We start from the raw sequence: 72089 nt of genomic DNA on the forward strand, positions 1-72089 counted from the left end.
ATAGGGCTTTTTCTGTGAAGTCTGAATAGTTGATATAGATGGTTTATAAATGTAGTATGGATTAAACATTTCCTGGGGAGACTGTTAAAATGCAGATGACCATATGAAACACCAAGGATTTAATTAAGTAGTTAAGGGATGGTCCCAGGAATATGCAGTTAAGAACACAGAAGATACAACTTGTTTTGAGAATATGTTTTGAGAAACAATAGCTTATATTGATGTCGTTATTACCTTTAAGAAAGAATTCTGAGACGATATAGTTGGAGGGATACCTTGAAAGTGGAGCTGTATTTCTGTGGTAATAACAGAAAAAAAAGACATGTCTTTGGATAAACCCGATGAGAGGCCGAATGGCAATTTCAGTTCCTTCCTGTTGACTGGTTTCCCAGGCTTGGAGGCAGCTCACCACCGGATTTCCACACCCTTCTTTTTCATCTACATCTCTGTCCTTTTAGGCAACAGCACCCTCCTCCTTCTCATTAAGGAAGATCACAATCTTCATGAACCTATGTACTATTTCCTGGCCATGCTAGCAGCCACAGACTTAGGGCTGACCTTGACCACGATGCCTACGGTGCTCAGAGTCCTCTGGTTGGATCACAGGGAGATTGGGAAAGTAGCCTGTTTTTCTCAAGCCTACTTTATACACTCACTTGCCTTTGTAGAGTCTGGTGTTTTGCTTGCTATGGCTTATGATCGTTTTATTGCCATTCGCAACCCCCTTAGATATACCTCCATACTCACTTATACTCAAGTGCTGAAAATTGGACTGGGAGTTCTGCTGAGGGGGTTTGTATCTGTTATCCCTCCAATTGTACCCCTTTATTTTTTTCCCTATTGCCATTCCCATGTCCTCTCTCATGCATTCTGCCTTCACCAGGATGTCATCAAACTGGCCTGTGCTGACACCACCTTCAATCGGCTGTATCCAGTTGTGCTTGTAGTCTTTATATTTGTGCTGGATTCTCTGATCATCCTCATCTCCTATGTATTGATACTCAAGAGTGTCCTGAGAATTGCCTCCAAAGAAGAGAGGGCCAAGGCCTTCAACACCTGTGTCTCCCATATCTGCTGTGTCCTGGTTTTCTATGTCACAGTCATTGGATTGTCTCTGATTCATCGGTTTGGGAAGCAGGTTCCACATATTGTCCACCTCACTATGAGCTATGTATGTTTTCTTTTCCCTCCACTAATGAATCCTATAATCTATAGTGTCAAGACCAAGCAGATCCGGAGTGGCTTTCTTCGCCTTTTTACTAACCATCCTAGTCCCTCGCACAGAATGTAAGAAATCTGGGTTTTGGCAGTGGAGCAAAGAAATCTCATATCAACCACCCATGATCAAATCTCTTGGTAAAATAATTGTCAAAGTAGAGCTAAAAATTTCCCTATATTATCTCTGTAAGCTCAGGTCTTTGGTCTAATCTAGTTTGTGCAATTCTTCTTAAAGAAAATTATTATATATTTAATATCTGCCACTCAATTTTTGTGATAACAACACCATGGGTGTTTATAGTTGTGTCTATAATGTATTTATAATACGTATCTTTAGGGTTTTAGAAAGGTGGCAGATAGGAATGGAGTTATAAGGATATAAAATAATGAGTTGGTTTGCATGAAATAAAGTTTGGTCTGTTTATATACAATGTCATTCCCATGAATTGCTCCACAGAATTCACACAAATTGTGGGAACCTGTATGTCTGACCACTGATGTTCTGTAACTTTCCAGTAAAGAAGTATGAATTCTTCCTCACTCAGTGTTGTAATCACTTATCATCCCCACCATATCATTGATTCCTCCCCTCTCCATCAAATGACCATGAATTTGTCTCAAGAATTATAAGCTTGGGGAACCTGGGTGGCTCAGTCAGTTAAGTGTCTGACTTTGGCTCAGGCCATGATCTCACAGTTTGTGGGTTTGAGCCCCATGTCAGGCTGTGTGCTGACAGCCCATAGCCTGGAGCCTGCTTTGAATTCTGTCTCCCTCTCTCTCTGCCCCTCCCCGCTTGTGTTCTGTCTCTCAAAAATAAATTTTTAAAAAAATATTAAAAAAATAAGGTGTATTTATTTCCCAAGACACTGCTAACTTATGAAAAACTAGTTTGTGATAAGAGGAACAATGGATAAAAAAGAGGAAATAGACATAGTCAGTGTTCCCTTCCATCTTTGCCCTCATTCATATCCTACTATTCCACTGTTAGCTCTGATGTTGGTACCATATCCAGAACATCTACCAATGGCTAACTGGTCTGTCTGAATGGAAGAAATGTTTTTTTTTTTTCCTCCATCCTTTTATTATGAACAAAACTTGAGGGATTGAAGGAACAGATTTGCACATTTTGGTTGAGATTTTCTGATGAGTTGGGAAGAGAATGTGACTCAAGTCAAAATATCCTCCCAGGGTGGACGCTGTGTCTACATTACATTACATTACATTACAAATGGGGCAAAGAAGGAAGTAGATGAGTCAGGAGAAAGAATATACAGAAGATGCTATTGATGTGATTGCTGCTTTGTCCATATCACTTTACAGAACTGTGTACCTACTCTTTGCCCCTTATGAGTGTTAGCTACTCATCACTCACATTTGCTGCTTAATTCAGGTTATTATTCTCAAGTCAATTGGAACTGCTTCACCAAGATTATGGCCCCTGCTCCCCAGGAAGCAGACCACAGGCAAATACCAACTCTTTACTTTCTAAAGCTAAACTCCAGCTGGAACTATGTCTTTGATTATCTCCTTGCCATGCCTACCCTTTTATTTTCTCTTTCTCCTTGATCAACAAATAGTAAAAAATTCCCAAGAAAAAGACTTCTCTGAATCTGTAGTGAAGGTACCTAGAATGCCTAAATGTTACCTTCATATATATCGTGAATATTATGGGGTAGGAATAGGACTTAAAAACTGCATGACGCCAGAGCTGAGATCCATTGCCAGGTAAGGCCAGAGGAAAATATTTTAACTCAGAAAGTTAGATATTTTTACTAATGAAACTGTCTCAATATCTTCAAAACACATAGTCTCATGAAGATTGAGCTCTGTGACCCACAAGAGACAGGCACTGATGGTGTGACCTTTGTCGGGAAACACTACGTCAAAGAAAGGCTTTCACTACCTGAAATGGGAAGTCTTCCCAAATCAGAGAGATTATGCCTCTGGGATTCTGTACTTCACAGGCAGTATTGCAGGGAATATGAAAGGAATGAATAAGGTTTGGAAAACCCATGCAGAGCAGAGCCATAATGGCCACTTAAGGAAATGGTGCCCCACCCACTTCCTCCCAGTGCCCTCAAACCTGGCTGTTTGGAGTGTTGGTTGATAAAGGCTAACAGCTGCTCCCATTCTCCAATGACTTGTCCTATGCCTCATGTTGGAAGTTATCCTGACTGGGGTGTCTTGCAGCAAACGACTTCCATCTGTTCTAGAGAAAGTGGTGCTTCCAGAAATAGTTATACACAAGCGATGTGAAGTTCTGTGGATGAGAGGGTAAATCTTCCTACTGATGAAACAGAGAGAATGCTGGAATTCTTGTTGTTTGTCTTATGTTCTCATTATTTTACCTCATTTTCAGCTCAAAATATGATTTTCCAAATCAAGTCACCTTTAAGTTTGCACTTGGCAAAGAGTTTTCAGGAAAACGGAATTCAGACTCAAATCATTCTCAGAGACTGACTCCTACTAATTGTGACTTCTCAGATCCTACTGACTTTGAGAAAGACTTATGGGCTGAGGAGAGTTCAAGAGGAACTTAACTGAATCTGAAATGTCAGAAGCTAAATGGTGACTCGTATGGTTCACTACATTGCACCCGTTCTCATTTTAATTTCTCACAGTTGGGCTAGACTCCAGGACAAATTTAGGAGACGAGGCTAAGACAAGACAAGAGAGCTCATCAGATCCTTATCCATGCCAGAATGTGACTACAGCCCTTTCTACTCAAGTACAAATTATCAGAGGAAGTTAAGGATGGAAAGAACACCTTCTCCATCTCCACTACTTCAGTTCATTATTATTTATTATTATTACTATTCATTATTACTTAAAGTAAAATTTATTTTAAGTAAAATTCCTTATTACTTAAAGTAAAAGAAGATTTTTTTTTTATTTGACTTATATTCCGAAGGCAAGAACTATTATCTCTGGATAAGACTTACTAAGAGAAAGATAAAAAGCCTACTGTTTCAAAGAATTCATCAGTAACTGCACTCATTTGTGAAATGATATCACTTTAAGAATGCACGTGTGAAGGGCGCCTAAGTGGCTCAATTGGTTAAGCATCCAACTTTGGCTCAGGTCATGATCTCGCAGTTGGTCAGTTCGAGCCCCACATCCCACTCTGTGCTGACAGCCCAGAGCCTACAGCCTGCTTCGGATTCTGTGTCTGCCTTTCTCTCTCTCTGTCTCTTCCCCACTTATGCTCACTCTCTCCCTCTCTCTCTAAAAGAAAAAAAATAATAAACATAAAAAAAGAATACATGTGTGAAATACTGTATAATAAGTCATCTCATTTGAAACCAAGGGGAGGTAATTGTCAGGGAATTATCAAACTTCACTTAAATTTCATGAGATTCCTTGTTCCTGGATTCAGGAATGACAAAGGCAAATGAAGTTTTGTTGGTATCGTCTCTGTTCAGGTAGAGATCAGAAAGGACAAAGGTGATTTGACAGCACGACTTCCATCTGAAGAAGAAGCTATAATAGAAGAAGCTATAATCCTGCTTTCTGTCTGTAGCAGAAATGTGGGGTTACAGGACACAGCTCTGTGGGTCCTCCTACTTCCCCAGAGGAGGCCAGGAGAAGATATCTCAGAAGCCTAATTATTCAGCAGCCAAAGGGACCCTGGGGAAGCGTTTTCCTATACAAATAACTTTACCAATTAGTCCTAATAGCACTCTTCAAAGATAACATTTGCATCAGGTTCTATATCAAGACCACAGTTGCCTCTGCCCTTAATTCCTGGTGCCCCAGGTAAGGCTGGGGTGACCATGAGAGAATGACAGGGAGAGAATAGGGAAGAAAATAAAGATTGCTCTTCTTGGAATACTCTTCCTTCACGTAGATGTTACAAGATGGTGAATAGAGAACTGAGGAAAGCTATGTGTATCCATGGATTGTGTCCAGCGTAAAGATTCTAACAGAAATGTTCCCTAAAAAGAAAAACTCCCTAGGAAACACTGACTTTCTGAGATACGCAGTGCTTTTTTTCTTTTGTTTTGTTTTATTTTTAAATCATGGGTGCATATACACATAATCGAGAGATCCAGGTTGCTACCTAGACCTTTTTGGTAGCCCAGGGCTATCAATATTATTTTTCCTACAACAGGAATATTCTTTGGAAGAGGTGGGAAGAGGAGGAGGCTGCTGTTGGGAGTACAGGTGCAGGGCAGGGACATCATGACGTATACAGGTTCTGACATCACATCTTTTCCTCCTCTTCGTGCTATTCTCTATGTTCAGTTTTCTTTCTCTCATATCTCCCTATGTTGACTTTCTGTCCTCCCCTTCCTCTTCTTTGTGCTTTTTGCCTTCAGTAATTTGATGAAGTCTCAGTTATAGGACAAAACTCTGTGTGTGTGTTCTTACCTCTATGCCTAACCTTAAGAGTTGCCATTCCTTTAAGATTTGGGGTGGTCACAGTGTAAGAGCTCCACTGGGGGTAAGACCCAGTCAGGACTGGTCAGGAATATCCACCTTTGAGAAAATATTAGAGTTTGGAGGGCCTGAGGGTGACCACATATGCAGGGTGTTGGTGAGTTATTGGTCACTCTTAATTGGACATTTGTTTGGTAAAGGCTGTGCTTCGATCAATCAGCTTACACATTAGCCAATTAGTATATCAGTAAGTAGTATTTGGAAGTCAATGTCAATACATAACTCAATTTAATGTCAGCTTACCATCCAGTTGTTGCATCACTGTGTTACAAATAAGACTACTAAAATTTCATTAATGACCAGATAATCTATGTCGAAATGTGTCTTTGCTTCCAGGAAGGCTGATGCATTCCCATAGCAGTCAATAAAGAAAGCAATGTTAGCACTGGATTGAAAATACATCCATGTTTCAATTGGGTGAGTTAATTAGAGCCCCTAGGTCTGAGACGCTAGTAATATGATGTAAAAGACAAAACATTTTGCATTAAGTTTTGTGCAGGAGCCTGGGTGATGCAGAAGAGACATATGGGACTTCGCTACAGGGAGAGAGCAAAGTGAGGAATAAGATTTAAACACACACACGCACAAACTGTAATGGACATAAGAAGGAGGGAATAGGAAGATGACAGGATGGAGATTACATCCAGCTGAATGTTAGGTGCAAGTGCAAGAAGGCAGAAATCAGCAGATGTGCCCAACCACAGCCAAATGAAATGAACTGAACCACGTATATGAGTGGAAAAGTAACTGTGTAATGTTAGCCACTGAGGCTTTATAGGACTTTGCCACGGGGCAATTTGTTTTAGATTGTCTAATTGACACATTAACTTTCATAGATTTTATATATTAGTTTAATATTTAATGCTACTGTTTTCATTTTCGATCGCTGTGCAGCAAATTCCCACAAACAGCTGCTTAACACAAGACTTGTTTATAATACCACAGTCCTGTAGGTCACAGTCTGGTAGGCTTGCCTGGGTCTCTGTTAGGGTGTCCTGAAGCTATAGTCAAGGCAGTGGCCGGGCTGGGGTCTTGTATGAAGGTTCTAGGGAAGAATTCACTTCCAAACTAATTCATGTTGTTGGCAGAATATATTTCCTTATGGCGATAAGTCTGATGTCCCTAATTTTTACAGGCTGTCAGCTGGGATCTCTCTCTGCTCCTAGAAGCTGCCTGAATTCCTCCCTATGTGGTCCCTTACATCTTCCAACTAGCAACTATCTGTCACATTCTTCTCAAACTTTGAAATACTTGGGTTTTCATTCCATCACTAGTCTGTGAAAAATCTTTGCTTTTAAGGGTATGATTAGATTAGGTCCACCCTGCATCTTCTTTTAATAATAGCTTATTTCATTTTAATGAGCTAAATATGATTACCTCCACCCTGCATCTTCTTTTAATAATAGCTTATTTCATTTTAATGAGCTAAATATGATTACCTCAGGTAGAATTTAGGAATTGAAAAGAAATAGTCACTTCTAAGTTTCCATCTGTTGTCTTCAGCACCAAAAGCAATGCTTCCTTGAAGCAAAAAGTTTAGTAATATAACAGTCCCATGGGGTTAGGAGGTACCTGGACAAGGTTCAGGCACCCCTCTCAGGGGTTTCCTGAGTGAGTTGGCCCTGTGTGGTTGCATAATATACTTACCCACACAAATTATTATAGTGTGAGCTATAATTCAAGTATATATGGTATCATCGAAAGAGAGCTTATTTTTGTGACAAGACCATGAGGTTTGTGTCCTTAATGCCAAGTCAAGTCCCTCATATAGGTAGGTATCACCAATTCCTATTTGGAGAATCAGTGGACACATATTGTGAATGGTGGATCCAAAATGAAAAGACTGACTTCTTTCCTACAGTATAAAATATGTTCACCATAGAGAGGAGAATAAACTAGATGACAGAAACAGAGATGGACAAAGATACAGATATAGATGGACTGTATTTTAGAGATGGTGGATTAAATACAATGTAGTATTAAAATTACTTTTGACTTTTTCCTTTTTATTCTTTTTAAATTTTTTTTGTTTATTTATTTTTGAGACAGAGAGAGACCGAGCATGAACAGGGGAGGGCCAGAGACAGGGAGACACAGAATCTGAAACAGGCTCCAGGCTCTGAGCTGTCAGCACAGAGCCCGACGCGGGGCTCGAACCCATGGACCGCGAGATCATGACCTGAGCTGAAGTCGGACGCTTAACTGACCGAGCCATCCAGGCGCCCCTTTTATTGTTCTTTTTAATGTGGCTACTAGAATATGTAAAATCACACATATGGCTCAAATTATATTCCTACTGCACAGGGTTGGTCTAGAGAGAGCTTTTTTGTTTCTTCTCAGGGATCCACCATGTGGTCCAACATCAGTGCTGCCCCTTTTCTACTGACTGGCTTTCCAGGTCTGGGGATATTTCATCCTTGGATTTCCGTCTCTTTCTTTGTCATTTATGTGTCCATACTCCTTGGCAATGGCACCATCCTCTACCTTATCAGAGAAGACCACACTCTCCACCAGCCGATGTACTACTTTGTGGCTCTGTTGGCAGCCACAGACCTTGGAGTGACTTTGACAACAATGCCCACCGTGCTTGGTGTTCTATGGCTTGGTCACAGGGCAATCAGCCAAGGAGCCTGCTACTTTCAGGCCTATCTAATCCATTCACTCTCTATTGTGGAGTCTGGAGTCTTGCTTGTTATGGCCTATGATCGTTTCATTGCCATCCACAGTCCCCTGAGATACACCTCCATCCTCACCAATGCTAGGGTGGTGAAGATAGGTCTGGGGGTTCTAATGAGGGGATTTATACTTATTGTGCCCGTAATCATCACCCTCTCTGGATTTCCCTACTGTGGATCCCATGTTCTCTCTCATGCTTTCTGCCTACACCAGGATGTGATCAAACTGGCCTGTGCTGACATCACCTTCAATAGACTCTATCCTATAGTGCTGGTCTCATTAACTGGCTTCTTGGACTCTGTGCTTATCCTGATCTCTTATATTCTAATCCTTAATACTGTCATGGGGATTGCCTCAGGTAAGGAGCAGGCTAAGGCTCTAAACACTTGTGTCTCCCATATTAGCTGTGTTCTGGTTTTTTATGTTACTGTTACTGGGTTGACCCTTATTCATCGATTTGGGAAATATGTGCCACATGTAGTTCATATTATCATGAGCTATATTTACTTCCTCTTCCCCCCATTTATGAATCCAATCATCTATAGTATTAAGACCAAGCAGATAAGGAATGGCATCAATCGCCTTCTCTCTTTGCATAGCATTTGATTCTGATCTATTTACCTTGGAGTCTGTCCCCACTGTGGGATGTGTTTCTTGGGAGCATGGACTATATAAAGCCAATGTGGCTCACAGTCAAAGGGACCAGCATTCCTGTCATTTAAATGACACAGACTCATCATGCTGATTCTTCACCCCTTGCCCCCATCATACTCCCAGGGACATTGACCTTAGTCCTGGTGCTTTGTTTGGTAGGTTGGTTTGCTGTATACTGTCATTTTTTAGTCTGTCAGAATTATTTGTCTTCATGGTTAACTGAGGTCAATGATATTTGAAATGGCTGCAGAGTCTATACGATGATAGGGGAATAAAATAGCTTGAAAGAGTTTCCCAACACTTTGTGGAAAATAGTTAAAAATTTCTTGTGTGCTTGAGAGTGCATCAGAGATGACAGAGGGTCTTAGAAAACCCTAACGGTACTGCATGTCACTAAAGTGGATCGGAAGGAAATGAGAATAAGATATTCAGACCAAGAGAGGTCTTGCCACCAAAACAACCCATGGCCAAACAAGCGCTTGGATTCCAGCAGTGTCAGCATAGCTAGATGCCCACCATGGATTAATGAGAAAGCTCTGAGTTGATAATATGTGGTGTCTTCAAACTTATGGGCTGAGGAATTCAAACCACTGCAATAAAATAAAGTTCCATTTCTTGGACACCTGAAGTTTTTTTCTGTGATATGCACTTCAGAACGTCAACATATGCCTAATGGAAAAGGGATACTAGTCAAGGAAGCATTCCAATATGTATGCAGGGGCAACATTTTGTCTTTTTTTTTTCTGGATTGAGGGGATGGTAGTGAAATGAACTATTTTCAGGAAATATTGTAATTTTCCAGACTTAAAACACTTAAGATATTTAAGGAAAGCTCTCCCAGGGCTTCCCAGGCATTTTATTCCATACAGGGGTAAACATGATGAGAATCTGTCCATGAGCAATACAGGAAGAGAAGCTATATTTTATTAGTTCATCATGAGGTAAAGAGGGCTAGGGAGAATGGTATACATTCAGCAAAATTATAGAAAATTGTGTTGGCAAATAAAATGCTAATGTATTCAATCAATAATCAGTCCATGACAGACATTTATTTATTTATTTATTTATTTATTTGTTTATTTATTTATTTACTGGAAAAGGAATTGTCAGGATCCCCAGAGTAATTTCCTATAACCAACAGATTCTCCTGTAAAATAATTTATTTCTCCTTTGAAGATGGCTATTTATAAAATAACCTTTGAAAAGTCATTGACTTAGGGGCACTTGGGTGGTTCAGTCACTTAAGTGCCCAACTCTTTTTTTTTTTTTTAATTTTTTTAATGTTTACTTATTTTTGAGACAGAGAGAGACAGAGCATGAACAGGGGAGGGGCAGAGAGAGAGGGAGACACAGAATCGGAAACAGGCTCCAGGCTCTGAGCAGTCAGCACAGAGCCTGACGCGGGGCTCGAACTCACGGACCGTGAGATCATGACCTGAGCCGAAGTTGGACGCTTAACCGACCGAGCCACCCAGGCGCCTCTAGTGTCCAACTCTTGATTTCAGCTCAGGTCATCATCTCACAGTCATGGGATCAAGCCTTGCCTTGGGCTTTGTGTTGACCGTGGCAGAGCCTGCTTGGGATTCTCTCTCTCCCTCTCTCTCTGCCCCTCCTCTGTGTGTGCTCTCTCTTTAAATAAATAAATAAATAAATAAATAAACAACAAAAAAGAAAATCATTGATTTAGATCTTCTATCATTGTTTGTTCTCCTTTTTAAAATTTCTTTAATGTTTATTTATTCTTGAGGGACACAGGATAGAGTGTGAGTGGGGGAGGAGTAGAGAGAGGGAGACCCAGAATCTGAAGGAGGCTCCAGTCTCCGAGCTGTCAGCACAGAGCCCGACATGGGGCTTGAACTCACAAGCTGTGAGATCATGACCTGAGCTGAAGTCGGATGCTTAGCTGACTGAGCCACCCAGGCATCCCAGTTTGCTCTCATTCTTAATTCACCTTGCTTTTTTCTTCTTTTTAACTAGGTTTTTCCCATTAATTCTATGAAAGAGAAAAGAATAATAAGTCTGTGTAGTCCAAGCAGTTCAAAAATTAAAAATAAAAATATAAAACAAGAATTTAAAAGCAAGGGAAAAGATACATTTAAAAAAATCAAGACAATGGTGACATAAGTCTAACATAATAAGTATCTCTAATAGAGTGATGCCTAGAAATGAATTCAAATAAAAACAATGAAATAGACAAAGTAATTCCACATTTATACACTATGTAAACAAGATGTAATAAGCATGATCTTTATTTTTATCCTCTATCTAAGCAAAAACATCTTAAAAATTTAACATTTCATAGAAATAGTTACCAATTTTACTTCACCTTATTATTATGTATAAAATTATATTCTAACTTTTACAATATATACTTGCTCTCAAACTTGCTCAGATAACATGGATGGGGTATATCTAGAGGTATGGAACACACTATTACATTTAAAAATGCTAAAACTGTAATCATGTAATATCTTTGAATTTAGTAAGTTTATTTATTTGCATCAGTTTATTCTTAGGAAGTATGGAAAATTTGTTGAAATTAAAAAAGCACAGTATGGCAGAAAGAATGTGGTCTTTGAAGAAAAAAGCACCTCTCCTCTTGCCTCCTTCACTTACAACCTTCGTGATCTTAAACAAGTCATTTAATCTCTGAGCCTCATTATCTGTCAGTTAAGAATAACAAAACGCAAGCTATTGGCACTCATATGTCCTATTAATTTTATTAGTATTATCTTAGTATTAGTATCAATAATTAATTATGTTAGTATTAATTATATTAGTTTGCCAAAGCCAAACATCTGAAAATTTTGACCTGTCAACACTCAAATAGGAGGGAAGAACACTTCACTGAGTAGGAAATCATTAAATATATAATGATTCTTTCATATGATGAAATACATAGCTAATAAGAATAATAATTATATGTTTTAAATAGCTTTTGGAAATGATGCTCCTTCAAGCTTCTCCCTGGGTCACTCCCAATGTCATTTTCTCCTGGGACGACACAGGGTATCCAGTCCACTGACACTTTTATTTCTGATTCCTTCTTGTCTTCATTTGCCTTGACAACCTAGATGGTTTTATTTTCAGTTCTTTGGAGGCTCTTATATCACTATCCTATATGTTTTGTTTGTTTGTTTGCTTGGGTTTATTTAATTTAATTTAATTAATCTATGTTTTTAATGTTTATCTATTTTTGAGAGACAGAGAGAGACAGAGCATGAGCAGGGGAGGGGCAGAGAGAGAAACACAGAATCCAAAGCAGACTCCAGGCTCTGAGCTGTCAGCACAGAGTCTGACTTGGGGCTTGAACTCATGAACTGTGAGATCGTGACCTGAACTAAAGTCAGAAGCTTAACTTACTGAGCCACATAGGTGTCCCTGTTTGGATTTATTTTAAATTGATCCTAGACATTTCATTCTTTTATACTCTTCTGAGAAAACTTAACAAAACAAAGCAGAATTACCCCTTATGTAGATCTGAACACTTTCCAGGACTTGTGCCAATATACATATAAGTTAACTTACACAGTTTTGACCATCATTCTTTACTAACATTCACGAAAATTGTTTCAACTACGTCCACCATCCCCATTTTACAGATGAGGAAGCTCCAGTGTTAAAGACACAGAACTTGTAAGAAGTAGCTTTGGGCTCATACCTACGCTCATACTTCAGGGCCCATGCTCTTAATCACTACTTCTAGTAACTTGAAACAGTTTCCAATCTGATCTGATTATTGATCATTCTAAGGTCCTTCCTCCTACTCTCATATTTGTTTTTTAAACTCAAGATGCACATGTATAACTGCTTAGGAGATATTTTTACCTGACTGCTTATAGACACACAAAGCCCTCAACTGAATGATTCTCTTCATTCTTTCTCCAAATCCAGTATGTAAAACAGTGCTTAGTGCAAAAGAGTCAAATAACAAATAACTGTTGATTACTAAATAAAGTCGGTCTCTTCTGTGATCCCTATTTTAATATCTCCACCCAGATAAAATCAGAAATGCAGATACCATCTTTAACAATTCTCTCTCCTTAATCTACTGCCTTCAGTCACCAACCTCTCCTCTTTCTTTAAAAAAAAAAATTCTTTTAATGTTTATTTATTTATGTATTTATTTATTTTTTGTTTATTTATTTTTGAGAGAGTGAGAGAGACAGAGTATGAACAGGGGAGCGGCAGAGAGAGAGGGAGACAGAATCTGAAGCAGGCTCCAGGCTTTGAGCTGTTAACACAAAACCCAATGCAGAACTCAGACTCACAAACCATGAGATCATGACCTGAGCCAAAGTCAGGCGCTTACCCTACTGAGCCACCCTGGCACCCCACCAACATTTCCTCTTTCTAAGCCATACAATCCTTCTCCCTTCCACTTCTATGCAGCCCTACTGACAATACCTCATCACATCCACACCAACACTGTTTCTCTCCTGGATTATTGTAGTTGTATCCTACACTCTCCTCACTCACTCTTTCTCCTTTTCAATGTGTCCTTCATACTTTAACCAAAGTACAATTACAAGAAAGATTATCTGATCTTGACCCCTGCCCCTTTATTTCACATTCATTGCTCTCATGGTGAAGTCACAACTCCTTACATGATTTGTAAGACCCTACATGATTAGAACCTGATGCAATGTAAGTGCAGAGCCCCATGTGGGGCTCAATCCCATGAACCGCATGATCATGACCTGAGCCAAAATCAGGAGTCAGTTGCTGAAGTGACTGAGCCACCCAGGTGCCCATGAATTCATCATATTTCTTTACTACCTTAGGCTTGTGCACTTTTTTTCTCTCTCTTTGGCACTAAACTCTATCCTTGCAACTACTATGTTTTATCCTTGGAACTACTATGTTCCTTACCATCCTCATTGTTCGGTTCTCAGCTGAAATCACATTTCCTCTGGGAAGTTTTCCCTGATCCAAAAGATATTCTCTATGTGTTCCCTTTAGCATGCTATCATCTATGCAGTAGTGATGAAGATTTGCAGTAAATATTTTCTTTCTGGCACCCACTATAATGTTATACTCTGTTCGTTGTTAAGCTGACATAAAAAGGCTAATGGTCTAAAAATAAGGTAATTTTTTAAGACAAAGTTGGCTGGCCCCATAAACATGGATATTAAGAAATTCACTCATGTTCTTCTGAATCAGAACGTATTTCCCCAAAGACATAGAAAAGACAAAAATGCAACTGGAATTCATAAGCTCTACGATCAACAATGGTACCTATGACCCCTGAGAGAAACTGGGGTACTTATGGCAGTTGAGGTGGACAGTAAGAAGGACATGCATGGATTTCTTAAACCCTGAAGCTGAGGATCTGGGGGGAAGGGGCTATGTAGCCAAGTCCTGATATTCCACCTTTGCTCGTATCTGAGTTTCCCGTCTTCCTCCCACATCCTTTGGGAGCATGAATGACCTGGGGACGTTGATTAAGTGGCACAGGTTAAGCAAATAAGATCAAAGTAGCTGTGCCACTCTCAGAGAGGAGAGAGGGAAGAGAGATCAAGGGGTCTCCTAGTGGCTGTAAAGCTAACTCTGGGGAAGTGATTTCTATATTTATAAGCATTCTGATGGGGCCTCCTGAGGAAGCGATGTGAGGAATCATCTAAACCTGGTCTTCAAATAGGGCAGGAGCAGGTCCCCATTACAGCAATAAGACGAGTGGGTGAGTGCCAGGAACAGAAATATGGAATGACTCCTCTCCTTTCTGATGTTATATGCAGTCTAGAAAAACACTTAAGAATGTTTTCCAGAGGCTTTCATAGAGGGAACATCCTAGCTGAGGTAGGAAACATCTACTTCATAGATTCCTTCCTTTTTTTTTTTTTCAATAAGTGTATTAAAAGAACTATGGTAGATTTGGCTTTTCTAGTCTGGAACCCTCGGGTTCACATCACCATAGCCATGAATGCCCTAAATTAAATGTGACATTGTATTGTGCTCTTACCCATTTTTCTGGGTACAATTTTATAGTTTTTGATTAGATCCTAATAGCACATGCATGTGTGTGTGTGTGTGTGTGTGTGTGTGTGTGTGTTCACACTGTGGGAACTGCTGTCTTAGAAATGGCAGGTAAGACTCACTAGGGAGAATAAAAAACCTGAGAACCTGGCCTTGTGCCTATTGGGGCCTATTCCTCATCCCATTCAGGAGGAAGGTCATAGATGGGAAGAGCGGACCAAGGGGAGGAGGAATAACACTGTCCTCTCTGTTTACCTGTGCCTTTGGACTTTGTGATGGATTCTCCCTTCATTATTTCCTTTTGAGGTCCACATATCTTTCCTCTCCATTGTTTTCTCCTGTACCTGAGCCCTCTCTGCTTCTTTCCCTCCCCTATATCCACTTAGAATCAAGTTATGCTCTCAGACTGAGCACTTTGGGCTGTTTCTATGGATGTGTGTGTGTGTGTGTGTGTGTGTGTGTGTGTGTGTGTTGTTACAAGTCTAGGAATCCTATTTACCTAGAAAAACATCATAACCTGAAAATCAGGTTGGTAGATTATCTATGTCTTTTCATCATTATGGACCCTGTTGAAACATTAATTGGCAATACTTTGCATAACACCGCACAGAGATCAAGTCCAGTTATACACTCTGCTGGTGTGAATTGTTAGATTCTTCAGGACAGAGACTGCACTTATTTAATGATTTTCTCAGCATTCAACATAGGTACAGTCAATGATCATGTGGTGTGTGATTACTAATTCTGTGCACATTCAAAATACTCATCTTTCCACTCATCCCAGATGATGCTAAGGAATGGTGCTTCTACTGGCTGTCTATACCTTCATATGTATGGTGCCCTTTGAGTGACAATTCATCAGATATTGATAAGACAGGTCCTCCAGAACCTTAGGAAGTCACTAAAGAAAATACATGTTCTGAGTTGGGAACTGCTGCTCAATTTCAAGACCATAGCTTTCCTATCTCTATCCAGTTCTTCTGCATCTGATGCAATTTTCTCAACATTTGTCAATAAATAAACCCATATGCAGCCAAGCCATGATTTTGGAAATTTTGCTACATAATGTAGGCTTGGGAAGGTGCATGCAGTATGGTGCCAGCCCTGAGGAAACTGTCTATAGTGGCTTCAGTTTGATGACTATATCTTGTGCTCCTAGAACCCTCCCCCCAACCTGCTCCTGGATAAGTATCAGAGTCCTCTTTTCATCCTGGGCAGATTTTCTCTTTATTCCAAAGGCTCAGAAACATGTCCTGCTTTTTAAGTTCTTGGAGCTATCACAGATTTCTCTATATCTTGTTATTTTTCTGACCCAAGCCTAGCTATTGAGAGAAATACAGTCTCCTTGTTTCTCAAACATTTTTCTGATCATAAAAATAGTAAGAACTTATGTCCTTGTTGGTCTTGGACATTTCATTATCCATCTTTGAGAAGACCTAATTAATTTTCAAGGAGAAGCTTGCAGTCTGGAAATACAGTTTAATAATTCTGAATTCCTTTCCTTAAATAAATTCAGGACTTTATGGGTTTTTGTTTTTGTTGTTTTTTTTCCCTGTAGAACAGGTATCTCTAATTTACTACCTCTCACAACTACCTTTCTCTGCCTCTTACATATTGGTTTCTCATCTCTGTTTTTAAACCTCAGCAAATTTTCAGGAGTAGAACATTGGTACAATAATAGTAATATAAACCTCTGTATGACTTTATGTGCTTTAATTTTAGGGAACACCTAGGGTTGGTGATTTCTATCTCAATGAGTACCATGCCCACACAAATGTAACTTCAGAGCATTTTTTTATACAAGAGTTATGTTCTTTGTGAATTGTCCTGATTCTGATTTATTTTTGATACTAAGGACATTTTATGAGGAAGTATTCCACTTCTGAATTTTTGGTAAAGGAAGACTGCAGGATAAAATGTAATAGGTGCTTTATCTGGGGCTGTGTCCAACAAGAAAGTGGATGTAGTAGAAATGACTGACACTTTTAGGCTGTAGGAACATTGTAATGTGACCAGTCCCATGAGCAACAGCTCATCAGATATTAAGGGTCAACGAAACAGGAGCTAAGAGGTAAGAGGAGACATAGAGAAAGAATATGAACATTCAATTATGTCAAAATATTTTGGAAAAACAAGAGAACCAGTGAATTAAGGAGCTATGAAAAAAATGTATGAGGATATTTGGAAGGAACAAAGAAACCAGCCAGGTAGAAGAATCCAAAAGCACATGTCTCCAAAGATGGAATAAATATGAAATGTTGAGAGCAGTGATTCTCAGATATTACAGTGCACCTGAATCACTTAGGGATGGTGATCAAATGCAAATTTTGGTTCAGTGGGTTGGAGGTACAGTCAGTCTAAGGCCACGTGTCTAACAAGTCCCTGTGCTTGTTAGTTGTGGCTGGTCTGTGGACCAAGCTTCTGGTAGTCAACCTCCAAAAAGGGCTATCTGTTCAAGCAAGAAAGCAATCAGAAGTGATGGTGGTGACTGTGTGTGAATGAAATGTGTGAACATTCAATTTCAAAAACAAAGTCAAGATTTTCTGGAAAAAAAAAGTATGTATTTATCATGACTTTGAAAGATAAATGCAAAATCAAAGTTAAATGTGTCCAGAAACTTAGAAAACATAGCAAGAAAGCAACTAAGATTTTTCGCCACTTGTACTTACTTATCTTTTTGGTGTTGTTATACACTGTTACTGGAGGAAAATATTGAGCATACACACAATAGTAGGACCTGATATTATAAGAAAAATGAATGAAAATGTTTCTTTTAATTTGAGAAAATTTTAACTATTAACCTAATTTTTTTTCTAATTAGAGACAGACTAACATTCCTTATCTAACTATAACCTGCAAACCTCCACTATTCATGTGGAGGAAAAGGAAAATACCTGTGGAGTTACATTTATCACACCGATTAATTACTTCCAAGTATGAAGATTGTGACTGAGGCTTCTGTAATAAAATACCACTAAAATGTCCAGGTTCCTGGTTTAAAGGTTTCTAGAAAGTTGCTCTCCATCTGTGGACATACTATGTGGCCCAATATTAGTGCTGTCCCTTTTGCTGACTGGCTCCCCAGGTCTGGAAGCTGCTCATCACTGGATCTCCATCCCCTTCTTTGCTGTCTACATCTCTGTGCTTCTTGGCAATGACACCCTCCTCTGCCTCATCAAGGATGACCACAGCCTCTATGAACCCATGTATTATTTCCTTGCCATGCTGGCAGGCACAGATCTGATGGTGACATTGACCACAATGCCAACTGTGATGGGTGTCTTGTGGATGAATCACTGGAAGAGGAGCCACAGAGCCTGCTTCCTGCAGGCCTACTTCATTCACTCCCCTTCCATCATGGAATCAGGTATCTTACTTGCCATGGCCTATGACCACAATCCTTTGAAATACACTTCCATTCTCACCAATACTTGTGTTGTAACTTTAGGGATGGGAGCTTTTATGAGGGGTTTAATATCCATCATCCCTGTAATCCTGCAGCTTTTTCTCATTTCCATATTGCCACTCTCATGTTCTCTCCCATGCTTTCTGTCTTCATCAAGAAGTCATGAAACTGGCCTGTGCTGACATAACTTCCAATAGACTTTACTCTGTAATTTTGGTTCTTTTAACAATCTTCCTAGATTCTCTGATCACCCTTTTTTCCTATATCCTAATTCTTAAGACTGTCATGGGCATAGCCTCTGGTTAAGAGAGAACCAAGGCCCTCAATACTTGTATCTCCCACATTGGCTGTGTTCTCATCTTCTATGTCACTGTGGTTGGTCCGTCATTCATCCACAGGTTTGGGAAGAATGTGCCACCAGTGGTCCACGTAATAATAAGCTATTTCTACTTCCTCTTCCCTCCTTTAATGAATCCTGTCATCTATAGCATCAAGACCAAGCAAATTTAATATGGTTTTTTCTGTCTTCTATCCAAACATAGATTTGGAAGTTAAACTCTGAGGTGGGTGATTGCCCAGAGCAGATGGTAGGGATCTGACGTTTCTCTGAACAGAGGGCTGTGGAATTCCACTAAGTCTTAAAAGCCTCTATTTCTTTAAAGATACAATGCCATTTAGGAAGCTTATCAGCCCTTGAATTTATAGATTTGCCACTTGTTAAGTTTAGGAGTTGATTTGTTTCCTTGTCATTCTGTGTTCTTCTCTTTAAGTTCTAAGTAGAGGATAGAAAAAGTTTTAATCTGTCTGGAAAATTAAGTACAGTTCTGATATTGTGGTTTTTGTACATGCAATTAATTTTCATGTTAAAAAGCATCAACAATTTGTGGTAGTCATTTGCATGGCTTACTTTGGACTTCTCTGATCATTTCTTTTGTCATTTTCCTATTAGGGAGTTCATAATTTTGTAATTTATTTGTGGGAACTAATTATAAATGAACCTAGTGAGCCATTTATATTAAATATATATCCCAGTTTCTATTTGTCTTTTATGTATAGAATTTAAAATTTTATATACACAAATGACTTCATTTTTATTCACTTTATTGAGATTTCAGGGCCATATAAAGACCTCCTTGATTCCAGATTTTTAAATATGTTTTCTCATTTTTTGCATAGGTTTTTTTTTTGTATATTCTGTTTTATAATAGGTTAATATTTGGAGAAAATTAAGAAGTTTAAATCAGTCCTCACTGATTCTGTTTTCAAGGTGGTAACAGTAATATTCAGTCATTTGTTTGGTTGTTATTTTAAGGCATGAGACAGGAATGATGCTAAACAAAAATGCTTTAACTGCAAGGAAATCAATACAAAACATTGCCTGATCTAGATCCAACCCACTGGGGGGGGGGGGGGGTCAAAAGTCAAAGAAACCTAAATTTAAGATTATCTCTGTGACTAGTGAGAACATGTAAAGGAAGAATTATTTTGAGAGTGTGTGTCCCAAAAAGGATCACATCCAGACTGAGCTAAAGGAAAGGTTCCCTGAGGAGTGTGTCTTCAACTGAGACTTGAGGGTGGGTTAGAAATTAGCTTGTGAAAATAGACAGGAAATAGTATGTGAGGAGGCTGTCATTGGAATGGATCATGGAACCTTCTGGGAATGTGGCTGACTCGAAGAGAGCAATAGCTCTAGTGAGAGGGCAGAGAGAGAAAAGGTCAAATCAGTAGCATCCTGTTGGCAATGGCTAGGATTTGGGTGTCTACTCAGAGAGTTACAAGAAGCTACTGAATATATCTAAGTGAGAGTGTGACATGATTTTAGTGATGTTTGCAACTTATATACTCAGGTATGATGTAGATTTCAGTAAGGCAAGAGGCGCACAAGAAAATAAAAAAGATACTGTGACAATTTCAGAGAGGGAGAGATACCAGCAGTTAAAATTATTAAAGTGAAGATAAATTTAGTGGATAAATATAAGATATATTTAGGATCTAAAATTAGTAGAATTTTAGAAAAACATATGAAAGAAAAGTTTGGGAAGAAACAAATATAAAATCTGTGAGTGTCATTAACTCCCAAAATGATTGCTGATTCTGCATAAAATCCATCTTTGAAAAATATTGTGGGAATTTGAGGATGAGTAGGAATCCAAATAATGAAGTTTGACCTATTAAAACAACCAAAGGAAATATTCTATGTTGTAGCACTGAGCTTTTAAGAGAGGACAGTAGGAGACACACACAGAAAGAGAGGGAGACGCAGAACCTGAAACAGGCTCCAGGCTCTGAGCTGTCAGCACAGAGCCCCACAAGGGGCTCAAACCCATAAACTGTGAGATCATGACCTGAGCCAAAGTCGGACACTCAACCGACTGAGCCACCCAGGTGCCCAAAAACAATTTTTAATATGTGTATCTTTTTGCCTAATTGCAAATTATCACACTAAAAGGTAGGCCTGTATGAGCATTTGCTGAAAGGTAGGAAGATACAGGACAATAAAAACAAACCGAAGCAGTTGACACAAATAGAAGAAGCTCATAGAACACATGGGTCTTTGCATTCTCACCCAGGGAGAAAAAAAATGATAGATCAGCATTTCTACCCAGTGATGTTCACTGGAGTGTGCCCAAGAAGAAAAATACAAGCCATTTCCAAATCAGTAGCCCAGACAAAATAATCAAGATGAGGTAATACATAAGTTACAATAGGAAACAGTGGGTTAGAGATGGAGAATCAGATGCAGATACAAACATGAAAATCAAGAATTGATACCTCTGGGAACAAACAGCAAGGATACATTAGAAAATGAAAAGTTTGTTTGGTTTTGTTTTTACAAGGGCTTCAATAAGTTATCATAGGGCTGGGGCATAGTTTCTCATATTTCTGACCACAGATTTCCTTAGGGGACCACTGGAACTGAAAATGTTGATACTTAAATGCACCTGGAGATTAGCTCCTCGAATTAGATTTTAAGAACAAGTGCAAAAAATAATTTTTTTCTAACTTTATTTTTAAATTTTTTATCATTTCATTATTTTTTTCCTTTTTTTAAGTTTATTTTAAGAGAGGCAGAGCACGAGCAAGGGAGGAGCAGAGAGAAAGAGAGAGAGAGAGAGGTTGAATCCCAAGCAGTCAGCACAGGGCTTGATGTGGGGCTCAATCCCACAAACCATGAGACCGTGAGACTATGTATGACCTGAGCTGAAATCAAGCATTGGAAGCTCAACTGAATGGACCATGCAGGTGCCCTATTATTTTTTTCATCATGAAAAGTGTACTCTTTAATCCCCATCCCCTATTACCCTCATCTTCCCACCCATCTCCCCTCTGGTAACCATCACTTTGTTCCCTATAGTTAAGAGCCCGTTTCTTCATTTCTCTCTTTTTTTCCCCTTTGCTTATTTGTTTAGTTTCTTAAATTCCATATATGAATGAGATGATAGGGTATTTGTCTTTATCCTACTGGCTTATTGCACTTAGCTTTATACTTTCTAGATCCATCCGTGTTGTTGCAAATGGAAAGATTTTATTCTTTTTTAATGGCTGAATAATATTCCACTGTGTATATATAAACCAGTTTGAGCGTCTGACTTTGGCTCAGGTCATAGTCTCATGGTTCCTGTGTTCAAGCCTTGCATCAGGCTGTCTGCTGTCAGTGCAGAACCTACTTCAGATTCTCTGTCTCTTCAGATGCCCCTGTCTCTGCCCCTCCCCCTGTTCACTTTCTCTGTCTCTGTCTCTCTCTCTCTCTCTTTCTCTCTCCCTCTCTTTCAAAAATAAATAAACGTTAAAAAAACTTTTTTAAAAAAGGCTAAAAGTTTAACCATTATCATTCTTTTTGATACCGTCATTTTACTTATGCCAATTTATCTTTAAGAATAAAGAAAACGGGGCATCTGGGTGGCTCAGTCAGTTAAGCGTTCAACTTCAGCTCGGATCATGATCTCACAGTTCAAGAGTTTGAGCCCAGTGTCGGGCTCTGTGCTGACAGCTCAGAGCCTGGAGCCTGCTTCGGATTCTGTGTCTCCCTCTCTCTCTTCCTCTCCCCTGCTCAACCTCTATCTCTCTGTCTCTGTCTCTCTCTCAAAAATAAACAAACAAAAAGAATAGAGAAAACTTATTAAAAAAATGGTTTGCTGTGGTAGATAGCATGGCCTTTGATAAAACAGCAGCTTTACTCCTGTCTCCTTCTTTGACAATGTTTGTGACCTTGAGCTGATCACTGAATCCCTGAGCCATGGTTACATCATTTAGCCACTAGGAATAACAAAATGCACCTCCTAAGAGTTTTTCTCCAAGGATTTCAGAGAGTATATCATGCTATGGGCATGATATGTATATGTATTTTAATTTTATCATATATAATAAATATAAGACAGTTTTATTACTATTAACATTATTGACATTAACAAAAATGAATAACAATATTTGGACAATTATTATTCAAAATTTAGGAAGAAGAATAATCAGAAAGTGGGAGATTATCAAATATGATTCTGTTATGTGATGCAGTATGTAGCTAATAAGGAGATTATTACAAAGAATGTGAAATACCTTTGAAAATGATGACACTCCTTCTAGCTTTCTCCTTTGATTATTCCCAATATAGCATTCCCTTGAAAAAATTGAGACCTCCAGAACATTATCTTTTCTTTTCCCGTGCCTGCTATTTTCATTTACTTCGTACCTTAGCTTGAGTCTATGGTCTGGCTCTTCAGAGACTCTCTCGTCAATATTGTATATTCTTTTGCCTCATTTTTTTTTTTCAACGTTTATTTATTTTTGGGACAGAGAGAGACAGAGCATGAACGGGGGAGGGGCAGAGAGAGAGGGAGACACAGAATCGGAAACAGGCTCCAGGCTCTGAGCCATCAGCCCAGAGCCTGACGCGGGGCTCGAACTCACGGACCGCGAGATCGTGACCTGGCTGAAGTCGGACGCTTAACCGACTGCGCCACCCAGGCGCCCACCTCATTTTCAATCCATGCAAGAATCTTCACCCTTCTGGAAAGGGAAAAAAAATAAAACTACCTTTTATCAGGGTCTTAATATTTGCCATGATTTGTGCTAAACATCAATGTAAAGTAACTCATTTAATATCATTCTTAGGTGTATTTATTAAATTTTCACAACAATTCTTTTCACAGACCTATCATCCTCATTCTACAGTGAGGAAGCTAAGGCCCTGAGTAGAGACATATATAACTTCCTAGGAGACATCTCTGCCTCACTGCTTACAGACACAGAATGCCCTAAACTGGATGGATTCCTTTTATCTCTTTTTCCAAATCTAGTGTGTAAAACATTGTTTAGCACAAAAGAATGAATCAAAAAACAACTGTTGATTAATGAACAGAATCATTATATTTCTGTGATCCCTGTTAGTAAATGAAATCACCCTTTATCAGCTAAAATCAGAAATGCAGAGGTCATTATTCACTATTCTTTCTCCTTAATCTACCACATACAGTATACCACATACAACCGATCACTAAGTTCTAGTCTTTTTTTTTAATGTTTATTTATTTTTGAGAGAGAGAGAGAGAGAGCATGAGCAGGGGAGGGGCAGAGGGAGAGGGAGAGGGAGGCACAGATTGTGAAGCAGGCTCCAGGCTCTGAACTGTCAGCACCAAGCCTGATGTGGGGCTCAAACCCATGAACCGCAAGATCATGACAAGAGCCGAAGTTGGACCATCAACTGACTGAGTCATCCAGGTGCCCCTCTATTCCGTCTAAGTCACAGAATCTCTCTTTCATCCACTTTTATCCAACTCTACTGATAACACCCCATAACATCCACACCAACACATTTATTACATGGATTACTGTAGCTTGATTCTCCTTACTTGTTCTACCTCTTTTCTAATGTGCTCCTCATACCTTTAACCAGATTACCTGATTATAAGTGTGGCCCTATCACTTATTTCATACTCATGTCATTTGGGTAAAGTCGAAACTCCTTACATGAATTGTAAGACCCTATGTGATCAGAACCTGCTACCACAGATTCATTTTGTGTTAAGCTTTCTTTCATGAATTGTTCCAGAGATGCTATAATTCTTAGTATAAATTTAATATAATTTTTTTGCTTAAATTCATCATATTTTTTCTTAGCCCATGACTAGTGCTCATGTTTTTCTTTGGTTGGTTTGGTTTTTGTTTTTTTCTCTGCATGGAATTAGTGTCCTATCTTATAAAAAATACTATATTCCTTACTCTTCTATTATTCAATTCTCAGCTTAAATACCACTTCTAAGAACTTTCCCCAGATCCTTAAGATAACCTTCTATGTGCTCTCCCTAGCACAGTTACATTGATATGGTAATGATAGTGTTTTGTAAATTTGTGGCACATATTTTCTTTCTTGTCCCCACTAGATTTTTAAGTTCTGTTAATGAAAAGAACATGTTCGTCACCTTAGCCCCATCACAAAATGAACAATGGTAAGTGAAGTAATTTTAAAATACAATATAAAACATCTTTCATTCACCTTGCTGTTCCCAACTCTGTTGAGATTCCTGTGAATTAGAACTGATTTCTCCAAAGAGACAAAAAAAAAGAGAAAAATGCAATTGGAATTCACAAATTCTAGGAGTAACAAAGGCACTTATGACTCCTTTGACCTTTGAGATAGACAATAGGAGGACATGCATAAATGCTGGTGTTGGGGATGTTGGGGTCATATAACCAAGCCCTGGCATCCCCACAAGGGCAGTATTTAAGTTTCCAGTTTTCCTAACACACCCTTAGGGAAATGCATGAAAAGCCTGGCTGGGGACAAGTAGAATGGCCCAGCTACTATCAAAAAAAAAAAAAAAAAAAAAAAAAAGAAGAAAGGAACAAGGAAAAATCAAAGAATCTCCCAAGGGGCTGAAAAGGTGAAACTCTGGGGAGGTGATTTCTACAAACAGAAAGTCTTTAACCTGGACTCTTCAAAGGTTTTTTGAGAAGGTAGGTCTGGAATAAGTCCTCAAATAAGACAGAAAGAAGTAACCATTCCAGCAATTAGAGTGTGTAGTGCGTGAGTGCCAGGAACAGAAATATGGAATGAATTCTTGCCCTTCTGATGTTAGATGCGGTCCAGAGAAGACAGAAAGAATTTGCAGGGGCCTGCATCGAGGACATATCCCACCTGGGGTGAGCAACAGAATAGCAGAGACTCCCTTTGGACAAATGTATCACAGCAGGTTTGAAGTTTTTAATGGGGGACCCATGGATGGGCTGCAGGAAACTGAATGTATTTAGACAAAGTGTGACATTGTCTGCTCTTGGCCATTTTTTTCCAACAAGGGCTTCTGACTTTTATAAGAATTCCATAGAATGCTGAATTTCAATTTCAAAACAGAACAAAGTTTTCTAATAACAAAAAAAGACTCTATCATAATTGCAAATATAAAATTAAATCAAGTTTAAATATATCAAGTATATCAATGTATTTACAATCAAACCAAGAGGTAGTGTAACTAAGCAATGTGATTATCCGTGTGTATACGTTTGCCTTCTGTTTCTTCTTCCTTTTTTTTAACGTTTATTGCTTCAAACATTTTCCAGCATATACATATGGTGTGGCCTAATGTTTTAAACATTTTTTAATTGAGAAAATGTTAAGCATTAACCTACTATTATATATAAGTTAAGAAAAAAGTAGAGTCTTCTCCTTTAGTATAGCCTAGAAATCTTTAGTGCTCTGCTAAGAGAAAATCATTGTAAAAACATATATATACAAATTAATTATCCTAAATGTAAAGACTGTGATTGAGGCTGCTGTAATATATTCCCATGAGGAGGTAGTGAAAACTAAAAAATCTGGAATTCTGGGTTCACAGCTTCCATAAATTTGCTCTCTAACTGTGGACATACTATGTGGCCCAATATTAGTGCTGCCCCCTTTTTGCTGACTGGCTTCCCAGGTCTGGAAGCTGCTCATCCCTGGATCTCCATCCCCTTCTTTGCTGTCTACGTCTCTGTGCTTCTTGGCAATGGTACTCTCCTCTACCTCATCAAGGATGACCACAGCCTCCATGAACCCATGTATTATTTCCTTGCCATGCTGGCAGGCACAGATCTGATGGTGACATTGACTACGATGCCAACTGTGATGGGTGTCTTGTGGATGAATCACCGGCAGATGAGCCATGGAGCCTGCTTCTTGCAGGCCTACTTCATTCACTCCCTTTCCATTGTGGAATCTGGTGTCTTGCTTGCCATGGCCTATGACCGATTCATCGCCATCCGCACCCCTCTGAGGTATAACTCCATTCTTACCAATTCCCAGGTGATGAAGGTAGGCCTGGGGGTACTAATGAGGGGCTTTTTATCCCTTGTGCCCCCAATTGTGCCACTCTATTGGTTCCCATATTGCCGTTCCCATGTTCTTTCCCATGCTTTTTGCTTCCACCAAGATGTCATGAAACTTGCTTGTGCTGATATTACATTTAATCGTGTATATCCAGTTATTCTGGTTGCTTTGACTTTCTTCCTAGATGCTCTGATTATTCTCTTCTCTTATATTTTAATCTTGAAGACAGTTATGGGCATCGCCTCTGGAGAAGAGCGAGCTAAGGCCCTTAACACCTGTGTCTCCCATATTAGCTGTGTTCTGGTCTTTTATATTACTGTGATTGGCCTGACCTTCATCCACAGGTTTGGGAAACATGCACCACGTGTGATCCACATTACCATGAGCTATGTCTACTTTCTCTTTCCTCCATTCATGAACCCCATTATATATAGCATCAAGACCAAGCAAATTCAGAGAAACATCATTTGCCTATTTTCTATGCATAGGAGAGTTTGAGGTTTTATTTCAGAATCTTGGGAACTCCAGGACTCCTGGACCTTTTCATAATTAGAAGGGACCTGAATTTTATACCTAATCTTCTTTTATCGGTGTTAGATGAAATTTTAATTATTACATAAAGCTACAAACTTAGTTGATCAGGAATACAATGAATATATATATACAGAGAGTAATAAAAGCATATACGTATACATATATACGTATACCTATATATATCTATATATATATCTATATATTTATATATCTGTATATCTACATCTATATCTATATATCTAATCTATATATCTATATCTCTACAGGTATAGATATGGAGAAAGAATATAAGGTAGTATAATTTGTAAGTAAAAATTTAGACAAATACTCTAATAAGCAGAGAATATAGGGTAACTCCAATTCTATACCAATAACAAGTACAAGTTGTATTTCAGGCAAGGTCAAATTAAATGTCCAGCCTGGATCAACCATAGCCTATACAAGGAAGGTCTTCATTTGGAGCTCCATTTTGTGGCCTGACACAAAAATAAACTGGACATATGGATTGAGGACCATAGAACTCTACTATACCTCATAATTACTATATTGCAGAGCATGATTTGCTTTTCCAGTGATAATGTGTCATTTATGAAGCTTTGCCCTAGACTCTCCCTGAGTTCATGAATTCACCATTAATTAATTTCATGAAATGATCTGTTTTCTTTTTATCTAGTGTTTTCTCTAAATACTGGATAAATGAAAACACTTTTGATCAGTCTGATAATCTTAATATAGTCTGGTATTATAGATTTTGTGTTTTCAATTAGTTTTTTTATTGTTATAAAACACAAAAATTTTTGGTTTGCTGCAGCCATTTGCTAGTCTCATTTTAGACTTGTCAGATCCAAATTTTTTTTTGGCTAATTTTCACTTTTTCTCATTGATTTGTAGGAGTTCATTGTGTATTATCCCCCAATGTTTTATTTATAGTATATTTTTCCAGTTTTGTTTGTCTTTCAGGTACATAATTTAAAAGCTTATGTGTAAATAATTCTATAACTTACTTTATCTCTTGAAATATAAGGGCCATACTTCCAGAAGTCTTCCTGTTTCCAGGTTTACTTATATCTGTTCTTATACTTTTACATAATTTATTTTCACAGATCTTATATGAAAGATTTGTGTTTGGAGGAGGGTACAGAATTTAAATCAGTCCTCATTTGTCTGTTTTCATGGGAGTAACGGTAATATTGAATTACTTATTTGGCTGATTTTTTAAAGGCATGAGTATGGGACAGGAACTTTGCTAAGCAAAACTAATGTAATAGCAACAAAATAGACATATAAAACGCTTTCACTCCTAGAATTTTTAAACAATTGGAGAGTCAAAATTCAAATAAACCCAAATTGGAAATAAATTTTGTGACTAATAAGAAAGTGCTTTGAAACTGTGGGTCTCAAAAGAGACCACATTCAGGCTTGAGGTCAAAGTAAGTTTCCCTGGGAAAGTAGCCATCAGTTGAGGTCTCAAAAAAAAAAAAAAAAAAAAAAGTTAGAAAATGACTAGTGAAAACAGGAGTGAGAATATTCTAAGAAGATGATAGTATGTGTGGAGACTTCTGGTGGGATAGATTATGGAATAAACCAGATTGATAGCATGGCTATTTGAAGCGGGTGATTACTTTGAAGGAAAGTTGAAGATAGAAGAGGAGGCCAGATCTCAAAGCACCTGTTGCCCATAGTGAGGGTTTGAGTAGCTACTCAAAGAGATGTGGAAATCTACTTAAGGAAGTAGCATGATTTCATTGAGGTTTTAAAGTCATCATTGCAGCATTATGCATGAAATGGATTTGAAGTAGCAGGAGACAAACAGAAGAACCAACAGGAGGATATTGGAGGAGTTTGAGGAAGAGATAATAGTTCATTTTAAGAAAGTGGAGATGTAAGGTAATGGAATGATATGAGACATATTTGTAATCTACATTTAATAAGATTAATAGGTTTTTTAGAAAAGCAGAAAGAAGGAAGGCTTGGGAGCAAGCAAAGATAACCTTAAGTTCTGTCTTATGCTATCTGAAGAATGGCAGTACCAATGGGAAAGCAAGTTTTGGTTCTGTTACAGTTTATAAATAAGAATAGTAATATGTTTTTTAAAAATCTGGGATTTGGGGAATGAACCCAAATGATGAGGTTGTGATTCAATAAAATGACCAAAGGAAATACGCCAGGCTGTAGGACTGGACTTTTTAAAACAAAACATTAATTAAATAGTCATTCACTGATGTCACATTTAGTACACTGTTCATTTTGCCCAATCATTAAGAGTCATGGTGAAAGCCAGGCATGTGTGAGAATATGCGAGAAACAGACTGAAGCTAATGATGCCAAATGAAGACCTGGTTCCTATCCAGGGAGAAAACAGGACAGACCAGAACTTTCATGGGGATTTTTACTGGAGTGGAGCCAATTCTAACAAAGCAGTGAAAACATACTTCCAGATATGAGATGTACATAAATTATGAGGTGATACAATGGGTTAGAGACAGAAGGTCTGATACAACTTTAAATGTGAAGATGGCATGGAGAACTGAAACCTGGATTACTCTCTGAGCAAATAATGATACATTAGAAAATGAAGTTCTTCCATAATGGTTTATGTAAATTACTGCACAGTTACACCATAGCTTCACAGATTCCCAGCCACCAGTCTCTGAGAAGAAACATGTACAGTTTTAAAAAGGCTACACTTAATTCTTTCTCTCAAATGAACTTGTTAACTGAATCACCCTTTTCAATGTATAAAAGCAAAGTTAACTGTGAAAGGTCCTCACCAGGTGGAACCAAGCACTTCTGAACTGGGCCAAACCAAAGTATTCCAAGGACTCAGCCTGAATACCTGTAACTTGCTAGGGTACGAGATAGCCTTGACAACCAATTACGTTCAGCCAAGATTAGTTTTCTGCCACCATCAACAATCAGATTTCTTTCTAAACAACATTTACAAGCATTCTCTTTTGTCTTTAAAAATCCTTGACTTTTGTTCCCCTGGAGGGACACTGGGTTGCTGCCCAGATCTGTGCTCCCTGAACTGCAATTCTGAGACCCCACACAAATGCTTGTTTTATGTTAGCTCCGCCTCTTTTTGGTGAACTCAAGTCATCTCTAGGATGGGAGACTTTCTACTGCTGTGAACTTGTGTACTTGTGTGTGTGAACATGCGTATAAAACAATGATAAATCTTTTAGTGTTTTATATTATTATTTCTGACCTCAAAACTTGCCTGTTGTAATTGTCTCAATAAATTTAATGAAGTAAAGTAAGTGTATTGAATTATTTTTTTGTGGTTTATATATGGCTTACATGTATTATGATATATCTATCTTATGAAAATTCGCCATTTTACCATTTTTAAGTATACAGTTCTGTGAAATTAATTACATTCACAATGTTGCGCAGCCAACACCACTATTTCCAAAATTTTTCATTATCCCAACAGAAACTCCTCATCCATTCGTTGATAACTCCCCATTCTACCATCCTTCTAGCCCCTGGTAACGTCTAATCTACTTGTCTCTATGAATATACCTATCACATAGAGTTCAATGCTATATAATATTTGCCTTTCTGTGTCTGGCTTCTTTCTCTTAGCACAATGTTTTCAAGGTTTGCCCATGTCATGGCAGGTACCAGAAATTCATTTATTTTATGGCTGAATGATATTCTGTTCTACATATATTAATATAGTACATTATGTTTATCCACCTGCTGAGGGACCCTGGATTATTCCTGTATTTAAAAAAAAAATTCTGGCAGACCTACAGCGTTGTGTATTCCACCCCAACAGCCTCCTTCCTAAACACCCCACCAGGGCAGTCCAGGGGCAGCCCAGTCCCCTGTTGGACACACTGAGTAGCTCACTACCTGGGAAACCCATAGACCCCTCCACCACCCCCTGGCTCAGAAACCCCTGTGGGCTCCACCATCTCCCTGATGGTGGGCCACAGGGAAGGCCAAGGGGAGAAGTGATCGAGGTTGGAGGAGGATGGGAAGGGTAAGGGGCATGGGTACTCGACCCCGCGAGCAGTGTGAGAGTCCAACCAGGTAGTGGACAAGATGGAGGCAGGGAGGGAGGAGAGGGCAGGGGCGCCTGGAAGGAGCGGGCAGAGAGGACGGGTGCAGAGACGGGAGGATGCGCCCCAGGAGCCCGGGCAGTTAAGATCAGCTCTATAGCGGAGAACACCTGGGGCAGGAAAGGGGTGGATCCTTTCTATCTTTCGGCTACTACAAATAAAGCTGCAATGGATATTGGACTGTAAGAATCAGTTTGAATATTTGCTTGTACTGATTTTGGATTTATAGCTAGGAATGGAATTGCTAAGGCCATATTATCACTTTAGATTTAATTTTTTGAGGAACTGTCAAACTGTTGTCCTCGGCACTGGCACCGTTTTACATTCCCAGCAGCGGTGCACAAGGGCTCCGATTTCTCACATCCTCGCCAATACTTGTTGTTTTCTGTTATTTTGATTATAGCTGTCTTAGAGGTATGATATAGTATCTCATTGTAGTTTTGATTTGCTTTTTTCCAAATGACTAATCATATTTAACATCTTTTCATAAGCGTATTGACCACCTATGCATCTTTTTTGGAGAAATGTCTACTGAATTATTTTTAAATCAGAGGTTCCAAATGTTCTTTTAAATACTTCCCTAGTCTGAGTCTAGAGACTCCTTGAACCCCTACTTTGCATTTCATGTTTTCCTGAAGAAGACATAAATCCCTCACAAACAGATTATTTCATAAAATCATTAGTAAATTACTCATGCTTTCCCTTACTTATGCCCTAAACTTACCTAAACGTACATCTCCATCTCCTCTCACTTTGAATATTATACTGTCCAAACTCATCCCTTGACTGAGAAAACTAGACAAGCTTCCTGGAAGAAAGATGTTTGCATTTCAGATTATTTAAATACACTTTTCACTTGACTGAGAATGGTGTGGCAAGGCAACATAGAAAAAAGAAAATACAACTATTCCAGAACTAGAAATATAATACCTCCACATTTTATAGGCGCATCGTCAGGAAGAAAGGTAACAACTGGTGATTTCTATGCAACCAATATTGGCTCTGGCCTACTCTGGGTAAAACTCTATCTTGAGAAGATAGGAAAATGTGGAGAGGAATAGAATCCAATCCTTGAAACATGTAAGAAATAGTTTGGGGAAGAAGTTTTCTGTATGGCTATGTAAGAAAACTGTTTTCTTATTTAATTATGAAACTGAATTATTCCTCCGCAGTTTCCATGAGTCGTGTGCCCCTGAGTGCCTTGCTTGAGCCATTTATGTATGTCGAATGTAAACCAAACTCCTAAATCTCGTTTAGCGAGATTATAAGTGTCTTACTAGAAAACCCCACTCCAGATTGTTCCCATCTTGACTTGATGACCTTGGTGCAGAGGTTTTTATGGCTGAGCAAAGGCTGGCTTTGCAAGTCATGTTTGAAGCACAGAAACTGTGGGAAATCTATGGCTCCTGTGAGCCAGTTACTGTGATATTGTACCCCACTCTGATAGTTAAATTTTAGGAATGGGCTACCTCTTTTAGAATGTTACATTTGATCAAAGGAACCCCAGTAAAACTGGCCAAGGCCCTTCAAGTTAAAACACTATTAGTTCCCTCATGCTATGTGAGAAAGATCTCAGCCACCTGGCATGGACTTTCAACTTAAAATTTATTCCATCACCTATAACTTATGTCCGAGAAAAATGGAAGACTCAAGCTATAGTGGACCAGCATCACTAGTATGCTTGTTGGGCACACAGTGGCTTGTGTTTATCTGACAGTATTTGCTGCTGAAAAGGTTAAAGAAGGCTTCTCACTGTTGGACAAAACAGGGGAAAGATGGAGGAAGAGGATTGTAGGAAGGTGTATTTCTTTGGTGAAGCTGTCCCCAAACTTTGTGTTGGAGATTGAGTACTTAGTTTCAGGTGCTACGATTAGTGCTGAAGAAGAACTTTTTCAAAATGATTCTTTGAGATTACAATTCCTTAGCATTGTGTTTAGTTGACACAAATTCTTATTCAGCTTGGGTACAAATAAGATGATGGAGATAGGTTTCCCGGACATCATCCCAACAGCAGGAGCAGTGTTTATTCATTCTACCTTCCATAATCTAGTCAGATCAGACCTACTGTAACCCCATCTTTCACCATTGTCTCCAGAGGAAAATCACCTTTACAAATCCTCCACACGCTAGATCCTCAGCTCACTGATATGTCTCTTTTCAGCCTTGGCCCTGAACCATTAGGCTCAGTTACCTGGCCCATATGTGAGGCTCTACTCGTGATTTCAATTATGGCTTTATGACTATACCTATATGGTGACGGTGACAGAGATTACAGAAAGAGAAAGGAAATAAGTTTAATATGTGGCATAGTATCAGCTGGGTAGAGTGCTTTATTGAAACTAAAACTCTCTTTCATGGGTATTGGTACGGTCACTTAATCGTGTAGATTATATGAATAGGTAGGCTTACAGACTTAGTGTATTTACACATAACATTTTTCAAAGCAGACTTTCAGTCAGGATGGAAATACAAGTTCTAGAACAGGTGGTTGAAAATTCCTACCTTAAGCTTCACTGATCAAAGAGCTCAGAAGGAAAAAGACACAGACTTCTTGATCCTGCCATGTTATGCATTTTTTTCTGTAGTTTGGTTGATATAAAAATTGAAGATACATAAATGATAACCAATAAAGGAAAGGAGATATCATGATTTGACATGCTGGAGTAAGGGACTGAATCTAAAACTCTTTATCTTATTTCAAATAAGAGTAAAAACTCTATAATTTGGCCATAAAACTTAATGCTTGATAACATGATTTTGCATTCATTCACTAGACTAATACTTAACTGAGCACCAACTGTGCTCATCTCTCTGGTATGCACTGAAAATGCAAATCCTTTAAAAATCTTTCAGAGATTTTATGGGGCACCTCGATGGTTTAGTCCATTAAATGTCTGACACTTGGTTTACACTCAGATCGTGATCTCATGGTTTGTGAGTTTGAGTCCCACATAAGGCTCTGCACTGAGAGTGCAGAACCTGCTTGGGATTCTGTCTCTCTCCCTCTATCTCTGCCCCTCCTGCATTCTTTCTCTCTCTCAAAAATAAATAACTTAAAAAATATCTTTCAGAGATTTTAGTTTATAATGGGTGCAATATGGATTGATTTGATAATAAAGTTATTAAAAAGTCACAACCCTTTAACTATAATTCTGAAACCAAAAGGTTCTAGAAAATTAATTATGAAATGTATTTATTGGCAAAATCTGATATGACCTAAAATCCCAATGTGGTCAAATCTGACCTGAACACATGAGAGGTTATTTAGTCTTTCTTTACTCTCTTAATATAAGCAGGTGGTAGTTTATAGGGTGTTACAAAGTACAACCTGGTGGGAAGGACATATATATTATATAGAATATGCATTTTATTACTTTTTTAAAACTGGAAGGCTGAATTCTGTTATGTGTTATGAGGTTTATGTGTCAACACCTGGATTATGATGTCTAATTAGGAGCAGGATGATTGGAAATAAATCAGGACTAGGAGCCATTATGTGGTAAAAGGTTAACATACTAGTGGGTGTTTAGCCATCAAGAAAAAAGTCTCAGAAATACTAATGTAGATGTGGAAGGGAAGGAAAAAGTCTTCCTTTACCCTTCTTCCAGCTAGACTAAGAATTAAATTGACATCCCACAGGCTAATAGAAAAAAAACAGAGCTTTATTAAATTCACACAGAGACCCAATAATGAAATTTAAACCTAAAGAAATGACTGAGGAAAGGCAGTTTTTATACATTTTATACAAAGACAATAAATTGTTAGAAACTGATAGAATCAAGGAAACAGATGCTTTAATTAAACTATGGAATCGTAAGCAGAATTTGGGCTGAAATAGTAGATTAGAAAAAAGTAACTGTGTTTCTACAGTTTTCTCCACCTTAGAGTTCTATCTCTATCTCTAGTGATAAGGATGTGTGTTTTCTTCTTAGTATAGGGACAGTATTTTTTCCCGGGGGAGTTTCATTTTCTGCTCTCAGGGACACAGAGGAGGGTCTGAGTGTCCTTGCACTGGCTGTTTCTTAAATAACTTTATTTAAAATAATCGCAATGCCAAAATGGTGCATTTGGGGGCAGTCTGCCCTGGGCCCCTACGGTGTATTTACAGCATTTAGAGAGAATATATGAATATGTTTGTTTAGATCTGATCAGTCAGATTGTGGAGATCAGGACTAGAAATAAGGGGTAGATATTTCAGAAAAGTAGATTTACATTTCATATATAAATATATATCATATAAAATACATAAGTAAATAATAATAAATAAATATATATATTTATTTTTATATAATTATTTCCATTACAATCATGGAAACTACAAATAAATGTCTAATGAAATTATTAGACGTTGGCTCAAGGATTTGGTAAAAAGGTGGATTGGATGGCCTTTTCAGATTGTTATTTCTTTTTTTTTTTTTTTTTTTATATTTATATATGAAATTTATTGTCAAATTGGTTTCCATACAACACCCAGTGCTCATCCCAAAAGGTGCCCTCCTCAGTACCCATCACCCACCCTCTCCTCCCTCCCACCCCTCATCGACCCTTAGTTTGTTCTCAGTTCTCAACAGTCTCTTATGCTTTGGCTCTCTCCCACTCTAACCTCTTTTTTTTTTTTTTTTTGTTCCCCTCCCCCATGGGTTTTTCTTAAGTTTCTCAGGATCCACATAAGAGTGAAACCATATGGTATCTGTCTTTCTCTGTATGGCTTATTTCACTTAGCATCACACTCTCCAGTTCCATCCACGTTGCTACAAAAGGCCATATTTCATTTTTTCTCATTGCCACGTAGTACTCCATTGTGTATATAAACCACAATTTCTTTATCCATTCATCAGTTGATGGACATTTAGGCTCTTTCCATAATTTGGCTATTGTTGAGAGTGCTGCTATGAACATTGGGGTACAAGTGCCCCTATGCATCAGTACTCCTGTGTCCCTTGGATAAATTCCTAGCAGTGCTATTGCTGGGTCATAGGGTAGGTCTATTTTTAATTTTCTGAGGAACCTCCACACTGCTTTCCAGAGCGGCTGCACCAATTTGCATTCCCACCAACAGTGCAAGAGGGTTCCCGTTTCTCCACATCCTCTCCAGCATCTATAGTCTCCTGATTTGTTCATTTTGGCCACTCTGACTGGCGTGAGGTGATATCTGAGTGTGGTTTTGATTTGTATTTCCCTGATAAGGAGCGACACTGAACATCTTTTCATGTGCCTGTTGGCCATCCGGATGTCTTCTTTAGAGAAGTGTCTATTCATGTTTTCTGCCCATTTCTTCACTGGGTTATTTGCTTTTCGGGTGTGGAGTTTGGTGAGCTCTTTATAGATTTTGGATACTAGCCCTTTGTCCGATATGTCATTTGCAAATATCTTTTCCCATTCCGTTGGTTGCCTTTTAGTTTTGTTGGTTGTTTCCTTTGCCGTGCAGAAGCTTTTTATCTTCATAAGGTCCCAGTAATTCACTTTTGCTTTTAATTCCCTTGCCTTTGGGGATGTGTCGAGTAAGAGATTGCTCCGGCTGAGGTCAGAGAGGTCTTTTCCTGCTTTCTCCTCTAAGGTTTTGATGGTTTCCTGTCTCACATTCAGGTCCTTTATCCATTTTGAGTTTATTTTTGTGAATGGTGTGAGAAAGTGGTCTAGTTTCAACCTTCTGCATGTTGCTGTCCAGTTCTCCCAGCACCATTTGTTGAAGAGACTGTCTTTTTTCCATTGGATGTTCTTTCCTGCTTTGTCAAAGATGAGTTGGCCGTACGTTTGTGGGTCTAGTTCTGGGGTTTCTATTCTATTCCATTGGTCTATGTGTCTGTTTTGGTGCCAATACCATGCTGTCTTGATGATGACAGCTTTGTAGTAGAGGCTAAAGTCTGGGATTGTGATGCCTCCTGCTTTGGTCTTCTTCTTCAAAATTACTTTGGCTATTCGGGGCCTTTTGTGGTTCCATATGAATTTTAGGATTGCTTGTTCTAGTTTCGAGAAGAATGCTGGTGCAATTTTGATTGGGATTGCATTGAATGTGTAGATAGCTTTGGGTAGTATTGACATTTTGACAATATTTATTCTTCCAATCCATGAGCAGGGAATGTCTTTCCATTTCTTTAAATCTTCTTCAATTACCTTCATAAGCTTTCTATAGTTTTCAGCATACAGATCCTTTACATCTTTGGTTAGATTGATTCCTAGGTATTTTATGCTTCTTGGTGCAATTGTGAATGGGATCAGTTTCTTTATTTGTCTTTCTGTTGCTTCATTGTTAGTGTATAAGAATGCAACTGATTTCTGTACATTGATTTTGTATCCTGCAACTTTGCTGAATTCATGTATCAGTTCTAGCAGACTTTTGGTGGAGTCTATCGGATTTTCCATGTATAATATCATGTCATCTGCAAAGAGCGAAAGCTTAACTTCATCTTTGCCAATTTTGACGCCTTTGATTTCCTTTTGTTGTCTGATTGCTGATGCTAGAACTTCCAGCACTATGTTAAACAACAGCGGTGAGAGTGGGCATCCCTGTCGTGTTCCTGATCTCAGGGAAAAAGCTCTCAGTTTTTCCCCGTTGAGGATGATGTTAGCTGTGGGCTTTTCATAAATGGCTTTTATGATCTTTAAGTATGTTCCTTCTATCCCGACTTTCTCAAGAGTTTTTATTAAGAAAGGGTGCTGGATTTTGTCAAAGGCCTTTTCTGCATCGATTGACAGGATCATATGGTTCTTCTCTTTTTTTTTGTTAATGTGATGTATCACGTTGATTGATTTGCGAATGTTGAACCAGCCCTGCATCCCAGGAATGAATCCCACTTGATCATGGTGAATAATTCTTTTTATATGCCGTTGAATTCGATTTGCTAGTATCTTATTGAGAATTTTTGCATCCATATTCATCAGGGATATTGGCCGGTAGTTCTCTTTTTTTACTGGGTCTCTGTCTGGTTTAGGAATCAAAGTAATACTGGCTTCATAGAATGAGTCTGGAAGTTTTCCTTCCCTTTCTATTTCTTGGAATAGCTTGAGAAGGATAGGTATTATCTCTGCTTTAAACGTCTGGTAGAACTCCCCTGGGAAGCCATCTGGTCCTGGACTCTTATTTGTTGGGAGATTTTTGATAACCGATTCAATTTCTTCGCTGGTAATGGGTCTGTTCAAGCTTTCTATTTCCTCCTGATTGAGTTTTGGAAGAGTGTGGGTGTTCAGGAATTTGTCCATTTCTTCTAGGTTGTCCAATTTGTTGGCATATAATTTTTCATAGTATTCCCTGATAATTGTTTGTATCTCTGAGGGATTGGTTGTAATAATTCCATTTTCATTCATGATTTTATCTATTTGGGTCATCTCCCTTTTCTTTTTGAGAAGCCTGGCTAGAGGTTTGTCAATTTTGTTTATTTTTTCAAAAAACCAACTCTTGGTTTCGTTGATCTGCTCTACAGTTTTTTTAGATTCTATATTGTTTATTTCTGCTCTGATCTTTATGATTTCTCTTCTTCTGCTGGGTTTAGGCTGCCTTTGCTGTTCTGCTTCTATTTCCTTTAGGTGTGCTGTTAGATTTTGTATTTGGGATTTTTCTTGTTTCTTGAGATAGGCCTGGATTGCAATGTATTTTCCTCTCAGGACTGCCTTCGCTGCGTCCCAAAGCATTTGGATTGTTGTATTTTCATTTTCGTTTGTTTCCATATATTTTTTAATTTCTTCTCTAATTGCCTGGTTGACCCACTCATTCGTTAGTAGGGTGTTCTTTAACCTCCATGCTTTTGGAGGTTTTCCAGACTTTTTTCTGTGGTTGATTTCAAGCTTCATAGCATTGTGGTCTGAAAGTATGCATGGTATGATTTCAATTCTTGTAAACTTATGAAGGGCTGTTTTGTGACCCAGTATATGATCTATCTTGGAGAATGTTCCATGTGCACTCGAGAAGAAAGTATATTCTGTTGCTTTGGGATGCAGAGTTCTAAATATATCTGTCAAGTCCATCTGATCCAATGTCTCATTCAGGGCCCTTGTTTCTTTATTGATCGTGTGTCTAGATGATCTATCCATTTCTGTAAGTGGGGTGTTAAAGTCCCCTGCAATTACCACATTCTTATCAATAAGGTTGCTTGTGTTTATGAGTAATTGTTTTATATATTTGGGCGCTCCGGTATTCGGCGCATAGACATTTATAATTGTTAGCTCTTCCTGATGGATAGACCCTGTCACTATTATATAATGTCCTTCTTCATCTCTTGTTACAGCCTTTAATTTAAAGTCTAGTTTGTCTGATATAAGGATGGCTACTCCAGCTTTCTTTTGGCTTCCAGTAGCATGATAAATAGTTCTCCATCCCCTCACTCTCAATCTAAAGGTGTCCTCAGGTCTAAAATGAGTCTCTTGTAGACAGCAAATAGATGGGTCTTGTTTTTTTATCCATTCTGATACCCTATGTCTTTTGGTTGGCGCATTTAGTCCATTTACATTCAGTGTTATTATAGAAAGATATGGGTTTAGAGTCATTGTGATGTCTGTATGTTTTATGCTTGTAGTGATGTCTCTGGTACTTTGTCTCACAGGGTCCCCCTTAGGATCTCTTGGAGGGCTGGTTGAGTGGTGACAAATTCCTTCAGTTTTTGTTTGTTTGGGAAGACCTTTATCTCTCCTTCTATTCTAAATGACAGACTTGCTGGATAAAGGATTCTCGGCTGCATATTTTTTCTGTCTAGCACACTGAAAATCTCGTGCCAATTCTTTCTGGCCTGCCAAGTTTCAAAAGAGAGATCAGTCACGAGTCTTATAGGTCTCCCTTTATATGTGAGGGCACGTTTACCCCTTGCTGCTTTCAGAATTTTCTCTTTATCCTTGTATTTTGCCAGTTTCACTATGATATGTCGTGCAGAAGATCGATTCAAGTTACGTCTGAAGGGAGTTCTCTGTGCCTCTTGGATTTCAATGCCTTTTTCCTTCCCCAGTTCAGGGAAGTTCTCAGCTATTATTTCTTCAAGTACCCCTTCAGCACCTTTCCCTCTCTCTTCCTCCTCTGGGATACCAATGATGCGTATATTATTTCTTTTTAGTGTATCACTTAGTTCTCTAATTTTCCCCTCATATTCCTGGATTTTTTTATCCCTCTTTTTCTCAGCTTCCTCTTTTTCCATAAGTTTATCTTCTAGTTCACCTATTCTCTCCTCTGCCTCTTCAATCCGAGCCGTGGTGGTTTCCATTTTGTTATGCATTTCGTTTAAAGCGTTTTTCAGCTCCTCGTGACTGTTCCTTAGTCCCTTGATCTCTGTAGCAAGAGATTCTCTGCTGTCAGCTATACTGTTTTCAAGCCCAGCGATTAATTTTATGACTATTATTCTAAATTCACTTTCTGTTATATTATTTAAATCCTTTTTGATCAGCTCATTAGCTGTTGTTATTTCCTGGAGATTCTTCTGAGGGGAATTCTTCCGCTTGGTCATTTTGGATAGTCCCTGGCGTGGTGAGGACCTGCAGGGCACTTCCCCTGTGCTGTGGTGTATAACTGGAGTTGGTGGGCGGAGCCGCAGTCAGACCTGATGTCTGCCCCCAGCCCACCGCTGGGGCCACAGTCAGACTGGTGCGTGCCTTCTCTTCCCCTCTCCTAGGGGCGGGATTCACTGTGGGGTGGGGTGGTCTGTCTGGGCTACTTGCACACTGCCAGGCTTGTGATGCTGGGGATCTGGCGTCTTAGCTGGGGTGGGTAGGCAAGGTGCACAGGGGCAGGAGGGGCAGGCTTAGCTTGCTTCTCCTTAGGTGATCCACTTCAGGAGGGGCCCTGTGGCAGCAAGAGGGAGTCAGATCCGCTGCCGGAGGTTTGGCTCCGCAGAAGCGCAGAGTTGAGTGTTTGTGCGGAGCGAGCAAGTTCCCTGGCAGGAACTGGTTCTCTTTGGGATTTTGGCTGGGGGATGGGCGGGGAAGATGGCGCTGGCGAGCGCCTTTGTTCCCCACCAAACTGAGCTCTGTCGTCCGGGGGCTCAGCAGCTCTCCTTCCCTTTGTCCTCCAGCCTTCCCGCTTTCTGAGCAGAGCTGTTAACTTATGACTTCCCAGACGCTAAGTCGCGCTTGCTGTCGGAACACAGTCCGTCAGGCCCCTCCGCTTTTTGCAAGCCAGACTCGGGGGCTCTGCTTGGCCGGCGAGCCGCCCCTCCGCCCCGGCTCCCTCCCACCAGTCCGTGGAGCGCGCACCGCCTCGCCGCCCTTCCTACCCTCTTCCGTGGGCCTCTCGTCTGTGCTTGGCTCCGGCGACTCCGTTCTGCTAATCCTCTGGTGGTTTTCTGGGTTATTTAGGCAGGTGTAGGTGGAATCTAAGTGATCAGCAGGACGCGCGGTGAGCCCAGCGTCCTCCTACGCCGCCATCTTCCTCAAGGTCTCTCAGATTGTTATTTCTAAAAACATTATGCTGTGTGACAATATAATTCATGAACAGTTTAAAAAGAGAGGAATGGAATGTTGTTCCCCAAATGCCAACATTTAAGAAGAACCAGGGGCCGATCCTTCTATTCAGGGACCCATAGAACACTTGAGAGTGACTTAGATAGGCCGTGCTTCATCTGGCATTGGAGACAGTGATTCTCTTAAGAGAGTTTCCATCCAGGGAGGAAATGGAGTGCACTGGGAACAACATCCGTGGCCCAGAACTTTCTCAGATTAGTAAAGAAAAGAGGATTATTTGGTATTCCCAAATGGACGTGGAAATGAGCTAGAATGTCTCCCATGGGAGTTGATTCTTTAACAAATGTATCTCTCCTTGGGACTCTGAATACACACTGAGGAAGCAGCCACAAACCCCTCCTCAATGGTGCTCAGGACCCATAAAGTCAAAGCTGTGGCTCAGGTGAGGAAGCACAGGGATTCAAACACAGCAGGGATGCTTTAAAAGTATCTCTTCTACCTGGCTTATGCAGTTCTGTAAAGAACAAGAAAGCATTTAATTTTCATTGTTTTCATTGTTGTTAATGAAATGAAAAATTAACGAGAGGGGATAACTTATGGAAAGACAGTCTTGGACAGGAGAACTACCGTTTATAGTCAACGGATGTCAGTTGAGGACTTGAGGTTGGAGGTCAGATAAATCTGAGTTTGAATTCCTATATGTCACATATTAATTGTATGACCTTAGACAAATTATTTAACCTCGTGAAGGCCTGGTGCTCTCATCCGAAGAATGTAAAAAATATATATTTTTTACTTTCTGGTTATTTACTTTCCATTTCACAGTCATTAGGCATTGATTCCTACCATTCTACTGAAATTGTTAAGAACATCAAGGGCCTATTTGTCAAAAACAATAAGTATTTTCCATTTTTATCTTACCTGGAAATTCTATGACATTTTGCACTATTAAACTACAGCACTACTTACTTCTATAAAATTTCTTTGTTACTGGCTTTTGTAATTACAGATCACCCTTATTGTCCTCTTATATATCTGCTTACTTCTTTGTCCCTATCCTTTGAGATCTTCTTTTTTATTTTATCCTAAAATGCAGGCTTTTCTAGGTTCACAACTTTTCTCTCCATATCTATTTTCATATAGTAATTCATACCTCAGGTAAGATTTAAATAATCACTTAAAATCTAAAACCTTTCTGAGTGCTGTCTCCAGCCCATGGCTTCCCATTATAAGTATAGTAATATACTATATACACTGTGTATAATATACTATATATATATGTGTGTGTGTATGTGACACATATACATATATATAAGCACATGACATATATGTATGCCATATATATATATATATATATATATATATATATATATATATATAAAGCACAAATTCTCAGGCAATAGTTAAGTGTGAAGAAATGGAATCAGGAGACACTGATTGTATGGGGTGCTTGCAGATTATCCAGAAGAAAAGAGATTTTCCTGTTTTGTCAATATGATTCTAATGTGCTCTCTTCTTCCCCTTCTCAAAAGGTCTTTATGGTTGTTTTTGGGAACAGTTCCCAGCCCCTTGTCAGTATGGCAAGTTGAAGACACTGAGTGATATATCTGTGTGACACTTGGAAACTCTGAGGACTCAGGATTAGCTGCTTTCAGAGAAACAATCCAAAGAAGACCCTCAGAGTGGGGTGAGGAGACAGTGAACCTCAGCCATCTCTGCATTCCTGATTGAGCTTGTAGGCTCACCTGATGGTGATGAGAATTTCCACTGAAGTTACCACTGGCACTAATGTCATATAGCGCATATTAAGAGAATCCTTTAACTGGACAGCTCTCTTCCTGGAATATTTGGGAGATGTGGATGGTTCCTGGCACTGCGAAATTTGCCATAATTAAATGCCATTGTGGCTGACACTAGGGAGTACAGATAATGAATAAGGTACACTTTTAAATTGGGTTAATAAAAAATATTAGTAAATTGTAATAGTTATTTACAAAAGGATTACCACATAATTTTGGAACCTAAAGCCTGCTGAGCCCAAATTCCCAAAACCCGCTCAAAATCCAAACTCAGACTTTTACAACACCATACATTTTAAACAACTTTGAATTTTCTCCTGCTTCCTCCCTCTGGTCCACTTTCTAGGTGACAGCTGGTCCAAAGAGGTTGTTTGTCCCTATACCATACAATAAATTGTACCATTTATCTAGTTTCTATCTCCCCATTATTAGAAAGGCAGTGCTGGAAGGTTAAGGATATATGGCTGGTAGGAATTATGATTTATAATGATATACACATTCATCCTGTGTGGAGGTAGATAAGTGCAAAGTGAGCCCCACATCGGTTATAGTTCAGTGGATCAAGTTATTAAGCAATCTTATCAGTATTCACATTAACAGAGTACCTGCCACTTTGGTGCCCAGATTAACCTTTCTGTCACTGACAGTATCCCCCAGATAGGATGGTCACTTCCATAGCACATTCATCTTTTCTTTATTTATCTCCCTCCACCATCCACTGCTCATTATCACAGATATTATTTTTTATTTTTTTAATGTTTATTTATTTTTGACAGAGAGAGAGAGAGAGGCAGAGTGTGAGTGAGGGAGGGGCAGAGAGAGAAAGACACACACAGAATGTGAAGCAGGCTCCAGGCTCTGAGCACAGAGCCCAAAGTGGGACTCCAACTCATGAACCGCGAAGTCAGATGCTCAACAACCGACTGAGCGACCCAGGTGCCCCAGTCACAGATATCACCATGTGCCAAATTCTAAAAAAAAAAAAAAAAAAAAAATCTGTTCTTGTTTTTATAGGTTTTTGTGAAATGGAGGTAGTCCAAAGATCACTATCACCTCATTCTTCCTCAATTCCTCTTTAGAGCTATCAGTGATGATGTTTATAAGAGAAAACAATATTTTAAAAGATCCTGGACACATATTGATTCAATTGATTTGGGAGAAACTTATGTTTCTCTTGTGGTTCTCTTTAATAATTTTTTTAATGTTTGTTTGTTTATTGATTGATTGATTGAGAGAGAGAGAGTGAGTGTGAGCAGGGCAGAGAGAGAAGGGGACAGAGGATCTGAACCAGGCTCTGTGCTGTTAGCCGGGCCTGAACTTATGAACTGTGAGATCATGACCTGGGCCTAAGTCAGATGCTTAACTGACTGAGCCACCCAGGTGCCCCTTCTTTAATCATTATAGTAATCAACTGGTCACAGAATTTCTCAGTTTTATGCAAACAAATCTAACTTGATTTGATAAGAGTATAATTATAAATAAATTATAAAAATATTTCAAAGTTCCCTATAGAAGCCCATTCTTAATTTTTCCAGACATGGCTTTCTAGATTCACAAATATCAGGTCTATCTGATTTTCTTCACCAGCATTATAGTCCTCATCCCTTTCCTCTGAGAGCCCTTATCTTCCTCCTAGAACTGGCTGTGTAAAGTTGGATTCAACCATTAACTTCTGATACTGCTTTTGCCTTTCGAATACTCATGCTTTTTTTTTTTTTTTATTATTTTAATCTGTGGCTCAGTAAAAGTATTAGGCTTCTGGTTTCTGAAGAGGCCTTTGTTCCAGGACCCCGTCTTCTCACTTCCTTTGGGAATTCTCAGCTCCTGTCTCTTCCTATTTTAAAGTTTGTCCCTGGTGTTGCAGGCATCAGATCCTTGGCAGCACTGAAAATTTCCCGAGTGCCATCCGCTGAGTAATTCCGCTCTTCTAGGCTGAGTTTACCACTTGTGCCTACTTGTTCAGATTCTCTAGACCCCTACATGAGTCATCTTGTTCACAGTCCATTTGAGATGGTGATATTGATGACTATGTTTCCCAAACATTCCATGGCAATAGACTCATTTCCATTAATTAACTATTTTTCTCAGTGATTAATCAGTGAGCCAAACAGATAGTTGGTTTCAAGAGAAAAAAATCTGAACTGGCCCAAACTGGAAATAAATACATAAAGCGTCTACATTAAAGAAATATAAGGAGGAATGAAAAAGCAAAGAGAAGAAAAATAGAGCCCAAGGGAATGATCTGGGGGACTCAGAGTAAAAAGTGTAATGCAAGGAATACAAATTGGATTCTGAAGAGTAAATTGTTAATGTTCTTAATACGATCAGCATTATTGTTATTTCCTGTTCTAGGCAAAGGTCTTGTGAATTAATTAAGGCTGAGAAAATCCACAAAAACTTGTAAGGTTTGAGGTGAAAAATGGACTGATGTTGTGCTACAGAAAGATGAAGAGAAAGAAAGAATACTGCCTTTTTAGAGGTCATAACTCCTGAGAAGGTTCTTCACTTGAAAACCCTACCATGTGGTCCAACAACAGTGCTGCTCCCTTCTTGCTGACTGGCTTCCTGGGCTCAGAGGCAATTCAGCACTGGATCTCTATTCCCTTCTTTATCATCTACCTCTCCATCCTTTTGGTCAATGGCACACTTCTCTTTCTCATTTGGAATGACTCCAGTCTTCATGAGCCCATGTACTACTTCCTAGCTATGCTGGCAGGTACAGACCTTGGGATGACACTAACCACAGTGCCCACAGTCCTGGGTGTCCAATTTTCCAGAGGGAAATTTCCCAGGGTGACTGTTTCACTCAGTCCTACTTCATTCACACCCTGTCCATTGTGGAATCAGGTGTCTTGTTTGCCATGGCCTATGACCGATTCATTGCCATCTGCACCCCTCTGAGGTATAACTCCATTCTTACCAATTCCCAGGTGATGAAAATAGGACTTGGAGTACCAACGAGGGACTTTGTGTCCATTGTGCCCCCAATTGTGTCACTCTATTGGTTCCCATATTGCCGTTCCCATGTTCTTTCCCGTGCCTTTTGCCTCCACCAAGATGTCATGAAACTCGCTTGTGCTGATATTACATTTAATCGTGTATATCCAGTTATTCTGGTTGCTTTGACTTTCTTCCTAGATGCTCAGATTATTCTCTTCTCTTGTATTTTAATCTTGAAGACAGTTATGGGCATCGCCTCTGGAGAAGAGCGAGCTAAGGCCCTTAACACCTGTGTCTCCCATATTAGCTGTGTTCTGGTCTTTTATATTACTGTGATTGGCCTGACCTTCATCCACAGGTTTGGGAAACATGCACCACGTGTGATCCACATTACCATGAGCTAGGTCTGCTTTCTCTTTCCTCCATTCATGAACCCCATTATATATAGCATCAAGACCAAGCAAATTCAGAGAAGTATCATTCGCCTATTTTCTTCTCAAGAAGGGCTTGAGCTTGTATTTCAGAATCTTGAGATCTCTGGGATTTTTTTCATCTCCCATTATTGGAAGAGAAGTTTGATTTTATACTCCATCTCTTTTTTTCAGAGTTAGATGAGATTTTACTTATCATATAAAACTACAAGTTGACTTGAGTAGATATATATTCTAATATTTCACCTGTAGTAGAATATATATTTTAGACTAGACTATGTATAGAATGTTTTATTGGAATATATATAATATATGTATTAGAATGTATATTGGAATAGAATGTATAGAATATTTTATTAGAAGATATAATATATATTGAAGAGAAAATTCTGGTGATTTGGGGGGAAAAGGGTTATAGGAAACAGGTGAGATGAGGCATTCCCGATCCTGTAAGTGAAGGAAGAATAAGTAGTACTTCAGAAAATGTCAGATGAGGGAAAAAACAGCCTGGATCAAAGACACTTCATCCGAATGAAGACGTGCAGCTGATAGTACATTTTGTGTGTTATATAAAGGATAATTAGAGCGATATATTATTTCCTCGTCTCTGTGTTTTGAATCTACTCTACTGGAAATCATGTTGCTCTGAAAGTAAACACATTTTGGTAAGGAACACTAGCAAATGTACAGAACTCTAGAAAGCTTACCCTCAACCCTCAGTTTCCTTCAGTATATCAGTGGATTTTATTATTGAATGGAAACTAATACAGATTAAAAGTCTAATCACAACCAATATCCTATCAGCCAGCTGAAACCAGATACCCTAGCACCCCGTGTTCTCTGCCCATGGCTGCTGAACACCAACATACTATTTTTTTTTCCTTTTTGGCTTTATCCTTTACTTACTAATATTCTTCTTCTATAAAAATTGAGTATAGATTTAAGAATCTCCTGTTTCCATCTCCCTTTGCTTAAAAGAACTCAGGGCTTTTTCACTTCATGAACTTTTCCTGTTGATAATCAAGTCTGAAAGCCTGGCAAAAGTAATGGTAGCACTGATGGAGAAGTTTTTTCTTTCAATTTCTCAAAATCTTGTAAGGTTTTATGCTGTTCATTTTGGTGAGCCATCATGTACTGTCTGTTGTTTATGTTATAGGTAATAATGCTTGTGACCTAGGGGTGTCTGGGTGGCTCAGTGGGTTGAACGTCCGACTTGGGATCAGGTCGTGATCTCATGGCTTGTGAGTTTGAGCCCCATATCAGCTCTGTGCCAACAGCTAAGAGCCCAGAGCCTGCTTTGGATTCTATGTCTCCCTCTTTCTCTCTGCCCCTCCCTCACTTGCGCTCTGTCGCTGTCTCTCTCTCTCTTTTTCAAAAATAAACATTACAAAGACTAAAATAATAATAATAATACTTGTGACCTAAATATTTATACATTCTGAAGGCTTCTGGTTTTTCTTAAGTTGGTTCTTCTAGTTGGGTCTCCTCCCAACACCCTATTTTCTTATTGAAACTTTATGTACCAGGAACCTGGGAAATAATCAGTGCAGTCTAGATTCTGTCTGCCTCACCTAAGAAACTTTCTATACTGATGCCATATCCAGGGAGAGGAGTAAGCACTCTAAGAATATTCCAGGAACTTCATTCAACATGGAAAAACCTCGTCTGTCATTTTCACTAGAAGAAGCCTGTATCAATTGCCTCCACTCTTACACTTTCCTCATCTTTTTCGTAAATGCAGTATATCTGGAGATGCATTTTTTAGTAATGAAGAACCAGAGGATATCCAATGTGAAAAATACCATTATACTTACTGTACTGTTTATAATTCTTTATAAGAAACAAAAATTGCAAGTTACAGAAATTGACCCAACTCTCTTAAGTTAATAAAGGGAATTTATTGAAAGAATATTGGGGTGACATTCAGTATTCAGCAAGGGCAGTAATTCTGTTTCCCCATCGGCTTGTGAGCTTCCTGAGGATGACTGCCTGCCCTTCTGTAAACCTCCAAAACTCTTAATGCAGCTCTTCAGAAAATGCTAAACAGTCTTATTTGCATGGTGTGGCTGGGGCTGCTGTATTTAATCTACTGCAGACATCAGTGTGTCAGTCACAGCAAATACCCTGTTTCAGGTGTTATTCTAAGAGTTTTACATGAATCAGTTTGTGGCATATTCATGAAGGGACAAAGCAATCTAAGCAACACACAGCTTTCAAACATCCTCTTTAGGGACACAGAATTCAACACTTATTTAACAATTTCAATTCATGAATAAAAGGTGAGAGTTTTAGACACTTAATTTAACATAATAATGAAGATGTAGTTTTCTTTCTTTGCCTCTTTTTTCTTGCCTGAAATCTGAAAAATATTTTTTCACTCTGATATTTTCAAACGTTTTACTAAACCTCTAAAATCTCCTTTTTCTGGGTCTTGTCCTTTTCCCCTTCCTTCATGGGTGGTTTGTGGGCACAGGCATCACCCTGCACACAGGTGTGGGAGGGTGGAAGGGGGAGGTCTCTAGACACACTCTGTAGCCACGTGATCCTCTCCAGGCCTCACTTCAGTCTTATTTGCTCCATTTTTAAAACACAGGTATTATTGGACCTGTTTTTCTTTTGGTGTCTTAATTAGCAGACTGAAAAATTGAGCTGTTGAGGGTGCAGAACTGTGAACACCCCAAAAGTCACTTTCTCACACTACCTCGTAGAGTTATACATCCCACCCACAACCACTAATCTGTTTCCTATCACCACTGTTTTGTCTTTTCAAGAATGTCATGTAACAGAAATCATACAGTGTGTGTGTAACTTTTTGAGATTAGTTTCCTTCACTTAGCATAATGCCTTTGAGATTCATGTAAATTGTGGTTATCAACAGTTCCTTTTTCTTTAACCGTTGAGCAGTGGCTCTCATATAGATATTCCATTACTTGGATGCTCTTCTGGCATTTCCTAATAATTTTCAGTTGTTGGTATTAGCCTCCAGTTATGTTCCACTCTGACCATCCTTTCTCATGTCCGTTCCTAAGACATTTTGCTCACATAAAACTCTATCACATCTAAAGATTAAATGCCAGATCTCCCTATCTTGCCATCTCTCTTACTCATGCACCTATAGAAATCACATATGCCTTGGTATCTCCATATTATGTCTGTCATTCTCCTTTCTCTATTTATTCTCTGTCCATGTTGTGAGTGTTCCCTCATGAGACATCTTCCCCAACCAGTCCCTTTATCTGACTTCTTGCTGATTCCCCTTGCTTCATTCATTGGCCCTCCCTCCTCTGATAGTTCACTTACTCCTCTTAGCATCATTATCAAATGCTATCACTACTGAACAGCTGGATCCAAAAAGTATTGTTGGCAGATGGGCCAGGGAACGAAACTAGCAAAATGAGTTATAGTAGGGATAATCACAGGTACTACATTTAAGATTAAGGTTCAACTCTATAACTATAAGTGGGAGATGCAGGTATTTTTTCTAAAGTGGCTTGAGAGCTTAGATGTAGAACTGGGATGCTGCAAGGAATACAAAGAAGATAATAAAATCAATTATGTATTCAGATCTTATTATTATTGCTACTTGATGCCGTGAGAGCTTCACACTCCTTATGAGAATTCTTTGAGTTACTTTTCATTATAACTCCTAACTGTCCAATGAAGAGACTGAGACATAGACGTATTCTCTATGTAGGTTGAGTGTAGTATCCAAAAATCACACAATGTGGAATTTAATCAGATATATCCATACAAATAGATTTGGTGGTCCAAGTGAGGGAAAAGTTTCCATCCTTCATGTTCTCATCAGATGAAAACAAATAGAATATTCAGCCCATCAGTCATGCCTTACATGGGACCCGCATATCTGCTAAAGACTTGGAAGAGGGGTAGAGAACTCAAGCTATCACATGAGAGATGAATGAGGGTGGGTCACCCTAAGAGAAAGGAGAAGGAGGTTGGCAAAGCTACATTCACAAGAGTATATGTAAAATCCACATTATGCTTCTGTGTGTCAATGGGCTATATTTATGAATAATATGTGTAGGAAAGTGGGCTGTTTGCTTGTAAGTGCTTCAGTGTGCCTACAGGTGCTACAACTTTGACTTGGTCGGTATCTATACCTCCCCACCATGCCTGGATATCTCTTTACTTTCTTAAATCCCAATGACAAGTGTGTATCATAGTAAATATCTAATAAATATCTGAGGAATCATTTGATATTTGTCCATTCACCAAAAATTATCAAGTGCCTAATATGTACCAGGTCTTACAGTGAGTACGAGAGAAATAAAGGTGAATAAAATATAATCCTTAATTTATTCATTTTTTTAATTTTCAAAAATGTTTTATTTATTTATTTTTAGAGAGAGAGAGTGAGCGAGAAGGGGAGGGCAGAGAGAGAGAGAGGGAGAGAGAATCCCAAGGAGGATCTATGCTCAGAGCAGAGCTTGAAATGGGGCTCAACCCCACTATCCTGAGGTCATGATCTGAGCCAAAATCAAGAGTTGGACACTTAACCCACTGAGCCACCTGGGCATCCCAAATATAATCCTTAATTTAAAGAGCTGTGTGGTCTCATTAGGGAGAAATACACACAAGCACAGAATTTATATATGTGGAAATGAGCTCTAAGGAAATGCAGCATATTTACCAGGAGGCTTTGGGATCACAGGAAAGATGATCAGCTCACATGGCGAGGAGCAGACAAGAGAGAGCTAACTGATATGAAGTTACCTTAAAGTAGAAAATGTGCCAGGAATTCCCTTTCCATATGTCTTCATGATGTTCTCATGATGGAATAGATGAATGCAACAAATCAATTTTAATAAGTAATATTCATGCCTAATGAGTAATAGTGATGTTAAGTGTTTTAACTGAAATCTGACTTTACATGCTGAGATGCAGCTGTTAGCCCGTTGTTAAATATGAATTGAGGTAGGAATCTATACACAGAGAAAATGTAAAGAAGAAAAGAGAATAAGGATGACAAAGACCTTATAATCACAAATAGAAATTTAAAAGGGATTAAAAAAACATGTTTAGGAAAACTGAGATAGGTAGATAACGTATGGGTATGAAAGTGCTGTTGGGAGGAAAAAGTAAATCTCTATATTCAGAGGTTCTGTATATAAAATAAAGTCTGTTGTGTTAGATTATAAGGAGGTAAACTTTTAGATCAGTATAGGAAAGACATTTTTAACAATCAGAGTGGCATAATAATGGGACAGGTTACGTCTTATATTACCCACCACTATGAAGGCTCCAGCGGAAGCTGGAAAATATTTACTACCATATTACGTATCTGGGCACCATATAGAAGATTGTACAAAGCCTCTAAATTTTTTATGAATTCTAACACTCTCAAATTATTCATCACCTAACTTACCTCTAAATATTTTTGATACAAAAGCTTACATCATACTCCGGTCAAAAATCTCTATACATTACTGAAAATTTCCCATTTATAATTTTGTTCTTGCTGCTTCTATTAGGAAATAGCCCCTGGTTATGATCTACCTGATAAAAATCACATCCCTTTCCAAAGTGATCATTATATAGAGTACTTATCCATGAAAATGAGGACCTAGTCTTCTAAGCACTTTTAGACTATATTTTAGTATTTGTGGGAAGGAGAGAGGTTTGTCTCATGTCCACAGATGAAGGAACCAGAAGAGCAGTGCGTCTGTCCATGGCTCCTGGTTCCCACAAGCTCTGAGTCAGAGCTCTCCTTAGCATGCTACTGGTCACTGAATACATGTAGGACAAATGGCTTCTCTGGAACGAAAGTGTTATTTCTGCCATGTTGCTCTCTAGAAGGGACTAATCTCTCTCCCTTTTCAGCAAAACACCCATGTTTAGCCCTTGACGATATAATCTCATTCTTTGATTCCCACCCCCATCCACATGTGATCTTCATGTCCTTGCTTCAGATCCCATCTCCTCAACATACACACAAGAATAACTCAAAGGTAATACTACTTAACACTGTGGATCACAGTAGTAACAATACAATTATTGTGGCTGACAGGACGCCCAAGGCACTGCTCCTACATTAACTCATTCACTATTCACAATGACTCTGTGGGTCAGGATCTGTAGTAACCACATTTCTACAGACGAGGAGACTGACGCACAGAGACACAAAGTGTTGTCCCAAGGTCAAAGAGCTAGTGAATAGCAGAGGGGAAAATTCAACTCAGGTTCTTAGGCTCCAGAATATGTGCTCTTAACTATTATACAAATAATAATTCCTGCAAAACATTTTTCAAAGCCTCAGTTATTTGTTCTGGAATAAGATCCACTTTGAGGTGAGAGAAGCTAGATTTAGCCAATATTATGGAGTTTGGTGATCTTTTGGCACTCCAGGTCTTATCCTCCCTGTTTATGCATAATACATACGTGCATTCTTATGCCTTTGATTTTACCGTCAATATTCCTATTGCTTTTGGACGTGTGAGTCCACTTATGACTGAAATGGTGGAAACAGTACAGATCACTGGAAGCTATGTGCTCCTCTGTCTTTTCCACCAGCCCTTGCTATTGGCCATGTGGCTGGTCCTGGAATGTGAAGATGGTAATACATTCCTGGCCAAGCCAGGGGTGTCTTCTCATCATGCTCTCCATTCTTCCATGTGGCAAAAAGGATTCTGGGATGGTGAATCCAAATGCTGGAAAGAGCTTGCATTTCTGTGCCCCTGCTTGGAGGTGAGCACCCAGTAGAACTAACAGATAATTCACATGTGACTGTAATGTGAGCCATAAATAAACCTGAATTGTATGAAAGACTGCCTAAAATGAGTGAGGCAAGTCATATTTCTGATGTACCTTTGTACTTGTGGCTTATTTACTTGCTTCTAGTTTCTGTTACATGCCATTTCAAATTCTCACTTCATGGGCTGAGATAAAATGACCATCAGTTCCAGACCTCCAAAAATGATAAATATTTTCATAGTTCACTCTCCCATATTTGCCCATTTCCTCAAGTTCTCCTAGATTGATCATCCTTCATGAATTGTAAAGAATCGCCAAATGTTTCCTAAATCCATTATTGCATCATTATGCATCTGTCATTTTAGCTATAACCCAGATTTCCAAGTGGATTTAAGACAAAAGATGTTAGCCTCTGCTAACATGACATAGCCTCTGCCAGCATGCCTGTGGTGACTAACATCAACAATCTTCTACTTCATCCTCACAGCCTCCCTAGTCCTCCCCACCAGGGTCTCTATCCTTTCTGTTATCTCCACGCTGTCCCCGTGGGCAGCATTGCCATCCTGGCCAACATCAGGACAGAACCCTTGCTTGATGAGCCCATGCTCCTCCCCATGTCGGCTCAGATGGTCTTTACCTTCCTACATCCTTCCCACTGTCATGGGGAGCCTGTGTTGCAATGCCTCAGAGTTCAACTTTTAAGCTTATGTTCAAGTATCCTTCCGCTTTAGATTGTCTTTATGAAATCGTCTCCACTGATGGTCCAGTCCTCTGACTGCCATGTGGCTGTCTCCTACTATGTGTGTTATGCCTCTGCGTTTATTCACAGAGTCGTCAGCAGTGTTGGCATCACCCCCACTTGTTGTTGGGTGCCGAATGTCTTTATATCATTCTCATCGAATGACTTTTCATGTCTTGCCCCCACCATTTCTCTCATCCTTCTTGCCTCCAGCCTGACATGACCTACTGCACCTGTACTTTTGTCTGGACTAATAACTGGTATGGCTTTATGCTAGTGTGGCTTATCGTAATATGGGACCCATTGTCCATTATCTGTTCCCATGCACTGATCTGGAAAAGCAACCAATCATTTCACTCTCTGTGGAAAATATCGGTAAACTTTCAAGTTCACTCTTTGAAAGCCATTTCAGCATACCCCAGTGAGCACCAGTGCACCTTCTCGGATTTAATGTCTCACGGCCTGGTGGTCCACACTTGCCGTAGAATCTGAGTGATTACTGTGAAGATTGAGAATGTCACTGGTAATCACAATGAGAAAAAAGGGATAATTTCAATGAAAATATTGTTTTTCTTGTACTAACGTATTCCCTAACATATCTGGAAGAACTCTGTGGAAAAGAAGGCTGCACCTGTTACTTTGACCACTAGAGGGAAGGAGATACCCATGAAGTGAATATGCCAAGATGAGTGGAGCATCACTTGAGAAAGTATTGAAGGGGTCTCTTGATTGAAGGTGGGAGCCCCCACCTTGCAGAGATGGGACATCTGGGTACCCCTCCCACTTCCCTTTTCCCCAGTTGTATCTCCTGAGAAAAATGTCAACACTTCATTCCCCATACCAAATAATAAAGCAAAGGATAGTAAAATCAGCTTGGATTCTCAAAATGTCACAGTCTTTCAAAATGATTTTAGATATTAGTCTGTCTGTCTTTATCCTAGCATTGCAGAAAGAGTAATAATGTAATGGAAATAGCTTTTTCATGAGATAAAGAAACAAATATTAAATCTCTTTCCCCACCCCTCCACCCCTTCTCCCTTTCCTTCACTCCCTGCCTCCGACCCACCACCTTCCTCCCCCATATCAGAAATATTTTCTGGAAGGATTCACACCAGACAGCTAAAGCTGGTTACCTTTAGGGGAAAGTAATGATATTAAGAAGAAAGGGTTGCATGAGACCTTTTAATTCTTAGTTTATATGTATTTGTATTGTTAGAGTATTCTATAATACAAATAAAATTATATTCTAGCTATATAATATTCAGATATTTCCTTATATAATATGACTTATACTTTACTCACCTGGAAAAGGGGGATAAATACTTGCTGTATAGTGTATTAATGATTAAATAAGATACTGTATTTAAAACCCAGTGTCAGACTGACCCCCAGAAGTGCTTAAAAATATTTATTAAAAAATGACATTTAAGGGATGTCTGGGTGGCTCAGTCGGTTAACCATCCAACTTTTGTTTTGTTTTTTTTTCAATATATGAAATTTATTGTCAAATTGGTTTCCATACAACACCCAGTGCTCATCCCAAAAGGTGCCCTCCTCAATACCCATCACCCACCCTCTCCTCCCTCCCTCCCCCCATCAACCCTCAGTTTGTTCTCAGTTTTTAAGAGTGTCTTATGCTTTGGCTCTCTCCCACTCTAACTTCTTTTTTTTTTTCCTTCCCCTCCTCCATGGGTTTCTGTTAGGTTTCTCAGGATCCACATAAGAGTGAAAACATAAGGTATCTGTCTTTCTCTGTATGGCTTATTTCACTTAGCATCACACTCTCCAGTTCCATCCACGTTGCTGCAAAGGGCCATATTTCATTCCTTCTCATTGCCACGTAGTACTCCATTGTGTATATAAACCACAATTTCTTTATCCATTCATCAGTTGATTGGCATTTAGGTTCTTTCCATAATTTGGCTATTGTTGAGAGTGCTGCTATAAACATTGGGGTACAAGTGCCCCTATGCATCAGTACTTCTGTATCCCTTGGGTAAATTCCTAGCAGTGCTATTGCTGGGTCATAGGGTAGATCTATTTTTAATTTTTTGAGGAAACTCCACACTGTTTTCCAGAGTGGCTGCACCAGTTTGCATTCCCACCAACAGTGCAAGAGAGTTCCTGTTTCTCCACATCCTCTCCAGCATCCATAGTCTCCTGATTTGTTCATTTTGGCCACTCTGACTGGCATGAGGTGATGTCTCAGTGTGGTTTTGATTTGTATTTCCCTGATGAGGAGCGACGTTGAGCATCTTTTCATGTGCCTGTTGGCCATCCGGATGTCTTCTTTAGAGAAGTGTCTATTCATGTTTTCTGCCCATTTCTTCCCTGGATTATTTGTTTTTCGGGTGTGGAGTTTGGTGAGCTCTTTACAGATTTTGGATACTAGCTCTTTGTCTGATATGTCATTTGCAAATATCTTTTCCCATTCCGTTGGTTGCCTTTTAGTTTTGTTGGTTGTTTCCTTTGCTGTGCAGAAGCCTTTTATCTTCATAAGGTCCCAGTAGTTCATTTTTGCTTTTAATTCCCTTTCCTTTGGGGATGTGTCAAGTAAGAAATTGCTATGGCTGAGGTCAGAGAGGTCTTTTCCTGCTTTCTCTTCCAGGGTTTTGATGGTTTCCTGTTGCACATTCAGGTCCTTTATCCATTTTGAGTTTATTTTTGTGAGTGGTGTTAGAAAGTGGTCTAGTTTCATTCTTCTGCATGTTGCTGTCCAGTTCTCCCAGCACCATTTGTTAAAGAGACTGTCTTTTTTCCATTGGATGTTCTTTCCTGCTTTGTCAAAGATGAGTTGGCCATACGTTTGTGGGTCTAGTTCTGGGGTTTCTATTCTATTCCATTTGTCTATGTGTCTGTTTTTGTGCCAATACCATGTTGTCTTGCTGATTACAGCTTTGTAGTAGAGGCTAAAGTCTGGGATTGCGATGCCTTCTGCTTTGGTCTTCTTCAAAATTACTTTGGCTATTTGGGGCCTTTTGTGGTTCCATATGAATTTTAGGATTGCTTGTTCTAGTTTCGAGAAGAATGCTGATGCAATTTTGATTGGGATTGCATTGAATGTGTAGATAGCTTTGGGTAGTATTGACATTTTGACAATATTTATTCTTCCAATCCATGAGCACAGAATGTTTTTCCATTTCTTTATATCTTCTTCAATTTCCTTCATAAGCTTTGTATAGTTTTCAGCATACAGATATTTTACATCTTTGGTTAGATTTATTCCTAGGTATTTTATGCTTCTTGGAAGCATCCAACTTTTGAATTCACCTCAGGTCATGATCTTGCAGTCATGAGATCAAGCCCCACATCACTGGGCTCTGCACTCACAGCACAGAGCCTGCTTGGGATTCTCTCTCTCTCTCTCTCTCTCTCTCTCTCTCTCTCTTTCTCTTTCTCTCTGTCTCTCTTCCCTCCTCCCTCTCCCTTTGCCCTTTCCCCCATGTGCACTCTCCATCTTTCAAAATAAACTTTTTTTTAAAGTGAGATTTATAGGACTCTTAGTTTATGCTACACACTACAGTAAGTCAATTGATGCATTAGATCATTGAAGTCTAATTTAAACACTAGAAGGCAGACTCTTCTATCTCAGTTTTGCACTCAAGACCTCAAGACTCCTAGAAGTTAATGAAATTGTCCAATGTCCTATATATTTTCCAAAGACTAAACTCACAGTCTAATTTTAAATACCACAGCCTCATTTTAGATACCACCCTCCTACACATGGCACTATTCTTATATTTAAACATTATTATTCTCTGGTTATTGTGAGGATATTGAAACACTGGGAAGGCAGGGTCTACTCTCCCCCAACAGTCTCAAAATTAGTGAAGCAGCTGATAGAGATTTACAAGCTAGTTTTGGGACCTTAGGGAGTGTTAGAACTGTACTTCCACTTTACTTCCTCTCTCTCTCTCTCTCTGTCTGTCTCTCTCTCTTTCTCTCTCTCTCTCTCACACACACGCACACACACACACACAAACACACACAACTGAGCTTTTAAAAACTACTACAGTCTAACCTTTTAGCTTATATTTATGAATGAATGAATGAATTAATGAATAGATCGATCGATCAATAGATGAATAGATAAAGTAAATGCTTCCCTTCATGATTGTTTGTGCACACTGTTTGAAATGCACATGTCCCAGGTGAGATAACTGGCTTTGTTTAATCGCTCAGTGCATAGGGTAGATACTGATGTCAAAAGCAGTCAAAAGAGGTAAAAATCATTTTCTGACCCACAACTCATGTTTCTTAGATGAGTGGACTAAAAAGTTTCAGGAGCATTTTAATAGGGAATGGACACTAATATCTTCTCTTTTCCCTGAATCTGATCCAGCTTCTCAACCCTTTCAGACCCACTTCTACTGGCAAAGAGACAGGAGAGCTGCACTGGTAGGCCAAGGAGAAAATTATGACAACCCCAAGAGACACTGCCCCAGACTTCTCACGTCTTCACTAACCCTGAAGGTAGGCAAGGATCACTTCTCTGAGAGCTTCAGGGAATAGGATGAGGACTTGCCTGCACGTTCATTTGGAGGCAATATTTACCTCCAGGCGGTGCCCTTTTGGGACCACTAGTTCTTTGCAGAGATTTCTACCTGAGGACAGCTAACCAGGAATGAGAGGGCCTCTGACTATGCTCTCTCAACTCAGTCCCCATTGTTGGGAAGATCCAAGCCCCTGTTTGTGATTATAAAAAGAATTGGTTATAAAAAAAAATTGAATTCTCACCTCCATCCCAACCCTACACTCGTCACTCTTTTGGAACATTACCTATGTATTGTCTATTGTCTACCTCCCTCAGGCAGGCTCAGGAATTGTTCATCAGAATACTCAGCAAAGCTGGGGCACCTGGGTGGTTCAGTGGGTGCTCAGGTGTTCAGTTTGATCTCATCTCAGGTCATGATCTCACAGTTCGCGTGTTCACACCCCGCATTGGGCTCTGTGCTGATGGTGTGGAACCTGCTTGGAATTCTGTCTCTCCTTCTCTCTGCTCCTCACCTGCTTGTGTTCTCTATATCTCTCAAAATAAATGAATAAATTTAAAAAAACACTCTGCAATGCCTTTCCTTGATTTTCTCCCATGTGTCAGGTGTAGGGCTAGATGACATATGTGTATCTGTGGGTGTATACACACATATATATCATGATATTTTGTTAGTTTTATAATGTTTTTTCTTATTGATAAAATGCTGAAGCTTAGAGATAATAGCTTTTATTTTCCAAACTCGTAGTGGCTTTCTCTTTTATTCACCATAAGGTCATTTTCCAGACACAAACAATTAAAAGCAACTGTGAATTTACACAAACACAGCAAAGTTGTGAAATTAAACCCATCACTACTTTAGGGGGAAAAAAAAAAACATATACATTTTCCCCAATTGAGCCATTGAAGCAAGAGAAAGTATTAAAAATGCAAAGTGTAAATTTCTCCATGAGTCCTGACTTTCAGGCAAACACACCATGTGGACATGAGATGGCTGTGTGGGGGTAACCTGAGGCTTGGATGGGATGGCATACAGTGCGATGACCTTGCTCTTTGGGCTCAGGCACACAAAAGGGGATGCAGGGCATACACAGATCTCTGAGGGTTGCCTCTTTGCTCAGGGGAGAACAGTCTTAGCCTGACTTGATGGACTATGAGCCCTTTGTCCTTTCCTCCGCTCAGCATCCAGGTCAGAATGACATGGCTTGTTCTCCCCTGTGCCGGGCTGACTGGCTCCAACGCCCAGCCATGGGAGGGGGCCTGCCAAGGCTCTGATAGCCCTATCTGTAGGACCAGGACCCAGAAGGAGCTGCCTCTCCCTCCCAGTCTCTAAGTACAGTTTGCTTATTTGTGTATTTAAATTACATATTTATTTTTATTTAAAAAAATTAACGTTTTAGTTTTGAGAGAGAAAGAGAGAGAGAGAGAGAGTGTAAGCTGAGAAGGGGCAGAGAGAGAGGGAGATACAGCATTTGAAGCAGGCTCCAGGCTCTGAGCTGTCAGCACAGGGCCCGACGCGGGGCTGGAACCCACAAACCGTGAGATCATGACCTGAGCCGAAGTCAGACACTTAACTGACTGAGCCACCCAGGCACCCCAATTACATATTTATTTTTATTTATTTTTATTTTTATTTTTTTATATATGAAATTTATTGTCAAATTGGTTTCCATACAACACCCAGTGCTCATCCCAAAAGGTGCCCTCCTCAATACCCATCACCCACCCTCTCCTCCCTCCCACCCCCCATCAACCCTTAGTTTGTTCTCAGTTCTCAACAGTCTCTTATGCTTTGGCTCTCTCCCACTCTAACCTCTTTTTTTTTTTTTCCTTCCCCTCCCCCATGGGTTCCTGTTAAGTTTCTCAGGATCCACATAAGAGTGAAACCATATGGTATCTGTCTTTCTCTGTATGGCTTATTTCACTTAGCATCACACTCTCCAGTTCCATCCACGTTGCTACAAAAGGCCATATTTCATTTTTTCTCATTGCCACGTAATATTCCATTGTGTATATAAACCACAATTTCTTTATCCATTCATCAGTTGATGGACATTTAGGCTCTTTCCATAATTTGGCTATTGTTGAGATTGCTGCTATGAACATTGGGGTACAAGTGCCCCTATGCATCATTACTCCTGTGTCCCTTGGATAAATTCCTAGCAGTGCTATTGCTGGGTCATAAGGTAGGTCTATTTTTAATTTTCTGACGAACCTCCACACTGCTTTCCAGAGCGGCTGCACCAATTTGCATTCCCACCAACAGTGCAAGAGGGTTCCTGTTTCTCCACATCCTCTCCAGCATCTATAGTCTCCTGATTTGTTCATTTTGGCCACTCTGACTGGCGTGAGGTGATACCTGAGTGTGGTTTTGATTTGTATTTCCCTGATAAGGAGCGACGTTGAACATCTTTTCATGTGCCTGTTGGCCATCCGGATGTCTTCTTTAGAGAAGTGTCTATTCATGTTTTCTGCCCATTTCTTCACTGGGTTATTTGCTTTTCGGGTGTGGAGTTTGGTGAGCTCTTTATAGATTTTGGATACTAGCCCTTTGTCCGATATGTCATTTACAAATATCTTTTCCCATTCCGTTGGTTGCCTTTTAGTTTTGTTGGTTGTTTCCTTTGCTGTGCAGAAGCTTTTTATCTTCATAAGGTCCCAGTAATTCACTTTTGCTTTTAATTCCCTTGTCTTTGGGGATGTGTCAAGTAAGAGATTGCTACGGCTGAGGTCAGAGAGGTCTTTTCCTGCTTTCTCCTCTAAGGTTTTGATGGTTTCCTGTCTCACATTCAGGTCCTTTATCCATTTTGAGTTTATTTTTGTAAATGGTGTGAGAAAGTGGTCTAGTTTCAACCTTCTGCATGTTGCTCTCCAGTTCTCCCAGCACCATTTGTTAAAGAGACTGTCTTTTTTCCATTGGATGTTCTTTCCTGCTTTGTCAAAGATGAGTTGGCCATACGTTTGTGGCTCTAGTTCTGGGGTTTCTATTCTATTCCATTGGTCTATGTGTCTGTTTTTGTGCCAATACCATGCTGTCTTGATGATGACAGCTTTGTAGTAGAGGCTAAAGTCTGGGATTGTGATGCCTCCTGCTTTGGTCTTCTTCTTCAAAATTACTTTGGCTATTCGGGGCCTTTTGTGGTTCCATATGAATTTTAGGATTGCTTGTTCTAGTTTCGAGAAGAATGCTGGTGCAATTTTGATTGGGATTGCATTGAATGTGTAGATAGCTTTGGGTAGTATTGACATTTTGACAATATTTATTCTTCCAATCCATGAGCAGGGAATGTCTTTCCATTTCTTTAAATCTTCTTCAATTACCTTCATAAGCTTTCTATAGTTTTCAGCATACAGATCCTTTACATCTTTGGTTAGATTTATTCCTAGGTATTTTATGCTTCTTGGTGCAATTGTGAATGGGATCAGTTTCTTTACTTGTCTTTCTGTTGCTTCATTGTTAGTGTATAAGAATGCAGCTGATTACATATTTATTTTTAAAGAAACAACCAGAAGCTCACCCTGCCCTGGCTCTCGCATGGAAACCATCTAGGATATTTTAGGTTCCATTTATTCCTTCTCTCTGAATGAGCAAAAGATGCAAGCACCCTGTACAGCAAGTCAGGAGCTTTGAGTCCTGGCCTGGGCAGACCCATGATGAATTAAATCACAGTGGAAAAGTTCCATCCTTCTCTGAACTTCAGTTTTCTCTGTAATGACCCTTCTCATAACTCAGAATTTTTGTTGATTAAATTCACAAGCTCCTTTAACTTCTCAACCAGGTATGTTATTGAACCCAATGCTGTTCACCTAGCAGGACGGCCTCAGGTCCTCTCACTCAGCAGTGAAATTCTCTTCTTTAACCAGGCCCACTGGGTATGAGGGGTGTGTGTGTGCTGGCTCCTGTGTGAACAAGAGCGGAGGCTCCTCTTCTTTCTGTTGGTCTACATCCCCCCAAAAGAACGCGACACCCTTCCTACATAGCCTTCCCCACGACCTCATTTCAGAGATTCAGACCCTTTGCTGCAGGGAAGCCTTAGGCAGTGGGGAGCAGAGGATGAGAGCACAGACTCCAGGGCCAGAATTTGTGAGCGGCTGGCAACTCAGCACCTTGCACTGGCTGTGGGACTCAGTTCTCTTTCTGTAAAATGGGTTTTTATAAGTTTATATATTTGTTTTGAGAGAGAGAGAGAGAGAGAGAGAGGAGAGGGGCAGAGAGAGAGAGGATCCCAAGCAGTCCGCACACTGTCAGTGCAGAGCCCGACTCAGGGCTTGAACTCACAAACTGTGAGATCATGACGTGAACCGAAATCGAGTGGGACGTTTAACCAACTGAGCCACCCAGGTGCCCCACGTAAGATGGGGTTTTAACATCTTCTTAAGATTGTTGTGACATTGGGTAAATATATGCAAAGAGTTCCAAGTGGTGTCTTATATATGCTAAGTACTCCAAATGTTTGTTATTTTTTTAAGTGTTACTTTATTTATTTTGAGGGACAGAGAGAGAGAGAGAGAGAGAGAGAGTGAGGGGAAGGGGCAGAGAGAGTGGGAGACACAGAATCCAAAGCAGGTTCCAGGCTCTGAGCTGTCAGCACAGAGCCCGAGGCAGGACTCAAACTCATGAACTGTGAGATCATGACCTGAGCTGAAGTCAGACGCTGAACCGACTGAGCCACCGAGGCGCCCCTAACTATAATCATTCTTGCTACAGCCAAAAACCATTTTATTCTTCACTTTACATCAGTTCATTTATAACAATAGAACGATAAAAAAAATGACATTAGTGAAAGGCTTATTTACGGGCCAGGCACTATTGTAGATACGGGGCATGAATATCTTTTAGCTTATTTCCCTGAGGTCAGGGATGAGTAGACTTAGTGGAGAAGTGGTGTTTACGGTGATTGTCTTCAGTTAAATTATTGGCTTTGTGAATTCAAGGACTGTGGCTCTCTGGTTCACTGTTATGCCTCCCAACTTAACAAATGTATGAACATTCTAGTATGAAAAAATTACCTTTTGGAACACAGATTTGAGTTATACTATGTGACATCAGATTAAAGGATTTTTATCTAGGTAAGAACTTCAGAGATATTAAATCATCTAAGAAGAACAAGGGCTCAGTGGAAAAGCCATGGGCTCTTCCCATGGCAGAAAGTGTTTCATCTGTGACTGTATGGATGTGAAAGAGGTGTTTCAGAGTGGATTCCCACCCTAAGCAGAAGGTTGGTCTTGATGAATTCCTACACTCACATAGCCCTGTGAAGGCCTATGCCATTACATTTTATTCTCCACTCCCCTGTCACATATACAGTGATGAACACACATGAAAGAAAAATCTCCCCATACTTCATGATTGGATGAATCAAATGATCAAGTGTATGTGTTGAGGCACCTGGAGAAGCAGAGCAAGAAGGAATTTTGAGTGAAGTGAAAACCACTCTGCTCCTTCCCCATTCAGGACTCTGGCAGATGGGACTTTAGGGCTTTGTGAAGCCTGGTCTAAAATCAGGAGCCCTAAAGGATGTGAAGAGGAAAGAGACCAGTGTCCACCCTAAGCAAGGTACATTCATGTGACAGCAAGCCCCCAGGCCCAACCTCCAGAGACCTTCTCTTCACTCTGTCCTGTCAGAATCTCCTCACCTCCATCCAAAGACTGTTTTCCACAGTCTGTGCCCCTGTTAGCTCAAGGAGTTCCCCCCTGAGGTCCCCCTCCCAGGACCTAGGGGCTCATCAGCAGTTTCGTAGTCTCAGCATCCAGGAGGTCCTGAATCCAGTTGTTTGGTATTCCTTCCTCAGCTCCTGTCATTGACCTTGACTCTCCCTCCCCTCCCTCAAACCTACTAAGACAATCCATTTGGTGAGCATGGCTCTCCAAGAAATCCCTCTTTTGCTAATTGCTTATCCCCAAGTCTCACTCTAAATATCTGGAAACACTGTAAGTAATAAAAGGAATGACTATAATTAACAGAGTGAAGGGGAATGGAGATGAGTTAGGAGATGGAGAGTAGGTAGGAGAGTCATGGGAGAAGAAAGGCAGGATTAGCGGAAGATAAAATCCACTATTATTTATTGAGATCCTTTATGTTCTAAAGTCTAACCAATGAAGTAACTGCTTTGCAGTGTGTCATATTTCCTTCCATCCTCATGTCAACTGTCTAAGGTAATACAATTATTATCTCTGATTTTAGATTGCAAGACTAAGCTCAAAAGAGTCAAGGCATTTTGCCTGAGGTCAGACATGTAATGGGCAATGCTGGTTCTTGGACCCAAGTCAGACTCAACCCACTGCTCATAAGACCTTTGCCACGCTGCTGAGGAGTGTTCTGTGGACAGATGACCCCAGGAAAGCAGGGAACTGGCCTGTGGCTGAAGGAGCAGGATGGAGAGGTCAATGATTATAACTTTGGGAGCAGGAGTCTCTTAGGGTTTAGAATTCAGTGAACTTTGACTCAGCAAACTCGAGGTCCCCATAGGGACTTGGCGAGGTGGTGTGCAAGATGTGTCTATCAGAGGTCGCAGAGAGGGCAGGGCTAGCAGCCAGCTATCAGGGACGAAAAGGGCTACAGGTCTGTGGGTTTAGATAGGTGGCTAGCTCAGGTTGGCGCCTCTGGGTGGAGCCCAGGACTCTCAGGGGAGATAGACCGTGAGTTCACAGTCGAGCATGGAAAGGGTAGGGAGGCACAGCATGGCAGCATTTTGTTTTCTACTACCACATGAGATTCCCCATCTTTCAAACTAGGAAACATTGTTCCAACTAGGGACAAATGCTTTGACTCTTCTGAGCTCAGTTTTGACATCTATACCATAAGTGTAATAATTGTATCTATCTTACGAGGTTATTATGAAGATCAAAAGAGATATACACAGTCTGGACCAGTAACAGAGATGGGTTCCCTAGGGACCAGATGTCTCAAAGCAAAGGAGAAGTTCTAGAAAATAACACCACTCACTCTTAAAGATGTAGAGATGACCTCAAGGCCCAATATTTACTTTAGCAATGGCCTGAGATGTTGTGCAATAGAAGCTCACCCCTTCCCCAATAAGACCATCCTCCCAGATACCACAAAGTCCAGAGCTTAGCTTTAAGGGATTGAGCACCCAAAGCCACAAGGAACATAGGAAACCAGCTGACAACAACTTTACTTCACTGGGAGCATGTAATTCTGAAGCATTAGAGGTTCGCTAAGAATCTGACCAGAAGGTGAGCAGTACATGGGATGATTAAGGAACCAGCAACCACAGGAGAGACACTGAAAGAAATGGAGAACATTTAGACTAGAGGAAAATGAAAAGAGAATGGGAATTAACACTTCCTTGAAATCTTTCTGTATGTCAGGTGCCATTCAATAATATTCAATTTAAATAATCTCATTCAATATAGTAGTTCTGCAAAGTGTATATTATTAAACATATTACAATTCATGCTAGTTATAAATAATATTTCTTGAGTACTTAGTGTATACTAAGATATAATTGAAGTTTGTGACATGAATTAACTTAGTTTATCCTTACACGAATATCAGGATTGGATTAATATCCCTTAATTAAAAGGCACAGAAAAAATGTATGTCTTGAAGGTACTTAGCTAATAAGTAGCTAATTTGTGATTTGAACCCAGGTGGTCTGGGCTCTCCTACTGTCTACATTACACTGCCTCTCTTTAGAGGTGGGGCCTAATGGTCAAAGCGGTAAAAGAAGCTGTCCTAGCTCACAGAGCCAGTAAGAGGTGAGGCTAGGGTGCAGGTTCATTCTGCTGCTGTAGACGACTATGCCCTGTGGAGCCAGTAGACACAAATGAATCCTCCTTCCCCCTGCTTCCCACTCACACACCCAGGATATTGGAGATCAGGGGTTAGACCACAGTTGCATACCATACTTCCTCAACATGGTTGGACCTCCTTAGGAAAACTTGAGAGAGAAAGAAAGAAAATTTGGGGGAAAAAAGTTCATAATAAAAAGAGGCCCTTGCTTGGATTACAGTGATTGTCAGATTACAGGTTACTGGTAGGTCCCCAAGAGCACTGGAGACCCATAACTGCCCAAGTGACCCCTTGAGCCGTTGGCCAATCTGCAAGTGTGGTTAAGGAAGACAGAGTTCATGCATTATATTCTTCCATTACTCCTTGGGCATAACCCGCTGCCTCTCTCTTTATCCTGCAGTAACCTGGATCCTCACTGCCCAAATAAGTCTGTTGACAATCTAACTACTGCCAAGCACTGAGAACACTAGACTGTGCTAGGGGTAGTGTTGTAGTGATGAGTTGGGAATACAAAACATGAGAAGAAGTTCTTCATGGTCCCTGAACGTCCTTTTACAGAACATGACAAGAGTCCTCCCAAATGTTACCAGAGCCAGACCCTGCTCATATATGAACTTCTCCAAAATCAGTTTTGGCTTCACAGTGTCTTTTTCATCTGCAGGCAGACTAGAAGAACTCAGCATCAGTCCTTTAGAAGTCCCTGTAGCATCTGTGTTGGGCTAAGTTCTCCTACTTTTTCTGTCTCAAAAATCAGCCATCAGGGTTTTTTCTTCTAAGCCAGAACATAAGGTCTCACATTGCCTGGGGAGACACTCACTGGTCCAAGGACTAGGGGGAGGGAAGTATGGCAAGGACAGAAAGTAAAGGGAATGGGCAAATGTGAGGGTCAGAGAGGGAGAAGGTAGACCAGAAGTTGCAACGTGATGGCCAATTGTCTAAATAACTCTAATAGGATTGTTTGGGGGAGGTCTGAATAGGGTTTCAAAATAAGCTGAATCTGCTGCCAACATTGAAAATCAAGAAATGCCAGACACAAAGAGACAAATTGTATGATCTCACTTGTATATGGAATCTAAAAAAAGTTGAGTATGTAGAAGCAGAGTAGAACAGTGGTTACTGGGCTGGGGAGGTTGGGGAAATGGGGAGATGTTGGTCAAAGGGTACGATGTTGCATTTATATAGGATTAATAAGCCTGGAGATCTAATGTGCAGCATGGTGTATACAGTTAGTGATACAGTATTGAATACTGGCCATTTGCTGAGAGAATAGATTTCAGGTGTTCTCATCACACACCAAACAAAACAAAACAAAACAAAACAAAAAAGGTAACTCTGAGGAAAAGTTATGTTAATTAGCTTGACTGTAGTAATCGTTTCACTATGTATTTGTATATCAAATCATCATATATATGTATGTGTGTATATATATATGTATGTATATATATATATATATATATATATACAATTTGATAATAAGTATACACAATTTTATTTAAAAAACAAAAGTAAAGGAGAAGAAAGTTATATTTTCAATTATCTTTTGAAAGTATGGTGTGACCCTAATAGTTTTATGTACATACTTATAACATTATAATAACGGTAATACTAAGTGAGCATATACTATGTTCCTATCTCTACACCATAAACTAAATTACTCCTCATAACAGCCTTAGGAGCAAAGTCATATTATCAATGTATAGTTCAGAGACATGGAGACATTAAGCACATTGACCAAAGTTACCTAAGAAGTGGGTGGTATTGGTGTCACTGAGTTCTTCTCAATCCTACATGGCAACATTTGGCTAAAACACCGACTGCCTTATTTTATTAGGGATGCACACCCCACCTGACACCCTATTCCTTTATGTGATTTCCTGACTCCAGTAAGCTTATGAAACCTGTGATGTAGAAGAGAGGTGGAAGGGAGAACTATTGTAAATGAGTGATGAAGTCTCGTTCCCAGACGAAGCACCAGGGGGGCTCCTCTCTCAGGCTAAATTACTCTGTCTCACTACCTTTTAGCCAATTCCATGCACCCTGCTGGAAGGGAGATAGGGAACAGGTATTCACCATCATGAAAATCCCATGTTCATCTCTCAAGACCCATCTTACATTTCCTTAATTCTATAAAATCTTTCAGTCTATTGCTTACTTCCCGAAAAGAACCACACCTAGAGAGTCATAATTACTCTCTACTCTATTAAGTGTAGAAAATACTGTATTGCATTTAGCTATTATTTTTGTCTAGGACTCCTAGAAGCAAGATGCATGTGTTATTTATGATTCAAGGACTGAAATTAGTGTCTAGCACATAATAGGCACTCCCAAATCATTTACTGGATGGCCGTACTTTCTCTAAGCCTAGCCTTCTCTATCCCCTTCAGCCTCCTTGTCTCTGATTGAATAAGCTTCAATTCTCCATTAATTCATATTCCATTTTTTGTCTAAGCCTCCACTGCTGCCTTCCTATAGTGCAAGCATAGACATTTCTGCTAGGGCCCCAGTCTGAGTCAATGCTCTGGTCCCTATCTTCTTGGTCTGCACAGTCTTCTAGAACAGGATCTGGCCCCAGGACAGCCATGCTGAATCATGCTGAGTCACACTGAGGCTTAGGGTGTGTAGACAGATGTTTTCAGCCTTGAGTGATGACTGCTATCTGGGTCCCCAGCAGGAGACTTACAGGACAGATGGCAAGAAAAGGAGAAGTTGACTGTGTGACTGTAACTCCACCCTAACCAGCATCATGAACGGAAAGGGATGGATGAGGAAGAATGTGACATGTTCCAGAATATATTCCCTTCTGACTTAAAAGATCATTTCTGGTTGTCTCAATAGATGCCATAGAATGAGCAGTCATTGCTCATCAAATATTAATCTTACAGATTGTCCCTCATACCTAGAAGTATAAAAAAATCCTTATTAGTACATGCATATGGATTTTTAGTTCATCAAATATATAATCATTGACAATCAAATGTATAGTCATTAATCTAATGCTATCAGAGTAATCTGAAGTATCGCACCTTTGCTAGTGGGCTTGTCAATTCTTTCTCACAGTCATATGATCCAGGGCAGCATCTTAGTTTCCTCCTGTAATTAAGATGTGGCAGGGCTGGCTGGTGAGGATTTTTCCAGCTCTCACCTTTCTAGGGTCCCTCATACTGAACACCTACTTTGCAAAGTCCTGTAGACATGGGTTGCCGTGTGGGTATGAAAGAGGAAGGCATGAAACAGAGGAAAAGGAAATCATTACTCACCATCTTAGGGCACCTCCAGACATCCAGGTGGCAAAGAGCCTGTACTCTTAAAGGGCACATGGTTATGTGCTGGGTCTGATCCAACTGGGAATACCCCTTAGGAGCCCTCAATTTATGGACACCTCTCAGGCCAGTCTTTGTGCCTGGGAAAATACAGACAACTCCAAGCCCAATAGGGAAGAAATATTCCTTGGAAAAAGGCCAAAAGAGTTCCGATGGGCCAGTAACTGTCAAGGGTTACAGAGGGATAAAAACCCTGAGACAGTGCCTGTGGAGAGAAAAAGCAGGAGGTTAAAGGACCAGACAAGGTATCCAGAAGAACGATGTTGAAGTGGGTTTCTGTAGAAGTAAGTGGAGGCAAAACGATGTTTCAGAAATGTGAAATGACTTGAGGAATTACACAATTGGGAAAAAATTTTAAATGACAGACAGATTAGTTCAACTGACTCATGAAGAATTTTCAGATGAACATTTGGTTCATTTATGACATTGAGCTTCTTGAGGTCTTGAGCTATGTTGGTTTTGGATGTCCAGGGTCCATTACTGGCCCTGGTACATACTTGGCATAGCTTCTGTTTGGTGTTGGTGAATGAGTGACCCTTTGTCAGTCTAGTTGGCTCTGATAGGAGCACAGAGAGAAGATTTAGTGATGTCAAGACTTCTTTCTTGATTAAGTACAGGAATAGACAAGCTACATGAAACCTGTCTAATGTAAGTACAGACATTAAGAAAGGAAATCTACCTGGGGTACCTGGGTGGCTCAGTCAGTTAAGTGTCGAGCTCTTGATTTTGGGTCAGGTCACAATCTCACAGTTCATGGGTTCAAGCCTCATGTCAGGTTCCACACTATTATAGCGTGGAGACTGCTTGGGATCCTCTCTCTCCTCTCTCTTTGTCCTTCCCCTTATTGTGCTGTCCTCAAAATAAATAAATAAACTTTAAAAAAAGAAAGGAGATCTAACTAAAGAATGTTTACAAAGACCGTGGAATACAGGGAGTGAGTTATGTGTGTAATAACCAAGAGAAGGGCTGAAATACGAACCATTTAAATAAAAATTACCTAAAAAAAGTGACAGAGAAAAAAATTGGGGCATGGAGAGACTAGTATAATTTGAGTTGAAAGACATGCTTTAAAGAGTGGTATTGGGTGAAACTTGAAAGTTAATTGAAGAATCAGAGAATCACTCATTCCTCATAGTATGAGTAAGGAGGCTCAGTAGTTGAGAGCAAAGAGTTTAGGAGTCAGACATTTTCGGTTTGTGTTCTTCTTGGGAAAATTAAAGATTCACTTACCATCTTTATCATATATAACATGTGAGTAGTAATTAATCATCTGTTTGTTTTGATGGCTATGGGATGTCACATATAAACTCCTAAGAAGTGACTGAAAGAGATCACATACTGAAGAAATGACCACTGTTATTATTATTGCTAACATTTTTGCTCTCATCATGGGTCTGTGGCAGGCAATACAGTAGGAGATAGAGATGCAGAGAGAAATAGCACAAGGCCAGATATTCTGTGTATCCCCTTACGGGAATCAAGTGAATCAATGGGAATAGAATCAGAACGAAAGAGTCTACAGATTGATGAGAAGCCAACCTGAGAAGACATTTTCATTCCATGCCAAGGTACTTCAGTATCACCCTACAGGTGAAGAGTGAGGACACGAGGATTAGAGATTCGAAGCCGAAGAATAAGATCACATCTGTGGAAATGAAATAATTCGGGTTTGAGACAAGAGAGTTGGACAAGAGTCAGTCCTTTATTCATTCAGCAAACATATCCAGAGTACTGCTCTATAATAAGCTCTGTGTTAGACTCTAGTTTATTAATGTGAATAAATGTAGATGGGGCAATGTCACTGGGCTCAAGGAATTCATATGTTCTGGTGGTATCTAGTCATTCAGATAAACAGTTGATTTTTCCTGCAAAATAACAAGTGTTGTGATGGGGAAATTGACATGGAAGCAAATCATTCTGTCAATATTTATTGACCAAAGGGATAAATACATGAGTGAAGAACTGGGACAACAAGAAGCTGAGGTTAGCAGGTCATTGCTATAGTAGTTGTTTGAAATGATGGGGTTCTGAGCCAGTACCAGGAGAAGGAGTGAGTGCCTGTTTCATCAAGGCCCAGCGTGGTCTGCTATAGTCTGGTGGAAAATCGGATGAGAATACAGGCGCTTGGGATGCCAGCTAGAATTCAGTCGTGGGCAGAAAGTTCAGAGCTCATGGAAATTCAAGATTCAGAGATGAGGAGTTCCTCAACACTGATGATTCTGAGTCAGGCAAAGCTGGTCTTTCTCACAG

General features: G+C 39.7%; 4 protein-coding genes and 1 pseudogene across 4 annotated transcripts; all 5 read left to right on the plus strand.

Moving 5' to 3' along the window:
* Positions 1-322: 322 nt before the first annotated feature.
* On the plus strand, positions 323-1291 carry LOC112865698 (olfactory receptor 51B5-like). Its single transcript, XM_025928777.2, has one exon. The coding sequence runs from the start codon at positions 323-325 to the stop codon at positions 1289-1291; it is 969 nt and encodes a 322-aa protein (XP_025784562.2).
* Positions 1292-8007: 6716 nt separating this feature from the next.
* On the plus strand, positions 8008-8940 carry LOC112865166 (olfactory receptor 51B2-like). Its single transcript, XM_025928207.2, has one exon. It carries the CDS (start codon positions 8008-8010, stop codon positions 8938-8940), a length of 933 nt encoding a protein of 310 aa, XP_025783992.2.
* Positions 8941-18002: 9062 nt separating this feature from the next.
* Positions 18003-18925, plus strand: LOC112865113 (olfactory receptor 51B2-like; annotated as a pseudogene).
* A 7306-nt stretch (positions 18926-26231) lies between these two features.
* On the plus strand, positions 26232-27167 carry OR51B2 (olfactory receptor family 51 subfamily B member 2). The gene has a single exon (XM_025928778.2). It carries the CDS (start codon positions 26232-26234, stop codon positions 27165-27167), a length of 936 nt encoding a protein of 311 aa, XP_025784563.2.
* Positions 27168-45969: 18802 nt separating this feature from the next.
* Positions 45970-47000, plus strand: LOC112865700 (olfactory receptor 51B4-like). Its single transcript, XM_025928779.1, is given in 2 exon segments — positions 45970-46219; positions 46222-47000. Coding segments are annotated over 2 exon segments (1029 nt in total).
* Positions 47001-72089: the final 25089 nt, after the last annotated feature.

Source organism: Puma concolor, chromosome D1, assembly GCF_028749965.1.
Source record: "Puma concolor isolate L17-30 chromosome D1, mPumCon1.1.hap2, whole genome shotgun sequence".
Lineage (NCBI taxonomy): Eukaryota > Metazoa > Chordata > Mammalia > Carnivora > Felidae > Puma > Puma concolor.

Coding starts and splice junctions, on each gene's coding strand:
- LOC112865166 (XM_025928207.2), top strand. CDS start 8,008: ATGTGGTCCAACATCAGTGCTGCCCCTTTTCTACTGACTGGCTTTCCA.
- OR51B2 (XM_025928778.2), top strand. CDS start 26,232: ATGTGGCCCAATATTAGTGCTGCCCCCTTTTTGCTGACTGGCTTCCCA.
- LOC112865698 (XM_025928777.2), top strand. CDS start 323: ATGTCTTTGGATAAACCCGATGAGAGGCCGAATGGCAATTTCAGTTCC.